General features: G+C 41.2%; 1 protein-coding gene across 2 annotated transcripts; it reads right to left on the bottom strand.

Moving 5' to 3' along the window:
* Positions 1-13,927: 13,927 nt before the first annotated feature.
* LOC132998650 (formin-binding protein 1) lies at positions 13,928-57,296 on the bottom strand. 2 transcript variants are annotated; one of them, XM_061068381.1, is made up of 18 exons: positions 57,247-57,296; positions 56,117-56,232; positions 51,315-51,371; positions 50,516-50,663; positions 42,399-42,461; positions 40,337-40,441; positions 35,329-35,457; positions 34,505-34,651; positions 31,623-31,814; positions 29,609-29,797; positions 24,747-24,761; positions 24,409-24,444; positions 21,723-21,832; positions 21,496-21,628; positions 20,910-21,031; positions 20,617-20,777; positions 18,889-19,047; positions 13,928-17,071 (listed from the first exon to the last, which is right to left on the bottom strand). In XM_061068381.1, exons 1-18 carry the CDS (start codon positions 57,286-57,288, stop codon positions 17,064-17,066), a joined length of 1,932 nt encoding a protein of 643 aa, XP_060924364.1. In that variant the 5' UTR covers positions 57,289-57,296; the 3' UTR covers positions 13,928-17,063. The 2 variants fall into 2 exon arrangements, with proteins under 2 accessions (XP_060924364.1, XP_060924372.1); XM_061068389.1 differs by lacking the exons at positions 13,928-17,071; positions 24,409-24,444; positions 24,747-24,761; positions 29,609-29,797 and having other exon boundaries at positions 18,163-19,047.
* Between the last annotated feature and the right edge of the window lie 337 nt (positions 57,297-57,633).

Here is a 57,633-nt window from a genome sequence, read left to right as displayed (position 1 = left end):
CTTCTGAAAAATAAAGAAGAGGAACAGATTAGCGCTAACACCCAGCTGTCATTGTTCCATCCCTGCCAATCGGAGATAGTCATTTAAAGCATGCGTGTCCCACTAAATACAATTGTTGCAAATTGCTTGTGTCCTTTGCATATAAGCAGTTCTATCATAATAATCACAGAATTTAACTGCACAACAGCTGTTAGCAAATACAACAGGGTCAGCAATGCTTGTAATTGATTATCCATGCTGTGTTCAACATTAGTAGCCAAGGCTCATAACAGTTGTTTTTTTGGGAAGGGGGGTCATTTGATAAGAGCCTGAAGAATTGGCAAAGGCTCCAACTTGGCCAAAACGACTCAATCAGCAGTAGTAAAGCCACTATGAGAAGGTCCAAACTCCACCCAGAACGACCCTGAGTGAACCAGAATCCGAACTGCAAACCAACTTGCTGTGCAGCAACAGCTCCAACCCACTGCTTCACTGTGCCGTCCTGAAAAAGGTGTTAATTCGTACACAGTACATATTGATAGTCAATACAAGTTGCATTGCGACAATAGAACAAATACGTCTTTCAGGGTGGACATTTGGCGAAACTAATACTATTACAATGGCGACAATCCATCTCCACATTCTGCATGATGACTCAGTGCTATGACTTACTGGGACACCTAATGGAACAGAGGGATCATGAATGTCATTAGCTCCACCATTGCTTCTCCCACCACAAGTCAAACTCTGGCACATGACTCCTTTCTCTTCTATCCCAAAGTGTTTAAAACAGCTTTGAGTGGATCAATTTAGCAGCTAATCGCCGACTTTAATCAGATTACCTCACTCCAGCCATGAAGATCACATCCATGAGCCCACCCACCTACAGTACAACACAGTCCTGGTGTGTGTGTCCGTAACTCTACGTTTTTTCTATAAAAAAGATCTTGTGAGGACACGAAACTCAAAGCGAAAGGATCCAGCCGACCCACAGACAATTGCATTTGATTCTCTGTGTTGTGATTAAAAATAAAATCCAAATCTTGGCTTTATTCCCCTTAAATCCAAATCCCCTCATTGTTTTCCGCTGCTGGACGGTTTCACTACAAAGGCAGGGTCACGGATCTCCCAGCTCAGGCTAATCTGCCCTGATCTGTGTGGCACCTTTAGGTGCTCTGTTATTCTCAGCTTCAGCTCACAATCAAATGATGTTTTGGTAGTCCTTAGATTTAAGACGTAATCCCTGACTCGGGCTGACACCAGGCTGCTTTATCGTGTAGGAGACGAGAAATAGGGGAGAGTCACACATCTGGCTTTAGTTTCCTGTGATAGTGAAAAGTGAATTCAAACACCAGCTCAAATCTGCCTTTTGAACTTCAAACCTCATGGAGACGGAGGGAGGAGATCGCTTTTACATTAAGTGACTGCGTAGAACCTCTGGGGGGAACTTTCCCCATGATTCCTCTGAGCAAACACAATCACAAAGAGCTCCACGTCGTGTCAGTGACAGGTTATTCAGACGCCATTTGAAATCTTTTCAAACATTCCCAAGTAGCCAGTCTCGCTCCTTTTAATAATACTTTATGTATTTTTAGACGGAAGAAAAAGCCATTAGTAAAATAAGAAGCCAGACATTTTGGTACGACAGTTTCTCCACAAGAGCCAAAGTCAATAGTTCCCTTACTTCTCCAGACTCCTGAGACCTGATGGAATAATTTTTTTGTTCTCCTCAATAAGCTATTTCAATCACGAATATTTGTCTTACCCACATTGGATTCTTCTCTTCAAAAATTATGTTGATATTTCCACTTGGATCACATTCAGCACACAGTTTAAATAGTGCAGCATTCACAAATGTTACATGTCTGTGTCTGATTGGGAAAGTTCACGTGAAAGTCTTTCTGTCTTTATGATTAACATTCGGTAGATTTTTAAAAAACTGATCCTTTTTCTTTGCTTTTCGTTATCAGGCAACTTTTGTACAGAGGTGTCGGGAGTTTTTTAAATGCTCTAAAGACATAAACACCACACATTTTGTTTACAGTGTCCTTGTTTGTTACCTCATTCAGACTTCAAAGCACATGAACCAATCATAGGCGGAACAACGACTTCACAACTCAGAAAATGGGATCTTGTGAGGAAGAGGGGAATGCGCAGGGATTTTTACAGTTGGGTTAGCGTTTTTGTAGCTTCTCATAGTATTCTTTAGTAAAATACAGAACAATATGCTTTTAGGTTGTTTAAAATCGTTTTACAGAAGCAGAAACAGTACATAAGATAAGAAATAGCTCTTCTCTAGTCTCGATGACCAGTCAAAACACATTACAGGAAACTTTGGCATGCAGAATGAGGAGGATGGGGATTGACCTGCTGACCTCATGGTTAGAAGACTACCACTCTCCCCACTGAGCCACAGCTGCCACAGAAAGCAAATGGATGGTAACTATTTGGATTTCTCGCCTGCTTCTCCTCTGTGTGTGTTGTTACCAGTTGTGTTTATTAGATACTTTAAAACCTCTAGTCCTTTCCAAACTAACACCTTCACAGTTAAACAGGTTTACATCCAAAACAACATTCTGATATTAACCTGATTAGGCTAACAATCTGAATAAGACACAATCATGTAAACAGTATTTTCTGAATATCCTAGCCTGAATAAGAACGGAATAAGCAATAATTGACATGGAGTTTTTACACCATTTTGGGACATACGTCAGTTATCAACTACAGGACATGATGTTGACATGAGTCACAATCAGACTATGCCCTATAGCATGGAAAACAAGAATATTAATGCAATATTCAATTTGCAACTTATGTAAACATCAGAGTAATGTCATTTTCAAAATAAGGCCATATTGTCGTCCATGTAAACACAGGAGTGACTTGTTCCATCTTTTTTCGTTTCCCATGATCTCTAAAGACAAACCCGAGTTAAAACAGGGTCTTTTGGAGAGATTCTAATTAAATTAGCTTTTACTATAAGCAATGTTGGAGCAATGTTTAAGAGTGTGTTCCATTTTGTTGCCGATTTAATGGTTTCCTGCTATGACATTGGTTGGTGGGGGTAACTTAGCAAGAGATGAGGAAAGAGTTCAGCCAGCTAATAATCACGGACATAAACAAAATTGCTTCCAAAATATGCACAAAATTTCCTGTTGCAAATCCTATATGAGCATCGAACTCTTTTCAACATTTCTGCGAGGTCCTGTAGTGAATGTAAATATTACCTTATGTGATGATAAGAAAAAACTTCAGGGTGCCTCTTTAAACCTTTCCTTCCCACGAACAAAGCCAAAGACATGCTTTTGTTTTTTTTAATTGGGTCAGCACCACCATGTTGAATCCCAGTGAAAAGGGCAAATAAGGATAAAGCTTTCCACTCTTGTTTTAAATAAAAACAAGCAATGTTGGCTCACAGTTGTCAAACTAATCTGCTGTCCAGCTGAACTTTCATGAATTAGCATTTAAATTGCGAGTTATGCCACTTTGTCGCAAACTCTGTTTATTGCGTAATATGTCGTTTTGATCTGCCGAAGCCGCCAGACAGAAGAGAAAAGAAGGCACAAGGGAACCAGACACGGGGCTACTGATGCCAGGTGAAGGCGGAAGACAAGGAGGATGTTTGTTGTCTTCCTCGGATTAAATAGTTCTTAAGGCAGAGACAGGAGAGAAATGTGTTCATGTTTCCTGAGCTGTGGAGAAATATCGCAATGCTTTTAAATCTTCACTAGAATTTAAGATTTCTGACACAGAGGAAAGCTGAGCCAGGAACTCGTACTTGCACCGGATGATGTTTTTCTGGGTCAGTGAAGAAGACAAAATGTGTAATCCTGGAGATGCTTTCCAGATGGGAGGGGGAAAAAAAGTGCTTGTTTTGAATTTTGCCTTTTTTATGAGATTGTCAGAGAGGAAATGCTGGATGAAAGCTTGGAAAGATCACCTGTGTCAAGAGTGAAGAGGTTTTTCATTTATGTGTTGTTGTCTCAAATAAAGGAGCAGGGTCGTTTAGCTGCCATATTGTATGTAAAGTTTCTGTCATCGACATTTCTACGTAAAATCATGTGTCATCTGCATAAGAATGGAGAAGAACATCTTTATTGATAATTATAACAAAAGGATGTTTCTTTATGGTTTGTTTTTTATTTTTGCATCTGTCACATGTTAGAAACATCATCACACACAGAGGATCTCTTGCTTTGTTTTCACATTGGCTCATTCAGACATTCTTCTCAGACGTGTATATATAATTAAATGAAATATTTCTAGTTGTAATTCCGAGGTTAGAGGTGGTTATTATTCCTGTGTTGGACATTTATCAGGTACTAAGAGAGGGTTTGGGTTTTAAAACCTTACAGTTATGGATATACGTAGCAGAAAAAAAATCTGAATTCGTATAGAATATAAACATAACATGTCGTGCATGTCAATGAAGCCTTCAGCCAATCACAGCAGAGTTGTGAAGTTACAGAGGCAGCCCCAAGGTGCTGCAGCTGGAAGAGAACAACTATCTGACTGCAGGCCGCTCGCTCCCCCTATGGTTTAAGGTCATGTGACCTGGGGACATTTTGCAGTGCTGGATGAAGTCGGACAAAACTTCTAACAGACGCCATCACCTTTAAACCAATTAACATAATTTTACAATGGGGTCTAATTAGTAGCTTCTTATGTCAAAGGTGACACTTTAGTCACTTGCAATCTGCATTTCCATCTCTCACAAGCACCTGACGCCAAACTGTTTTGCCAATACAATGTATGTATATTATTTATTGAATCGGCCTTTTCAATATTTATGCTCATTACATCTGATCTCTTTTCTTTTCCCTCGGTTATTATGCAAACATTGGAAGGATGTGTCAATGTGCTGTTTAAACACTCTAAATACATAAATACAACATATTTTGTTCATGGTGTCCATGTTTTTTTTCACATTGACTTCAAAGCACATTAATACACTGAAGTCAAAAGAACAACTTCACAACTTTGGAAATAAGACCTTCAAAGGAGCATTGTGAATGTACAGTGAGATGAATATGGATCCAAAAGCAACAAACATGGGAGTTTACAGTCTGGTTTAGCTTTGTGATAAAACCTTTTGAAATGTTTGCCTTTGAGTAGCAGTAGGGAAAGTAGAGTAAAGTCATTCATTCTGTAAACTGAACTTACTATGGTCCCACAAATGCTGCCTCTATATTAAGTTTGAGGACATTAGGCACCATAACACACACAGTGACATGGATGGGTATTTTGGGTCCAGGCCTACCCAGTTTGTTATTGGGCATCCTGGACGAGCCTTCATCATCTTATGTGTTATATAACTGCCAGGTCTCCCAAATATCAGTCTGTGGTCTTTGGAAGGTTTTAGCCTCTTTAAGTAAAATGTAATGTTTTTCTAGTCAACAAACTGCGTCACCCACCGTTCCAGAGAGTTACGTTAGCAAGTAGCGGAGCAAGAAGGATAATGGTACAATACAAAGCAATCATTCAAATAATTGTTGTAATTTGGTGAATGTTGGAATAGAGGAGGAGGAGCCAAAGGTATGACCAAAGCCAACTTTGACTCCCCACAGACTGAGAGGAGAAAAGCAAAGTACCGATCGCTCATTTAAATGTGTGTACTGGTTTTAGGCAGATTTTCATTAGTCGAGCTTGGGGAATCCTTTCTGTGATGAACTGTCAGTTCAGATGTGAGACCAGCCCGAGGTAGGAGTCACCTCATGGTTTAACTGGAGGAAATGAGATCTGCCGCTCTACAGGCGCCCGGGGACTTCACTGGTGACAAGACCTCTTAATTAGAGGCCATCCCTCAGTTGTACACAGAGACTTCGTTAAAAGCTGGACCAGCATCCAGGTTTAATGCAGTGTACTGTCTCTGAACAATCCTTGGTCATTCATTAAAAGCTTTTTACAAGCTCATTTTGACTAATTTGTAATCTATTTTTCTCATTGGACTCCTGAATATTGGAAACCCAACAGGCTTGTTAACTTCCTATTAACCTAATCTATTAACTAGAATGTATGCCTCCGCTGGCCAATGCAGTTGCCTTCCACATCTCTGAGTCTAAGTGAACATTTGTGCCAAATTTCAACAGATTATTTTAAGAAGTCCTAAAGATAATTTGTTTAGGAGGCGTTTACAAGGTTTTGAGGGGTCACAGTGACCCTTTGATCTTTCAAAATTCCAATCAGGTCATCCGTGAGTCCAAATGAACGTTTGTGCAAGATGTTAGAAAGTGTTCCTGATAAATCAACGTTCACAAAGGATGAGGTCACATTTGACGACCACAATCGAATCCCTTCATCTTTGAGGTAAAATGTGTTTTGTAAGGTCACAGTAACTTTGACCTCTGTTCTGAAGTTGCTGAAGCACTTTGGTCCAAGAAAGATTTCCCAACGGGGGAAAATAAAGAATATTTGTCTGGATTTGACCACCAAATTTGAATTAGTTCATCTTAAAGCCTAACTGAACATTTGTGCCAAATTTGAAGCAATTCCTTAAAGTTGTTCTTGAAATATCCTGCTCACAAGAACAGTCCTGACAGAAAACTTGTTGCCAGTGCAGAGGTATAAATATCACGATTAGAAGCAGAATACATGGGTGAACTGAAGTAATCCAAAGCAATTTAGAAAAAAAGAAAAAAACTGTGGTGACCATGTGACCTAAAGTAAACTGTCATGGAGGAACGGACGATGGTTTGTTTACAAGCCTCATCCATGAGGGTTCTGCCTGTCTTCATGTATCCATGTCCTTGGTTTTGATGGTTTGGGGGAGGAGCCGTGGATTCATTGCTGGCTCCATGTGTGCGCGGTCGGACCATCTCTGGTTTGCGAGATGAGTTTTCTGCGGTCCGGCTGCTCGGAGTCAGAGGTGGTCGAACGGTCTGGACGTTTGCCGCAGCTGCCGTCACACCGGGCAGAAAAAGGCTTTTATGAAATTGTCCAAAGATTACAAAGCGCGGCCGGGTAACAGACGCTCCTTTGTCCTGCGGTGAAGGCATTCCTTACGCTCATACGCTGTGGTATTCACTGTGAATAGGTCTTTTTCCAAATGACATTTTCCTTAGCTGCGCACACGCACGTGCACGTGTGTGTGTTTGAGTGTGATTAATTGTTGGTTCTAAAAAGAGGATGATGACACTGAGCTCCAAATGAACCATCCCTCCAGTAAAAATGTCACACTGCAATCTGTCCATGTGGCTCGGAGCCACAGTTGAAACCAAATTACAACTCAAGGTGGAGAGGTCAGTGGAGGAATTTCATTGTTGGCCGGTGTTGTTTTTCTTTTTTTAACAAGTGTTGGGGGTTGTCTCTTTAAAAGGTGACGGCTTGCTCGCTCGCTGCCGCCTGCGTTCTCACAGGAACTCCCGAGCACATGTTTCCAAAACCACACGAAGAGAGGACTTAAACACTCATTGAGCCACAAGTGGAAATATGGAGATCATCAGGTTACTGCTTTTTTTTTGAAAACCTACAGCATGTGGGCATATTTTGGATCACTGCGTCAGAGGCTTTGTCTCCTTTGGTTTCCTTCCGTTAATGTGATGTTTACCATATCATGCAAAGAACAAGCTTCTGTTCACAGAGTGGATTCAGACCATTTAGAGAAACCTACCTACTAATATCACAAACGTCTGTCTGTATGTAGAACTTGTACCATATGTCATGAACCTTTCATGTAATTGGCTTCTCACTTGGCCTGTGTATTCTTAATGGCCCGGGGAAGTGCCCTGTCAATGTTGGTGTGATTTGGACACACGATACATTCAAAATTCATAAAAAGTTAATAAAAGGCGAGCACCTCTCCGTAGCAATCAGCGGGCGAGGCAGACTGAGTTGAATGCTTGGCAACTAGTAACCTGCAGCAAACAATATCTGTCCAGCCACATCATGTTTAATCATCTAATTATTTTATTTTAACCAACTCTCAGGCGTCCTGGCTGCTGATCTCCATCATGACACCAAAATTCTAAGAATCACTTCTCTTTGGAGTGTTGTCCTCAGAGTAAAAGCACAACGTTCATTTTGTAAAAACCACACACGTGAACGGTAATAAAGCAATTTCAGTTTTCATTTGACATTGACTATAAATCCTCATTGCAGATAAACCAGGTAGGATGATGAGGATTTTTTTTTCTAACTTCAACATAGACTGTTTATAAAAAGCTCAGCACACAAACAATAAAAAGTGACAGTTTGTTGTAGAACTGTTTGTGGACTGACTCACTAAAAGGGTCAATTCTAAAATAGCTCCAGAGCATCAACACATGACAACAGAGCCGGCAGATTTAGAATGGCCACTTCACTTGATTGGAGAAATACATGAAATTACATATGAGCATGAATGCAGCAGCGCTCGGTTTGCCACTCTGGTTGGGAGCTGAAATCCCCCCCCCACTCAGTAGCAGCATATTTTCCACTACTGCACCAGAGAATAAATGGGTTCCATCATCATCATTTTTTTTTTTGCTGATGCCTGGGGAGACGGACAAAAGACAAGGAAAGGAAAGTGAGAGTGCACTCGGAGGGGAGGGCGATTTCATGTGATTGTTTTATGGTCTCTGACCCACAGTTGCAGGCCTTTGTCTGTAATTAGCAGCAGCTAATTAAAGAGCAGAGCTGTGTGGCTGTAGCATGCAGCCGGGGCTCGCTGTGGGGAAAGTTAAGTATCTGGCGACACGCCCCCAGGCCCAGTGTAAACTTATAGCACACATCAGTGGTGCTTTAACCTCCTGCTGGTTCAGCTCCGAGAAAATTATGACTGCTGGAATCGCTAGGTGCCCTGAATCAACACAAGAGCTCTGTCAAAGCAACTCGGGGGTTATTTTCTCCTTTCTGCACCAGAGTTCTTCATCTTTTATGCTTTTTTAAAATACAGATGAGAGATGGAGGAGAGGTTTTAAAGTGTTTTTTCTCAAAGGACCCCGCTACAAGATGGAAAATTTTCCTTGGAACCTCCTCATTTATATCCCTTGGAATAATTTGACATATTTCGAAACTTCTCCTTATGTGAAAATACGAGATATTAGACATGTAGGAAAAATATTTTCACAATGTCAACACAGAAAACCCACCTATCAGGATCATTTTAATCTGGAGTCTGGAGTCTCTTCACGGATGCTGCCTGGCAGACGGCAGAGAATCTAGTCTACTTTGTTGCCAATCTTGCTAAATAGTAATATAGTGCAGCATATTTCAGAAAACTGAAGCCACAGCTCAAGTATATTATCACAGCTCAGCCCGCTGACAGAATATCTGATCCAAATGCAAGAACCAGCTTCTCTCTGACCTCTTTTTTTAGCACATTCTTCCTTTTCCTTGCTTTCCTTCTTTGTTTCACGCGCAAACCGTCTGTGGTTTCTGCTTCTGTGTGTGCCATTGTGTCTAAAATTAAAGTGTGGCCTATTAATGGCGTGTCTGTCTGTAACTGTGACATTGAGCTTAGCAGGCGTCCGGGGGGTGGACGAATCGCTGTGTCTCTTGTTAACCGGTGGTTTCTTTCTTTTCCTTTTTCCTCATATGTTCTAGATTGGACATATTTTGGCTTTTGAAAAACGTGTCTTCGGGCCGCAGCAGGCCAGCAGCTGAGTGCTGTTCAGCATTGAAAGATGTTTACTCATTCCAGGCTTGATTTTGACGTTGCCATTACAAAGACTGTGAATAATAATGTTGCTCATTCTGCACACCTGCACCGTGTCCAATCTGGATCTTCTTCAGAAAAGAGAGGGAAAGAGGTCCATGAGGCCCTCAGGCTCTACTGGCTAACTTTTACAGTTTGAGTACATTTGTACAGTATCTGTCGATTTTATTCATACTTTTAGTGAAGTACTTCCTCTACTTATGTGTACTCACAGGAAGTTAAGATATAAATGACTACACTCACAAAGAAAGGTTTAAGTGTTTAAAAATAAATTACAAGTCTCTTAATCCACAACACCAAAGCAAGTTGCGTATAGGCGCTGAAACACGCACCCACACGTACAGGGCACGAGGTAAAGGCCTGGATGAGTTTGGCAGCAGCACCCACCAAAAGTTAATGACGGGACGAACTGGGCTGATCTCCAGAGGTGTGCTTTCCTCATCAGGCCGCAGGAACACAGCAGTAATGGAACAGGCTGGAAGCAGCAGGTGGAACACACTGTGACCACAGGCCAAAAAAAAACATTACAAAACCTTTCAAACAGGCCGCAGAATTTATTGATTTAGGGAAAAAACACGGCCACAGTAGCAGACAGTGTTTACTTCATTCTCTGCAGAAGATGATTTAACCATGAGAGTAAAAGCTGATGCAGATTTGACCTTTTGATAACTTTCAGAAAATTTTTAAATTGTGTCTTTTTTCAAAATTTAATCATGATCATTTCATGGACTTCTTGAATTGGCTGCTGGTTCACCGGAGATCTTTTTACTTTGGCTTTTTGTGAAGAGTCTTAAATCGTATCGTTAGACTCCAGTAAAGTGGTGTTAAAGTCACAGCTGAATCTCTGGATTTCCGAATGAAGTCAATGTAACTTTAGGCCACGTCATGAGGCAACAATGTAGTTCCCATCTGGGGAAGGCAGAGGACTCATGCAGGCCGACATATCAGCTGTCCACAGTTACTTGATTTATTTAATCGGGGAGCAGAAAACAGGTAAATAAAATGTTACATCTCAAGAGCAGGGTCAAATCTATGAACGTGCATTTCTGCCATTAAAAGAAAAAAAAAGATAAACGCTCTTAAGTCATTATTTTAAAATACTAACTAGTTACTTTTATAGATTTAATCTTTATAATACATTTTAACAAAGTGGTAGAAATGAGCTTTCCTACAATCACAAGTCAAAATGATTCAGTTTTTCAACAAAATAAAACTGAGACATTGAGCAAAAACATGGACTGATTTGTAGAAACTGTGCAGAGACATATGAGCAACACTAAATCCTGTTGAAATGTTAATCTGATGACATTATTACCAATCATTCTAAGAACAAATATATCTGCACTTAATTACACATCAACCTCCATCCAACAGCTGTGCAGAAGATTTGAATCCCAGTTCTTTCTGTGTGGAGTTTGCACATTCGCCACGTGTGTCTGCTTGGGTTTTCTCCAGCTTCCTCCCACACTCCAAAGACATGCAGATCAGGGCTAGGTTAATCAAAGACTTTAAATTGACTCTATAGGTTTGAACGCAAGTGTGAATGTATGACTCTGTGTGTGAAGTACTGTGATGTACCTGTCCAGGGTGTACCCTCACCTTTCACCCAATGTCAGCTGGGATCCAGTTTTACCCTAAAGGATTTGGAATATAGATATTTTATGGATAAAAACATTCGGATAGATCATCTGGGACCATGAAGGTGAATAAGTTTTGCGCTCATCTGTCCAGTCGTTGCTGGGACAGATTAGTGTGGTGGAAACGATCAGACATTACCGTCCCTAACATGGCAGATTGGCTAAAAAGAGAACTGCTCTTATCTTTAGTTTTTCTGACATGGAGATGGAACATCAGTCACAACCATCTGGCTCCTGTCACACTTACTGCAGGTGAACTGAGTTCAGTGTCTTCCTCCTTTACACTGTCAGCAAGTTGTTCAGACGTTTGAAACCTCCATGTTCACACGACCTGATGCCTGCAGTCTGCCCTCCAGCACCCAGAGAATCATACAATAACTGAGCTGCTGTTAGAGTCACAGGAGCTAATGAGACTTACTTAATGAGAAGCTTTTAGAGAAGAAGGCTTATAAGTGTTCTGATGAACTAAAGTCATTTGAATTTGCTGCCATGGCAGAGGGTCATTAGTTTGGTTTATGAAACAAACTTTGAACATTAGAATAGTTAACCCCATGGACCTTCTGTAACCAGGTAAAGATCTCATGGAGTTTAAAATCTCACAAGACAGATGTGGCCAAGAAGGCAGTAGAACAGACACAATACAAACACACAAATACAGCTGTCATACAAAACATACACAACACACATGCAATCTTCCGAGCATAATTAACGTGCTACGGATCATCAAAACGTGAAATATTATCACGTTGTAATGAGAGAACTTTCCAGTCATCTTATCAGCAGGCCTCTAGTGGAGGTACACCCCCCTTACATGCACTGTGGTTGTCTCAAAACACTATGGTAACTTTTTTTTTACACATGTATGTAAGCAGGTAAAGATGAAACAACTCAAAGAGAGTTTTGTATATGAAAACCAGCCAATGTGTGAAGTCTGCGGAGACACAGAGATGACAAGTTAGCATCAACCAACGTACAGAGTGTAGATTTCCAGCGGCTTTAGTAGAACACAAAGCACTTGGGCCTACAGACAGAAGGAGGATTTGTCTAAGGCTGCTTTGATTCAGTCTCTACAGTGAGGGGGGGAAGCGGTGGCCTCTCATAGAAGTGGCTTGTTGCTTTGGGATGAAATGTTCACATAGGGATAACAAGTCAGTTGTACCTTGTGATGCTGTGCTTTCATCTTATTTTTGAATCTAGTTTACATGCTTGTTGCAGTCTTATCTTTCAATTCTCTATCCCTCTGATGGATCACCACTTGTCTCTTTTGGCATTTCAGAGATGATTTACAGTAATGTCTGCATTTTGCCTCTGCTTTATTTTAACATGTGATATTTCCGTTATTCCAGGCTAACTCTCGTAAATTATATAAATTGATGGGTTGTCCCTGTCAACCTATAACAAAGTTCAGACTCGTGTTTGAAAGGGGAAGTCCACTTGCTCCACAGGTTTCACACACAGGGTTTTAGTGAGCAGAGGCCAATCAGGCTGTTCAAAGTGTGTTTGTTTGAAGGGACTGATCACAGCTGCAGTTATGTGGAAATAAGATATATCTGAGGTCCAGATCAATACATGTGACTGCTGAAGCGACTGAAGGTCAAATGTACTCAAGCTACTTTAACTTTATTTTTTAACTATCTTATTCTAAGATTTAGAATCTGATAGATTAGGTCAAATGACCAAAAGGAGAGAGTAAAATGTTAACATTTCTAAAGTATAGTTTCTGTTATTCAACACCCACCTGTGAAAGTTTTCTCATGTTCAAAAAGCACTGAACAGAAAAAGAAAAGAGAGGAACAGAGGGTTCTGTTGGAAACTCCTTTTCACAATTACCAGATTATGATGGAACATGCCTACCCCCTAGTGGCCAAAAGAAGGAACATCCAAAACTGGTTTGTCCACTGTTGAAGTTTCTGACTGATGATATTTTCAGAATAAAATCCAATTTCATGACTCACTAATGCACCCTCTTAGATTTGTGTTAAACAGAAAAAGACCATTTGTCCCATGTCAGATATTAATATTTTTTAATTAACCAGTGTTTAGTCTTGTCTTTTACATTTGTTGATGATTTGTCTTTGATCTTTTGTTTGCCCTCCAGCTTCCTTTGAACTGCTGGCTTGGGAGACAAAATAAGCATTTAGAAAATCAATAAGCAAGAGCTTGTTGATAAAATTATCAATCAAACAAGTTCGTTAGAATTTTGAAAAAGTGAAGATTTCCTGATATCCTCTTTATGTCTGTTTATATTCTAAATGATTTGTCTTTGAGTTTTGGATCATTGATCAGTCTCGAAATAAATTTAGAGACATCATCTTGGGCTGTCAAAAACTAAAATGTTACTTTATTGACTAAATAACTTCATATATTGATACAAATAAATGACATGACCAAGATTCTAACCATAGAAATAATGTAATTTGCAGTTTAGTTATGACACGAGGAGGTGGTTCTATTGTGGCGAGCATAACATCCACTTAATTAAGTATTATGATTTGAAGTCATAAATCATAACCAGCATTACTGCTGTAAACATATGTAGTGAGTTCTCATAAACAGAGTAGTTATATTGGATAATTAGAGCTGTTGTTATTGATGATTGACACTGTGGGCGTTTTCATGTGGCTCATGATTGAGTCTGACTCACCAAAGGAAAAAGAAAAGTCCCAACTCCTCATTTACTTTCCAGGCATATTTAATTGGCACAGTAAACACAATACAAAGTATTCAGTGCTCCAAAACACAAGCATGGGCTACCAAATGGAACACAAACGAAAAAGTGCAAAACACACCATTTGGTAGACCTCACAAAGGAAAAAGAAGTCTTACTTTGCAAAGCAGAAGTCATGGCAAGACTCTCCAATAGTTAAAATAGATGTTTGTCCTTTTTAAACTTTATTTATATATTCATATATACTCTCTCTAATTCCATCACGCCATTTCCTCTGTACAGGCGGTTATTCAGGGGCGTCAACTGAAAGGTTTGTGGTGGTCTTGTCGTAGAGCAAAGGCAGACATTATAAAACTATTGCTGCCGTTGAAGTGGTGGTCTTTACCTTTTCAGGTTTATATTGTCATGTTTCACTCAGAAAAATTATACAAAGCAAGTGTTTGATATCTTGACGTTATTGAGACGGGTGGCGAAAAAAGCGAACATGGTATTTTAAATTTTCAAGCTTCAGCAGGGCTTTGATCTTTCCTTCCATCAAGAGTCCAAACTGTCTGTGTCCATCACTCGTCGATGTCGGGAAGTGTTCATAATATTCTGCATCGGATGAATATTCAGCAAATGGCTTCATCCAAATAAGAAGAAAAAAAAGCAACGCAATTCTTACGTTATATTTGCAATTAAAGGGATTTTAGTCCCGTTCAGGCAGAGAGAAAAAAAAAGCTACAACAATAATTTCCAGCTTAAAATAAAACCAGGAAAGCAGAATCTCAACTCAAGATCATTAAAATTATAAAACAGAAATCTTAAAAATCAGATACATTATGTGCCGTTGAGCAGGAAGGGGGGTTGGAGGGGTGGGCATAATTCCTCGTGATTGTTTAAAAAAAAAAAAAAGTCTTGAAATTTGCCCCCGAGACTTTTGAGATAAATCACATCTTGATCCTTTCGCCACATCACAGGAAACATCTGCATCATTCTCTCTCGCAGTGGTCGAACATAAAAACGGGTGCAAAGCCCCAAAACAGGTGATTTCTGTCACACTTCAGTCACAAGTTCACAGGAAGATGAATCACAGTATATTTTCATATACAGTAGAATAGGCAGTAGGCGGGCCATCCTAAAAACACATCAGGTGTCAATCACAACTTCTTCTTTTTCTTTTTTTGGGTTGACTGCTGCTTGGACCAAGCACAAGGTGATCAACTGTAAACTAACAACTTGCGTTAGACACTCCGATCGAAAACATACAATACAAACATTGCTAACATACATACTGGACTGCAAAACAAATGCACAAGACTTTCATGAACTATCTATGCATAAGATCATTCAGAAAAAGAAAAACAACTCAGGTCCTTGTTGCAGTTTTGAGATTTAACTGTGGACGAGGGGATCACTCACTCGCTGTTAGAAAACAAACAAACAGGGGAAACATGCTTTCTGAACCGACAACAGAAAAGACATTTTAAAAAACCACAGGCACTGAACCCAAACAGTAGCATCCAGGTTATTCAAACAGTACGACCAGGCAATGAGGGTTAACTGAACAGAAAGGCTGGAGGGAGAGGGAGGGGGGGGGCGCATAAGCTTGACCAAACACGCCCAGCACCAACTCCTCCGGGCCACCAGCAGAGGGGGGCGAGGAGGACGACAGGGCAAGCATGCAGCACACCACAACGCCCCTGAGCTGTTGCAAATTAAAAAAAAAGAAAGAGGGTGAGGGGCAGGGGAGGAATGGGGCTGAAAGCAGCCAAGTGTAAGCCTGAGCCGCCTGGGGAGGGAGGAGGGGCCGTGGAAGTGATTAGGGTGGTGTGGTCAGAGAGAAGAACAAGCACCAGTGACAAGACAGGAAGACCGGTGGATGATGAGAGTGATGGTGAATGACCACATCATCCATCACTTCGGTTTTTTCTCCAGCTGGTCCTTGGAATGAGGGAGTGGAGTAAACTGGACATTTACGACACACAACACCTTACCGGGGAATTTTAACCATTGAACTTACAAAAACGTTTTAGAAATGATCACCTTAAATGTAATCTTAAGGGGCAACTGCGACAGTCCACAAAGTGTCCCGTTAAAGTTGGAGCTGGAGGATATGGACGAAAATCTCCTACAAACTGAAGCACAAATTAAGAGAAGGACAACGAGCTGCTTCACAGTTCAGAGCTGGACTCATTGAGCGACATGTGAAATGTTACCAGACTCCAGATTTTATTGGTGAAAAAAAGCACTTTTAGTTGCTGTTGCCCCATAAGATTACATTGTAGCCACTGATGTCACAGCTGCTGGTGCAGGCAACGTTTTTGTAAGTGTCATATATATATATATATGGGGCCTAGGTTGAAAAATACTGGAACTGCAATTCCGTTAAAAATAACATCCAGGTCACTCAAACAAACCAGAAGCACATGACACAGAAAGCAATGATCAGCGCCTTCACTTCCTGTTCTTTCAGGAGGGGGAAACCTGCAAATGTGGAGTTTAGTGACTTTAGTGGAGAGAAGCAGGCGTCAAGAGGAAGTGAATGAGATTTTTTCCGGCCTCTCAAGAAGTTGGATGATCCTTGGATGATTCTCTATGAGGTCAATGAGTGCGTGAGTGAGGAGTTCATGACCCCCACACACACACTACTGGATGAGGGGTGTCATGGGTTCTCCCGCTGGTTTTTTGTCCAAAGGCTCCTGGTGGTCTCCATCTTCTCTCTGACCACACCCTCTGCCATGTGTGTAACGGGGGAAAGGTAAGGAAAAAGAGGAGTGACGCTCAGTCTGAGGAAGCCAAAAGCCAAATTCCATGACTGCGCGTGGTGCAAGCGGAGTTAGTTACATTAAGAAGCGAAGCTTTGCTGAAAGCAACACAAAGAAGATGTGTACTGTGGTCTGTGACTTCTGAATGGGTGTTAAAAGGTTATGAGCTCTTAAATTTAGATGAAATTCTCTTATCCTTGCTTCACATTGCAGAGTTTAGCAGAGGAAGCGCAACAGAGCTGATAAAGTTAATTTTTTGTAACAGTTTGGAAATTGAGATGTGATATTATGGGTCGTCTCTTTAGACTCAGGTCGTCTTTCACTCAGAGCGTGTGAGGAACGTGGTGGTGTCTCCGAGGCGTGCTTGCCCTGCCATTCCTCAGCCAGCCCCACTTTTAGGAATCTGCAATAATAAAAAAATAAAAAATACAAACAGACAAAAAAAAATGACAAAAAGCAAAGTTAGATAGCTTGTAAAAACGGATGAGTCAAAGACAGCAACCCAATAATTCTGACATGGGAAGGAGGAAGAGAGATGACAGTGCAAACAACTTTTTAACTGATAATAAAGAATGTGTCAAAGACCTCCTTTAACCCAAAGAGGTTTATCTAAGAGCCTTTCAGCTTGTTCCACTTAAGTTTTCATCTGGCGCCAACACATCTTAGAGTGTAGCCTCTTGACTTCATAACATGCTGAGAACGATGAGGAAAACTCCCACCAACACTGCCACATGCACCACATTTCAAATGATCTACAATTAAAACTACAGGCTGTGAGAAATGTTGTATTTATGTCACTGATGTAAAATTAAACCCTGAACCTCATACTGGGCCTGTCGAGTTGAAGAGGCTGAAGTGTGACAGGACGTTAAACGAAGGCTTGTGCATTGTGCGATGAAGAGATGATTTCTGAGTGTTGTAAAGGACGGATTGTCTCGCTGGCCCAGTTCACACCTGGTATTTACATCCCTCCTGAGAGATCCCATTACAAATGGTCAACGCTAAGTTTGTCTCTTCACATCAGGTATTACAATGCGTCCTGTATGTGTCTTCTGTGACCACTCGTGATCGTTTCTCACAATATATATATATATATATATATATATATATTTATATATATTATAGAGAGAGAGAGATCAAATAAAAGGCCTGAACTTAGCTCTGACCACCACAGGATATAACGGCTTTATATTAGGGAGGGGGGGTTAATAAAAACCATGATACCAGGTCTGAACGGGATCGGTAGCAGTAACGACAGAGGCTACACACACACACCATGCTTTTCTATTGAGCTGCCACTCAGAGACACGTGCAAGAAAAAACCACAGAGCTTTAAAAGTCACGACCAGCTCAGTATCTCAGCACAGTCTCACCATAGAGCTTAGTACAGCTAATGCTCAGTCCTTTAATACCTTTTACCACTGGCCTGTGAAAAAGGACCAGAACAGCCCAACGCCCTGATTATCAAAAAGTGGGTTCAATCAGAAGGGAAAAAACACTTAGAGAAAATAGTTACTAATTAAATCGTTGATTTCATAAAATAAACCCGAAGCAGCAGAGAATACTTGCTTTATCAACTTCTTAATGTCGGTACAGCACTATGATCAATCACAGCATGCAACACTTGAAGGGGGCTTTTTTCTCTTTTTTTCCTCTTTAGCCTACAAAAATATGTTTTCATATGTTACAGCAGATTTAAATTACATTTGTACGATTGCACATGGAGCATGCGTTTTCCTTTACAGTAACTCTGCTCTGTGATGCCACTGCAGCGTCACTACAGATGGTGCACACGCTCACTCACTCATTTTAGGCTCAAACATTTGTCACAAGTCGTGGATCCGACTCTTGACTAAAAGCAGAACATGGTGATCAGACATTTTACATCTTAACAAGAACAGAAAAAAATCAAGTATAGTTTTCTATAATGTACACAGGATTTGTCCCACAATGCTGAGCTCAACATCCTCTGGGCTCAGCTGTTATTCAGCATCATTAAGTTTTGTTCAGAGCTCAGTGACACTCGCTGGCACAATCTGCCACAACTGTCCCAACTGTCATGAGGCACAATGGACAAATGTCCCACAGAGTGTGTGGGTGTGAGGTGAGAGGTGAGGGAGGGTATTCTCTTACGTGAGCTACCAGTAACCATCTTTAAACCTGCTGACTTACAGGAACATTACCACATTGACTTGCTGAGTTATATGTATGTCATAGCACCTTTGGCATTTGTTTCCAAAAAGACCTCGACGTAGGATGAGGGGACGTATCCCTCCTCGTCCTCGTTCCTGCGCACTCGCGTCCAGCCGTCTCCTTTGTCTTCCTCTATGACATACAACAGCTCGCCCTCGGTCACGGCGATGGTGCCCTCATTGTGACCTGCAAACATGGACGAAAAAAGAATAGAAAAGAGGCGTAAGAGGATATGAACTACCTTTGACTAACTTCACTCAGATTAGATTTGTATTTGTAAGTCACAAGACAAAACGGGCCATGATGCTGCTTAGAAAATGGCATCAGCCGACAGAGTAACGTTGCTAACTTGCACATAAACCACCGTAGTTGGGAGTTGAATGAGGCTTAACGTCAACCTGCAAAACTCTTCTGTGCAGTTGATTTTCTTCTTCACTTCATATTTCCATGTGTGTTATTAAAAGGTAAAGCAGCTGCCACAGACTGTCTGCAGGTGGAAGCTTCCTCATTCAATCTCCAAACAAAATTGGCAATAAGCATTTGTAGATGATTTTATTTATTAGTAACTACAGGAGTTTATTGTTCACATCAAATATGAAATTCATAAATATGACCACTGGGTTAGACACCCTCCACAGGGATCCTACGATAAATCTGGTCTCTAAAAACTAACTTCAAAATGACGTCAAATGAGACAAGAAAGACACACAACCCTAAGTAAACTCCTCAAATTCAATCAAGCTGCCCCAAATTTTCTAAACTTGGCATTGCACTTATCCCTGCTGGGCCTCCTCTCTTATTTAATGCTGATTTGTAGAGTTAGGGTTATCAGTGATTATCACTGCACTAATTTGTGCTTAACTTGATACAAACTGATACAGAATATGAAATTATTTCACAATCTTCATTGAGAAGATTCGAGCACTAAAAGTGTGCTTCCCTGTTGTCCATTGTTAGAGCATGATGACATTTAATATTAAGTTATCGCAAAATAACTATGACCCCTCTCTCTCTGATTTACACCCAGCACTATATTTGTCAACCTTTGAGATTCAAATGCGAAAATGAGTAACACTGAAACGATAATGTATCCACTCTCCTCCTTCACATATTTCTTCAGGGAGGTCACACCCCTACGCTTACTCATTCGAAAGAAATCAAATCACATTCCTCTATCTGTAGAAGTCAGGGCCCAGTTCAATCTGTTTCCTAAAACAACAGAGTTGTATTCATCCCTGCAAAACGTTTATTTGAACGTAAACTGTCATTTAACCTCCTGTTGTGATACACAACTGTAGCAGATATGGAAGCTGAAAAGCTCATTCTTGGTGTTCTTGTTGAAAAAATCTCAGAGGTAGATGAAATGTGTGTTTGATACTTAAAAATACACCTGATGTAACAGTATCTACACATCTAGGATGCAATATCTTGACATATTTAAGACTGTTTTTATGACCTGAAATTCTGTTGATTGATTTTTTTTTAGTTTTTATGACCTCATGGAAAACCTGTGACTGGGCAACAGCTCTGACACGCCCACTTAACGAGAGAAAACATACCCGGAAGCTGTTGCAAACTGTTTCAAGCAAAATGTTGAAAGATGTTCAATTTGTAAACTGTGCTAAAATGGTGCAAAAAGTAGAACTAGAATGATGCCACCAGCCGCTTGACCAACAGAGAGTATGCGTGTGGCAACAAACCAACAAGTTTCATGTCTTTTGGGGGTTTACGTGTTCTTATTTAAATATTAGTTACCTTCAAAGGGGTACAAGGCTTTACAGGTACCGATGGTGGGCAAGGTGTCCTCGTCGTCAAACTCATCGTCGAACTCCGGCGTGCTGGTGGTGGGGACGGGGTGGGTGCTGACTTTCACCTGAGTCTCTGAATTCTGCTCCTCCGTGTAGCTGCCGTCCGGGCTGCTCAAGGGCCAACACACACAGTAAATAAACTGTGAAAACATACATAGTTTCCTTTCGAACAAATAAGGGGAGCAACAGCCCCGGGGCGCGTGGGACCCGTGTGGTTTGGTTTGTCATAGTATACCATACCTCTCTCTGTCCTGCGCACAGTTGTTGCTCACTGCCGTGTTGTTTGGCGTCTCGAAGAACCCACTTCTCCGGTGTGTGTCGCTCTTGGATGGCATCCTCTCCTCCACCTCTGCTAACCAGCCCTGAAACACACGCAAGGATTATGTGTGTGTGTTGGCTGCAGCTGAGCTGGGTTTCTTTTTCCTGCATGACATCTTTAAAATCATACCAAGCGTAATGGTTTTCTGTTTATCGGTGGATCCGATTTTGGATTCTATTTTGGCAATACAATTCAGAGGGAGAACACCCCTCTCTCTCTTGCACTCCACCTCGTTTACCATTGATTTACAGGGTTAAACCAGGCCGATGTTTCTTCGCCTCCTCGCGGACCATACAGTCGGTCCGCTCCTCCAGCTGCATCACATCTTCTCCTAATATGGACGAGCACCAGTCTTCTTTGGAACTACACCAGCGGTGTGTGTGTGTGTGTGTGTGTGTTAAGAGCTCCTCCATTATTTACTGTCTCAGATAAACTAAACAAGATCACTTTGCCAACACTAACATTCACACAGAAACGAGAGCTGCGACTGGCACCAATTGGACTTACCTCGAACTTCTGCAATTCAGCCTGGAGCTTCTCGATGTTTTGGCCTATTTCTGATAGTCGGGGGTCCACGCTGGCAGGGTCTCCCATCTGAGGGTTCTTCACGTACACGTCTTTCATCTTAGTAAGAGCGTCCCTGCGAGAGCAAATTGCTACACTCAGTATTTGTAGCACAAATATTACATTGTCATATACGGAGGGGGAAATGGTGTGAAGCTTTAGGAGCATACCTCTGGTCCATATCTTTCTGAATGTCTTTATTTAACTCATCAATCTTTCCCTGGAGCTTCTTCCTTCTCTGTTCTGGTGGCAGGTGGCTGAAGTCTTCTGGTCCAGAACCCTAAGAGAGGGGGGGAAGAGGGAGGAAGGAGAACCGAAAAAGGAGAAAAAGAAACTGTAAGATAAGGAAAAAAGAGCTTTAATGACCCATGATTTGCTGTTTTGACAGGGATCTTTACTAAATAAGGTGCAGTATCTCCCTTTGCCTTAAACCTCGGGGATAAATGGATGACAGCTCCACAAATGGAGCTCATGTTATGGTCTGAGCACGAAATTCAACCTGAAGGAGATACTGCAGCTGCTCTCTACCACACACTCACTGAGAGCTGGGATGTTTGTCTGCATATAGACGCGAGGCCTTTCACCTATTCAGCCGCCACACCTAAACTATGAACGCATCGCAAATGGAATATGATATTTAATGCATCTTATGCTCTTAAAGACTTTTAGTGTGAGCTGGCTAATGCGTCTGAAGCTGCCTGACAGAACTGTGTGTTCTGAAACCGGAGGCCGGGTGGGTGGGAGCTTATTTTTTTGGGCTTCCTAATGGGTCACATCTCCAGATGAGGAGGATTCCGAGCTGTAACACTTAACTGGTGAGTCATGCTGCACAAAACTCCGAGACAGATTGCTATGATGCTTGGTGGGAGGAGGCGGTAATGGATCAGGGAACAACCCATTACATTTTGCTGCTGATCAGGGAGCTTTCTTTCACATTACGTTATTCAACATATATATCAGGCATGTTAAGGGTATTGATATGTTTGAGTTTGTTCAATTTGGTGCAGATCCAAATAAGAATCTGGATCTATTGAGTCTCAACAAGAAAAGAGGGTGAGGATCAAGTCATTGGTTTGACAGATGCAATTCTGTTAAACTTCCCCACCTCAGATTAATAACCATCCAACAAGTGAGGTGAGAGTTGAGGGGGCGGTGACTGGGGACAACTCTTTACTGTCACAAGGACAGAAAAGTTTGATCAGAATTTTAAAATGTCTATAGGTAAATATATACGTAAATAGGATTAACTCTAACCATGATATTGTTAGAATAAAATACTTTTTCATGCTATGTGAACTGTTCATCTAAGTACATTTATAGATTTTCTTAATAATAAACACAATGACACTCCAGACTCTTTCAATACATCTTTTAGTGTAATAAAATAGAAGTGTGTCCTGTGAGGACTGAATAGATCAAGGCCTGCGATTGGATCTCGTCGAGATGGGTCACAGCGGCACCACAGGTTACAACTGCTGGAGCTACAGACCTCAAGGTCAGGATTCACTGCACATGAGCCAGGTCAAAGGTCACAGCAGCTAGGTTACCACAATGATCTTACCCTTTCTCCCTGCATCAGCACGTAACACTTACCGGGCATGCAACATAACAGACATCTGTTCATCATCATGCAGGTACATGCTCCGTTCTCAAGTCTCAAGTTACACTACAGACGTCACGTGTTAGTGATTGCATTCTTTGTTTCCCAGGACAAACAACAAAGGTTAATCTCAACTCTACATGATCAAAGCTAAAACTATTAACTGGCGTGATATGACTGTTGTTTGATTCATTTAGGATGGATAATTCACAAATGTATTGTTTTGTATGGAAACATTCACACTAAATATAGGGATATTGAAACTACACAAATACTAAACAGGTCTGATTTTCAGTTCATTTTGGTGGAATGCCCTTTTCCACGTTCTTGCTGAGATCCGCTCTGGTGTGTGGAAAGCTAGATCCAGCGGGCAGTTAGCTTAGCTTAGCATTAACACTGGAATCTGGGTAATAACCAGTTGAATTGTTTCTTTAACCAGGAGCAGAGACTTCTTGTAGCGCTGCCTGAATGTTTAATTATAACTTTTTTATACCATATAAAGTAGACAAATTGTATCCCACATTGCATTGTGGGATACAATTAGTGACCATCAAATGTACATATAGTACAACTGATGGTCAAGGTATACCGTCATGCATTGGGTTGGAGGGGGGTGCAGATATCATACAGTACAGAGAGTGCTTTATGATGTGAAAGAAAACTAGTGCCATGTGGGAAAATGTTGATGTTTGTGCCGCATGATGACGTGCGATGAGAAAATGACTTAGCTACGTCTGAATTCTCTGATGCTGTCATGTATCGTCCTCTACGTGAAACCTACGAGAACCTTACACTTGACACATGAGTTTGATGTTTGTACCAATTAATCAAGCAAGACATGATATGTTGATTAATGGGCTTTTGAGGTGATGGGAGTTGTATTCCCTACAGACAGAATAATCACTTAAACAAGTTGACATCGACTCTAAGGCAACTGTTTCCTTGATGTGGCTTCATATTTATTGCACAAACATGAGAGTGTAAGGAATCTTCAAACTCATTTCCCAAAATGTCACATAGTTCAATATTTTAAGTGTACTGGTCTGAAACTTAAAAGAGAATCAGGCTTTGATTGGTTTTACAGAACAGCATTCTACTCAAGGACACTTGGCATGCAGTGTAAGGACAAAAGTGAGCGACCACTACGTCAGATCAGATTAGTATTTGTTACACAAACACACAATTTGTCGAGACAGTGGGGACTACCAGACCAGGCTACAAGACGGACAGGTAAGACATAGAGTAAATCTGATCACCTCAATGAGATTCCGGACGTGGGAATTGAGTGTGATCTGCACCACAGAGACCACAGACACAGTTTTTGGCAGAGACATGACGAGAACACGACCACAACATAAAAAAACAAACAACAAAACAATGACATGTAAATGAGACAACGATATGAGTCGGGGGTCCATCGTTGAGTCACAGCAAAAAAAAAAAAAAAAAAAAATGTAATACCATTATCTCAAATCCAAAAAGAGCAAAACAAAAAGCAGTAAGGGCGTTGTTAACAATGTGTTACTGGGAGGACGTGACATGCGTGCTGTGGTCATGCCGCTAAGGTCGTGTGGTTATATACGGTCATGCTTACCAGCTTGAGAGAAAGCTTCATGTGTGTGGGAGGGGGGGGGGGGGGCAGAGGAGATAGAAATGGCGAGGAGCGAGGAGAGAGAAAGAGACAACAGACAAAAGTCAACATCAGGAGAAACTCACGAGCATTTCTCTCATATTCCTTTAAATGAAAAAAAAGTAAACAGGTATTTTATAATGATGCTTTGCTTTGCCAAACTTCACCGTTTAACAGAAAAGAGGGTACGGCAACTTTTAATCTAGAGCCCCCGCTCTTTTCTGATGAGGTGAAGTTTAACGTTTCTAACATGATGGATTAATGAAAAAATTAGAAATGAGTTGGTAAGAAAGGACCAACCTAGAGCACAAGCATGAAATGAAAGTATGAAAGGAAGGACAGATGAAAATAAACATGGAGGTGGAAGTAGAAGGATATTGACTGCGACAGGGATGGATATTTGCATCCTTTACTTCCTGATCCTGCCATGCTGCCACTACTATGTAAGTGACAGCAGATGGCGCCAAAAGCATGCGTCACCAAAGCAGATCCATTTGTTGACATGGAGGCAGGTAGACTGTGCACAGACAAGCTGGAGACACGCTGCTTGTTATGACTGCAAATCATATCCAGGTTTAAAATACACTTCAGATGAAAGCAGCTGAATGACTGCGGAAAACAAATGAGAGCAACCGTGAACTAAAAGACGAACCAAAGGAACAAAAGAAATGATGGGTGTGTAATTTTGATCGTCATGGTTGAGAGATTCCAGAGAGGATGCAGGTTATGTTTTGAGCACATAGACCAGAGAGGAGAGCAGGTTAACGACCACTGGCTGCTAGAGCTGCAGCAGATGACTTGTAATCCTGTTAGAGGCTCACAAGCTGGTGCACTGAGGAGCTCCACTCGCTTTAGTCCACTAATCAAATCATCCACCTGGAGGGGCCCGTTCTCACTACGACGCCTTGTGATCCTCCAACTCGCCTCCCTACTGATATAACACACGTCTCACATTGCCTGAAAAATTCTGAGTTTCTTGTTAAAGTAAATTTTTTAGCCATAAAAGAAAGAGGAATGAAAGAAAAAGGTAGAAATGATTTCTTCCTATTGTCATTTCCTCCTACACATAAACCCAAGAATCAATATAAATGAATGAATATGGATTCAAAATTGACTAGTTTCATGTTTTTCTTTTAATACGATGTTAGACCACTTTTAATAACTTTTTTACTGCATTTGTCAGGTCTGGAAATGTAAAGGGTCATGTTGCCTTCAATCTTTTGTATGATGATCTCTAATGTCTCCCATCTACCAGCAGCAGCATTTCTTTTATGATCTAGTTTGGTATTCCTTTATCCGTCCATTATCTATTCTTCCGATCTAGGAGCAGCCAAAGAGGCTGAGCCAATCCCAGCTGACATTGGGAGAGAACAGGATACACTTGAGACAGGTCGCCAGAGCTGTTCACTTTAATTTACTCCAAATATAATAATAATATAATATATATTATTTGTTCTATCAAAATTTGTTATCATAAATGCAGAATACAATGCTACTGATGTGTGTATTTTTGAAAGGAATGAACATCGAGGCAGAAGCTGTGGAAATCCTTGTCTCTGATTGGCTCTTCCCGCTCTCAACAATGATGAAAGCTGCAGAATCCTATGAGCCTAATAAGCGTTTTATTATGAACTCTCGGTAAATAGCTACATGTGATTCTTGTGAATATATTGATATAATGTACTTGAACTATTCCTGACCACCCAGACACACATGGATATACAGGTATATCAAAGTACTTACAGACAGATAACATTGCTGCTGTATGGCACATCAGCACAAAGAAAGCCCTGGAGGGGGGAATTCTGGGTACTGTAGGCTGAGCCCACGTCCAAAGTGTGACCAACACTTGGGGATGAGTGCTAGGTGGGATCCTCACACCCACAACCCCCCACACACACATCTACAGGTGCTTGTGACACTTTGAGAATTGACCCCCTCCCATTGATGCTCCGCGGGGGAAGCCCTGAACCAGCTGCGGGACACGGCGAGCGACAAGAAACCTCAAGCTGATAACATGTGATGCTGGATGAAGTCGTCTTCTTCTGCAGTCATTCGTCCTGGCTCTACACGCGTCAGCACCATGTGATCAATAACGAGCCAGGCACAGACACTAGCTGCCATTGTGAGGGGAAACTAAATCCTCATAAATTGTGACAAACAATCTGGTCACGGAGACTGAATGTGTCACACAACAAATTGTTATTAATGAGGATGCTGTCTGTGTTGTACATGGCTTTTTACTGATCACACACTCAGTCATTCATACTTCCTTCCGACCATGCACCTGCACACGCACACATATACGCCGCTGGTACTCACTGACGTCCACCACACACACACTTACAACATATTGCCTGGCTTCGAAAGCATACGTGGGCCGGCCCAGAGTCCTCTTCATTAGCTCTTTGTGACAACTGAGCGAGCGAGGGGATTGCTGCTGTGGTGGTCGTCAGAGAGAACATACACAGTAGCTTTGTCATTGCGAGCTCATAAAACAGCACTGACGTCTTAAAGCTCTTATACTGTACTCTTATGCGTTTATATCGGGAAATTTGACTCCCAGACACACACATACACGCGCACATATACAGCGACTGTGAATGGATTACACAGCTAATATGCAAAACTAACTGGATCTCCTGCAGAGGTAGACATCCTTCCACTGTGCAGAGAGACGCAACACCACACCGCCAATGGTGAAACAAATCTAATCCCTGATGTGAATAAAACTGAAAGTCTGTTTTATATCTTGCTTTTCTTACTGGAAATCGTTAGAGGGTTTCTTCAGGGTTCACTAAGTTAGGTTTAAGACTTTTTAGGATCAGTCTAAAGCAACTTAAGTACAACAATACATCATGTTTCATGATCATACTGTCTAAGTATGACTGCATGATAGAGCACCGGGAGCCTACATATCAATTTGTACTTTACGGCAGTATATAAATAATTCCTAAACAAAAGATTCAATTGGGTTCTTGTTTAAACCCACACTTTGTGTGTAATTCATACAAAAGACCTATGTGAAAAATAAATGAAGACATTTTAAAATCTTGAATAAAGTTTGTGAGACTGTTCAACTCCTGAAGATAATCTGTTAAATGTAAGCTTTCCTTCTCACAAGAACAAAAGAAACTGTAGTACTGGTGTAAGAGTATTAGCACTAGTTATCCTGATTTGACCAGATGGAGGTGATGAACTGCTCTTACATCAGCAGTTTTTAAGAGCCATTAATCCATCTCTCTGTGTCAGTGAGGCAGTGGAGCTTGTGTCCTTACAGGACCTCTTGTTATTTGACGAGATTATCACTGCACCTTCTGTTGCCTTTTATGCACGTATAACACATGGAAAATTTATAAAAATGTACTCTAAATCAAACAACATCTATATACATGAAAAACATAAACAGGAGACTGTGAGACATGAAGAGGAGAAAAAATTATTTAAATATTTTGTTATGAGATATGGATGCAAGAATTAATTAAAAAAGGAGAACTATATTTTCTGCTATGACAGTTTCTGACCTTATGGCCTTGAAAACATCATTAAACTTTATATTTGTGCATGAAATGTTAAACTAAGATCAAACTTCAATCTTTATATTCTATGTTATTTGAATACAATGCAGGTGATTTAACTTTGAACATTTTTTTATCGCTCTTCAAGTTGTTGCAGCACTTCCGCTGTGAGAAACAGGCACTTCCTGCTAGATTTGTCTGGCGCTAGACAAAAATCCACACTTCCCTTTTTTCTGCTGACCTTCAATCATTTCCTCTACAATATGCTCACACACTGCACTGCAGTGCTGCATTGTTCTTTTGGCCTTTTCCAGACGTCATTTTAGCACCCATTCACACTGATGTTTTTACTTTGGGTACCTGCTACCCTTTCAAAATAAAGCATAAACAAAAAAAAAATCTATTTGTAGGGCCTGGAAAGAACATGCGAGTTGCCACCCGTTCCTGAGGTCAGGGAGAGTTGGAGGGTGGGGTGTAGAACAGGAAGACGTGCTATGACCTAACCCCTGCCCAGCAACCCTGTCTGTACACACACTGACAGGACTCTAGAAGAGGAACGGGTGATGACACCCACCAACACCCTCGGCCAGTTGTGACACAGCTGCTCTCCAGGAAGCCTTCTAAAATGACTTGGCCTTCTCACTTGGCTGCTGCCAAAACCACAACTCCCGACTCCCTTTCTCTTGTGATATTAAATCCTCCTCTTTTTTCTCAAATCATATGCAAAATTAAACAAAACAAAAGGTGCGTCCAGCACAGACTGCAGAGAAGTGCGAGGGGAGCGGCTGCTGCCTCCATGCTACTGCTCAGGGGTTTTGCTCATTTTTATCAAGAAGGAGGAAAGGTGGGAGGGAGGGACTATCATTGAGCACGGTTAATATGAAAGATGAAGGGACAAGATGGAGAGACTGCTAGTGAGTCAGACATACGATGGATTCACAGTTAAGCGCTACATAAGCATGCAAAGCACAAAGCCTGAGTACTGTATGAGTGAAGGTAGGTGAGTTGCCTGTTGTACAAATTATATTCATCAGTTATATATATATATATATATATATATATATATATATATAGGTATATATTCAGTAATAATAGCCTTGATTTTGACAACAAAATGTGAAAATGAAAGCAGTTGTGGCTCAATGTGGTCCCACTGCTGACATATAGAGGCACTCAGCTACTGGTAACAGAGGTAATATATTACTTCACTCATACAGAGTTGCAGGTACACAGCTCTGAGCTCATACAGGTGTATGGACATGCATGCACAAAAGCTTGGCGGACACACACACACAAACACACACTTACCCCTCGCCTCAGGCTCCGGAGGCAGTGCATTTTGGGTTTGGAGGCCATGAAGTCGTTGAGGCGGTGGGAGAGGGGCTCCTTTTGCTGCTTGGGAGACTGGGGGTCGTTGGGAACAGTAGAGGGTGAGGGCGGGGATGAGGCTGGGGGGGCAGGTGGGGGCTGGTGGGGGGACGTTAACAGGGACATAAGCTACCAGTAAGATAAAGGAGCCGAGACGGACAGGAGGAGGAGAAGGAGGAAAAAACATACGAGAAGAAGAAGAAAGGGGGCGAGAAACCAACACAAAAGACAAAGGAGGAAAAGGAGGAGGGAACAGAAAACGAAATAAATAAGCCTCCGACAAATATTAAAAAATAATCACATAACAGAAAACTCAAACAGAACATAAAAGACAACTGAAGGGCCATCGGACCTAGTGTATCAGTAGTTATGTTGTGGAGAAAAACATGTCAAACACATAAAACATAAAAAAAAACAGTTAAAAAGAAGAAAAACAGAGTGAGTAGGCAGCGTAAATTGTGTTAAGGCAAGCGACGGCGACGCAGCAAACAGCAAAGAGCTTCAGTCAAAGCACATGCAGGCTTCTGCTTTACAAATCCCTTTCCTATTTTACCCCTCCTGTGTAGCATGCCGGTTAGGACGAGAACTCAGCACATCCCCTAGGGTGCCAGCCGCTGCACTTGAGGTCATCATCAGAGACCGCTAATTGCTTATCGCTGTCCTAAACTTGGACCAGTTTAGGAGTTAAGAATATGAAGCAGTGAAGTGTTCGAGGATACCACACTGTGCGCATGCATAGGCAAGAGATTTAGTTGCCCTTATTTACAGAAACAGAGCCTGAGAAATCCACATAGACCCTGGTTCTTTAAGGACAGTCATGGCGCTTCTATACTGAAATATCAGTGTTCTCTTATACTCGCATGCAGGTGTGTGACTGCATAGCAACGATGCCTCTGTGTATAATTTTGCTTCCAAACACTCTCTACAAAAAAGTAATCCTGACTATGTAGGTTACCCATGTGTCTACCATAGACTGTATGTAAAGATGGACAAGTCTCCGCTTCATGATTCAACTGAAATGTTCAAAATAAATAGAACTACTTAAAAGGAACTACTTAAAATGAAAGAAACCATCTTTGAGAACATTTATTTGACATGTACCTTGGCTTGTTAATTTGGCCCAATTCCCATTCGCTATCACAGATGAGGTTTATGACCTGTACTGCAGCCAGCCACCAGGTGGTGATCAAGATGCTTTGGCTTCATTTTTTCCAGAGCTGTCATGTCGTCCATTTTTAAATACAATCTATGGTTATCATGTTTGAGAGTTCAGGCACCATTTTCTGTCAAGTCAGTGAGCTGGGGCTTCTCATGTAGATCTACACCCCCTTGCTCCCATCCTTCCTCTTCCACAAACACACACACGCCCAGTTAATCACTCATGCGCTGATCTAATTCAGTACCAGCAGTGCCACCAGCCCGTGAGGCAGTCAGAGATCAGTTTGTGCTGTACAGAAGCAGGAAACTGAAGGAGGCGACTCGAGGCCCGATCCCCAGTCAGTGGAAAGACGGTTAAGAGAGCCTGCTACATCAGGTTAATATCTGCCAGATGAGTCTGTCCACAAGTTGAAGGTGGAAATGCATTAGTGTGTGTTACAGGAGGGAGGCTCCGGAATCGGTGAGGGTGATTGCCAGGGAGGAGAAAATAGGGGGTGGCAAATAATAACAACAAAAATGGCAATACTAACAGAGAACTGGCGAAAGTGTTCTTCAGCTCAACAGAAGTCAAAGAATAATTACAAAAATGTAACAGACACTCCACTGATTATATGTTTTATAGCCACTATATCACGAGACAAAACCAACATAAAGTGACCATCGACCATTTAAACTCTCCCAAAAGTTAAACGTGTCCTCCAAATGTGCAGAAAGGTAATTCACTGCGCCCAGTGAGGCGTTGTCATACATTCGAGTGTAGAAGTGACTCTTCGTTGAGCGTGCATTCACGTGTTACCTTGTTCTTGTTCTTAATGAAAGGCCACAGTTTGCCCTTGCTCTTGCCAGCAGGCCTCTCCTTGCCCTCCTTGGAGTTGGACAGGCTGGTCTCGGACGCCGTCCTCTTCATGGCCTGGCCGTAGTCCTCGAACTCCACTTCTCCAGGGGGCTCAAATCCAGACTTGTAGGACTCCACCACTTGCTGAGAGTCCTGGTGGGGAACAGGGGAGTCACAGAAATCAGGGCCAAGATTATGTTTTCAACCTCTTGTCTCTTAATTAGTAGGATTACGCAAAAACTACTGGACGGAATTCCACAAAACTTGCTAGAAGGGGTCAGAAAATAGTCCATTCAATTTCGGTATGGATCGGCAGAGCCAGCACAATTTTTTCTCCTTGTTTAACATTGTGAGATTTTTTACAAGTGTACAATATTGTGCAATTAGTGGACTGAAGGGCCTTGGCGGAGGTATTTTCTCTACTGACAGCCCTTAAAAATTATTAAAAATACAATACTATCATTTGAAAACTTCCTTTTTAACATAAACAATGTTTAAACTCCTGGATTTCTGTTTGTTCAGAAGATTGTCGTGTTTATCAGCAGGTCTGGATATAAATTGCAACACAAAAGCGGGACTCTGTGATTCCTCTTGGCAAGTAGTTTCTGACTGATAACAGTTGTGTGAGTGTACCATGAAAGGAGGGCGGCTGCCATGATTTTGTTAGTGGGCCACAGAAGAGAGAGGAAAAGACCTAAATCTGTCAGGCATGGGACGTATGACAAAACACTGAGGTCTGGGACACGACCACGCTCTTCAGCCACAGGATGGAGCACATTAATCAAGTGCAGCGTGCATCGACCTTTCTGTGCTGATAAAGGCAGAGGGTCTGGTTAGAGTTATAGGATCCGAGGTCTAAAGATGTGCTGATGTATACATGAGAGACAGAGAGAGGAAGAGAGATACAGAGAAGACAGGAACACGCTATGTGTTATTCCCTGCTGTTGTTTACTGCAGCAGACAGTAACAGGCTGGAGTCATCTCCCTGGAGACGGGCCATGCGCACACACATACACACACAGTGTATGTGATCCCTGGAGCTAATCTTGTTTTTTGTCATACGGCAGACGGCCAACTTGTGACATCTCAATATATTAAACTGTTCATTTTTCTCTTCATCATTGGAGAATCAGGCCTTTTTGTCAGTATCCAAATAATAAATAAGCCATGAGACAGACATTGAGCCAATAACAGTATATTTCTTTTGAACACATTTTAAATTGAAAATGAAAGGACTCTTAGGAGCTTGAAACACCGTATTTCCATTAACTCTTGTCACTTACTTTTCCCTCAGGTTCTCAGACTATCATAAATAAGCTACAATTTAAAAAAAAAATTTTTTTAATATAACCACCCGCTTCATAGTGATGAATTTGACTCAGCAGTTACCTTAGTAGAATTTATTCAAGAGGAGGCGGAGCGAGATTTGACGGCGCCGCCTCGCAATTCTCTGTTCTATCTCTTTTCTCTTTTTCCGACAATGATTCATTGATTCCATCTGATTGGCCAAATATATGCAGAGTGTGAATGCATGACACGATGGCGATACATTTTTCAATATATCGTGCAGCCCCCGTTCAGATCCATGCTTAACAGTTACAGTTTACAGTGATACAGTGATAAGTGTGTAAACAAGTCATATTTGTCGTCCTTTTCAATGACAATAGATGGACTTCTTTATCTGAAATCATGAATAGATTAAGTCAGCCATCCTGCTATTTCAATCAACAAGAGATGAATAGCAGGAAACCTTTATGTAAGAGGACCTTTATGTAGAAACTTTCTAAAAGGATGGATTATATGCATCATGGTCAGGCACAAGGGAGAAGGCTGCTAACATTACATTAGGTAAATCAGTTAATGCTAAAGCGGTCAGATGTGAAATCAGGGCCAATCGGATCTGTGTCTTGTGGCCAGATTCGGGTACCAGTTTTCAAAGGATTTCGGTGTCTTTTCGGGTTGAGACAGCTAGCCTCTAGCTTACTCAAACTAAATCTGCCTACCATCCCCTCTAAAGCTCAGTAATAATTCTAAACATAACCCTACATAAAATGACAAGTTGGGGTTTGAAACCAAGTGTTTCTGAAGAAAATCAGTTTTCTTCAGATTTTCAGCATCATGTGAAAGCTGCTGTTGTGAGCTCACTGACAGGCACTAATGAGGAAGTACCGCTGAAAATAAAGGTGAAGTCCTGCGATTCAGTGCTGTACTTTTATAAAAATAATGATATATATATATATATATATAATCAATATTCAGTTTACCCCTAGTACAGGTCTAGATTCAATTTCCCATAAAGGATCTCAGTGGCATCTTTCATTAGAGAGTGCATCAGCTCAAAAATACTCTTCAGACCCACAGAAGATATCATGCAAATGTTTTCACTGTCTAAGTAGTAGGAAAGACAAACTGAACTTCATTTGTAAAATCAGTGGAATGTCCCTTTTTATAGGGGAACTATGGTGTGTGCATTTTTAAACTTAAAACAATCACTGAGAGAAATACAATATGTGCTTGCTGCTCATTGATTTTCTTACTAAAAGAGGCGGTCAACACATAGATTCAATCATTTGGTTTGGCTATACTCTGAGCTAAAACGCTGCCCTCCCACACCACTTTGTTGTACACAGGTGGGTTGTTTGTATTTTCAGAAAGCCCCCCAGGAGACCCAACCCACCTGCACAGTTGTTGCTTGAGTGAAGCCTAATCGGCAGTGTGTGGGCTGTGACAGACAGCCTAGCTGAGTGAGTAATATGGCCCATATGGTGGTGTGTGTGTCTGTGCGTGTGTGTGTGTGTGTGTGTGTGTGTGCAATGTGCATATATCTCATTCAGTGTACTCACAGTCTTGGGCTCGATGGACTCCGCTGATTTCGTCATGCCGTCCAAACATTTCCCCACGATTGGCAGCACTTGGCGGTCCACATCTGCAAACGTCTTCATGCACACTCCTAACCGCTCGATTCTTTTCTCCTCCATGTCTTGAAGTTTCTACATTGAAATCAAAACAATTATTATCTATACGTAAACACAAGCTTTACTAGAGAAAGGGTAACGTTTGAGTGGACACGGCTTGCTTTGGAAATTATACACTAAGCTTCAAATGAAACTGTGCAAGAGCTGTAGCATATGGTAAATCTTTTATGCATTTTTTATCTTTCATTCTTTATTGATTGACTCACAAGGACGTGATCATGAATATATATATGGAAAGCCTAGTTTTTATATCTTAAACACTGATTCCAAGCTCACAAGCTGTCAAAATGAACAATGCACAAAATAGCTGCACTTTTTAATGCTTTTGGTTTGTTATCCTCAGTGTTTCACCACATGTTGGGAATTTATTTTTAGTTGTTAGACCTGAGGGGAGTGGGGGTGGTGGCCAGCAAACGGCACTGAATTCCCAAGCCAACTAATGATTGCACACGAATGCACCTTTCTGGCCAGCTTCTTAATCAGTGTGCACGTCCGGCTACATTTGCACGACTTGTTGAAAGACAAAAATCCCCCAAAAATAATTGGGTGGAGGCAAAGCTGTTTGGGTGGGCAGGCTAAAGAACTTGGTTACCCCAAAAAAATGTATGTTTGTTTAACGAGTTTTAAGTGCAAGCATCTGCAATAACAAATCAACTGAAGCATGTTATTTGTTACGGTGCGGTTGTATTTACCTGGAATATATTGGGGATAATTGTATAGTAATGGTCATTCTGCTCCTGGTTGAACTTTTGCAGATAGGAGGAGTAATCGCTCTTACTGTCAGCAGCCATCTGGTGTCTCATCTGAGCTTGCTGTCGTGCCTGAAGAAATTAAAGAACACAAACATGCACATCAAACACACACTCACCTCATTAGACTTCAGTGTTCCCTGATTAACACAGACATATGGGTTATACTCACATACTCACATACACACACACACTCAGCCAGAGCACAACGACCCACATGGGTTGACACATTTGTGCATATGAGTGTTCATGCATGCAGATATAAACATAGAGGTCGTGGACGCACGGTCACAGCTGCACATTGACGTCCGACAGCAGCAACAGCCTTTGGCATTAGACTATATATAGGCCAGGACAAACATATAAAAAAGGTAGACCGCAATGGCTGCAGAAAAAGGAGGGATTTGGATTTGGATTGCCCGCCCAGTCTAGCCTTTCTTTATCATTGACAATGTTGATTATTTTAAGCTAGTTCCGTCTTAAGAAGGGTAGCGGGCAGTCAGAATCGCAGCGGGAGCAGCCTATCCCAGATCCATGGCTAACAGATGGAGATGAGATTATCTCAGCTAGACAGCATGTGTCTGTGTATGTGCATTGTGTGTATGTGTGTGATTGTGCAGCTAAGTACTCATATCTGTTTCCTCTTTCCATTGGATCTAAGGCCTTTCCACACATAAATCTTGGTTTCATTGGTCTATCTGTAACAAAGAGTCACCTTATGAACCTGTGATTGCAATCAACATTCAGTCGGCTGAATGCAGATGGAAAAATAACTGGAGCCACATAACTGTGCGGGACGGCAGACGGAACATGACCCTGATCTGCCCCAGTCCTGAAGGGGAAACATTTAAAGGACTTCATCCTAACTGTTACACTCACACACATATGGGTTCGTTATAGATGATATAGTAGAAGAAAAGGAGGACGTCAGACACAAAGGTGCATTATATCCGGCACATGAGGGATGACAGATAATACCATGGTGGAAAATGATAGTCACTGCTTGCAAAAAAATAGGAATCCAGGGGAGAGCTAAAAAGCACATGTGAAAGCCCAGCTGTTTTAAATCTACGTAAGCATGCAACAATGGAAATGTGCTGTACTGGTGTAGGTGCATGCAAAGTGAATGTGTTGTGTTGAGAAATGATGAGGTTAAAGAAACGTTGCTATGGTAACCTGGCGGATGACGAACCCACAAAACAAGCCACTGTGTCTGCAGCCACTTCACATCCTGTTGTCATTTCTTACTGCTATGCTGTCACACACACACCAACTAACAATCTAACAATTCACCTATCTATATACCAAACTACCTATTTACCACTCTATCTACCTACCAACCAATCTAACTACCTATCTACCTTTATATCAATCTACCTATATATATATATATATATATATATATATATATATGTATACCTCACTACCTACCTCTCTACCAACCTACCTACCTATCTACCTACCTGTGTACCTACGGATTTACCTATCTACCTACCAACCTATCAACCTACCTACCTATCTACCTACCTATGTGCCAATCTATCAAATCTACCCACCTACCTACTAACATACCAACCAATTTAGGAAAAAAACTGAGAATGAAGCACACAGACAAAATCGGAATCAAAGTTGGTTGGAAATTTGACGGCTTGCATAACATCTGTCATCATTTTCGCTCATTTCATTTTCCACCACACATATAAACCTCAGGGTGACACAGTGTTCAGCAGAAGACAACGAGGCAAGCCACTGATCACGGGCAGACAGGACAGGGCTGGGTTAACAGTGATATCTGGTTGAGGCTGTATTGTAGAGACAGTGTGCGATCCCACAGATATAAAAGACTCTCTGTCCGCTTGACCTACCTTGAGTGAACCTCGCTTCAAGGCATAGCACAAAATAACACACACACACATAAACAAAAAAAAAGTTTGTTAGCCGTTTACAGCTAAACAAGAAGTTGCCATAGATGCACTTCCTAGACCACCAGGCCTATCATGAGTCAGAAGGGGAAGCTGGTATCACGGTACACAAACGCAGTAGCAGCAAAAATCACTAGTTAAAAAAACACTCTGTTACACTTCTAGAAATGCATTACAATGTTATTTCTTAATCGCTCTATGACTGGGGATCTTCACAGTTGGGAAGTTTGTGAGTGTGTGTGAGGGCCAGGGGTTCCTCAGAAAACTGGAGCAGGCTTTTGTGGATATCTGGTCAGTGACTCCAAACCCCAAATTATAGGATTTAGTTTGCCAGAAGAGAAGAGGGAACTGTTAGAGGTTTGCTCCAGCTGAGCAGAAAACCACAATACCTCAGCTCGACAAACAGCAGCTCTTCTGAATTAGCGGGAGACATCACATTACACAATGTTAAACTCCTGGAACTTAGCTTGTCAGAACATATCTTTATTTGCAGTTTCTTCCAAATTGTAAGCGACAAGTAAATTTGTTGAGGAAGTACAATAATATAATTACTTTATTTGTAGCTTATTAAATTCTATTGGGGCCTTTAGCTGCACAGTACCACACACAAATATGCCAAATATTCATGTTTCTGCTTTATTTTACTTCTCCCATCATGCATCTGTCCTTCCTGTTCCAGACCCACTTATACCAAGAGGCTTAAACTATGACCAAAGGTAGTTAAACATTTTTTTACATTTCATCCTATCCGGTGATAAATACTCAGGAATATCACTGCGCAAAGTAAAAAACAAACTGAGACATAGTTCTGTCCTGCAGCTTAGTTTTATGACCAAATTTGATCAAAAAAAGTGAGCACTTGACCATTAACGCTGCTTTAATCTGAACATGTTATTCCAATGATGGCCCACTGAAGATGTACAGAAAACATACACGACAAACACACACACTTTTTCATACATCTGCACAATCATACCCTTTTTCAAGATTCCAGATCTAAAATAAAAGTGGATAAAATTGATGTTACAGATAAAGCAATGGAAATGTACAGAAATTAGTTACCATTACTTTTTTTTTAATGTGTTTTACCCTAATCCAATCATTCTCCACAGTGAGTGATATGAGGGATTTCAGTCGTTTCTATTATAAACTCTTCATTTTTGAACAACGGAAATGTGAGTAGGCGAAAAGGTGAGCTGGGGTCAGTTGAAACACCCACACAGAGAGGAATAACAAATGAGAGAGCTAATATTTGACATTTTATCACCTCTAGCAGCAAATGTTTTTTTAGAAAAGTGAGGCTGTTCTCGATAAAACTAGGGCATATCTGAAAGGGAGTTATTGAGCATCACTTTTACTATCATCACTATGTTGGTCCAACCTTAACAGGAAATTGCGGGGGATTTTACTCTCACTGCCTCATATTATGGGTCATAACTTATTACCTCCGCTTTAGAGATTTGAAGAAACTTCCAAAGAAAAGAAGCACTTAATTTTCACTTAATCACATGAAATGGTTTATCTCTGTGTCTGTTCTTTTCAACTATACTTCTCTACAATGAAGGAGTGCAAAACTATTTTAACCAGTGGTCACACTGGCAACTATGATGAGGGTAAGACCTGGGTGAACGTGCCACAATATTCCTTTAAATAAAAAATCTGGACATTTAAAATGGATTCTTTTTTTTTTTTGCAGATGCAAAAACGCTAGCGCATCAGATTGAATCAATTCTGTGGAAAACACTGGCTGTTTTTTATCCTTAACCCAAAACTGAAAAGTTCACAGACAATTGTCAGCAGAAATGTAATTAATGCACATTTTGCCTATAAAAGTACAAGTAATACAATGGTCAGTTTGCAATGTGTTGGTTGATAACATTATGTGTGCTATGTGAGTGTATATGTATAGGTGAAAGCGATTGGATCTATGTACATAAGCAGATACTGTATGTGTCCAAGACGAATTTCCTTCAGGAAAATAAGGTCTTACCTGATCTTATATTACGGAACTGTTTACATAATTACTTTAAACAAACCGTGATAGTGAGTAAATGAAAAGCGGGAAAAAAATGCAGATTTGTTTCTCTTCCTTCACCAGAAATCTGTGTAATGTATGAGTCTTTCATGCTTCAATAAATGGAACAACTGTAATCAGAAACAACACAGCTCTTGTTGTGCCGGGTCTTTCCAGTTGAGTTCAGTGTTAGCCTGAGCCCACTGTATCTCTCTGGCTGAGCGCAGAAAGACCCTTTATTCCAACCTGTATTTGCATAATAATCGGGTCTGAACTGTGTCGACTCTGAGCCGCAGCTCTGCTCCAACAGCTGACGAAGCAGCAGGAGCACGCGCTGCTGACCCATGATGCCTTGCGGGCGTGGGAGCTGTGTGGGTTAAGGGCTGAGGCTTTAAGGGCTCATTTAATTGGTTATGACAACAGGAAATGACATCAGCTATGGGCCCTAGGGGCTCTGGTGTGCAAGTCCTAAGAGTTGGATTGTTGGCTGCATGTGTTGATTTATCATAGAGGACGTATCATCACAAAATCACCCAAGTACAAGTTTAATTTTGTCCCTGAGAGAGAGGAAAGCCAGCTCTGTATATGTATAATACATATCCACATAAACACACAACTACACACAAGCACTGCCATGGACACCCAGTCTATTCCTCTCTGTTGCTAAGCAGAGTGTTTTGATGGCTGCACTATAGTGATAATGAGGACCGAGTGCCATGATCAGCTTTGTTTAGCAGCAGATCACTGCGCCGCTGAGACAATGCCAGCTTTTACACACAGGGCCTTTACACATGGTCACTCGGTCTTTACTGTCTTTTGAAGCTCACTGGAATCAGGGGCTGGGGGCATGGAAAGGGGGCAATAAATGCAAAAGAAAAACAATGAAAGGGTCGGGGAGGGTGCTCTTTGGGAGAGTGAGGAAGGCCAGGCAATCAAAAGGGGAAGCTGGGTTTCAAGCACGGAGGAGATGGGACAAGCTTGTGTGATTGGTGCCTGTGCACCAGATGACTCATACCTTTTCCACGTCAGCCTTAGTCACGTTAATGTCAGCATCCATCCTCTCAAAGTATTGCTGTGCTCTGTCCGCCTCTTTGCAGTCTCTCTCAAACCGTCTTTTACACTGAAGAAAACAAAAGGAAAACCAAATTAAATATGATCATAGATATTGAATGAGTAGCTTGACCTTTTAAATAAGCATAATAATAGACGTCATAACATGTACACATACGTCATATACATTTCAGGCCCGGCATTGTGTGTGACTGAGATTAGTTTGTGTCACTGAGACAGCCTTTGGGTCTGTCACAGTCTGCAGCCTGCAGATTAAACAAATGTTCATAGTGGTCATTTGTGTGCAGAAAAACAAGCATTCATCCAACCCTCTTTCGACCCCTCGAACTGAACAATCAGTGTTTGTTGGGCCAGCGTGCACTCTGAACTATGCCTATCAGCCTCGAACACACACACACAATGGGATCATTGAACTCGCAGAGAAGTTGCAGGACAAGGAGGGGTATGCATCTCTCTCACACTCTCTCTCCCCAACCAAAGGGGCCAGGCAGAGATAAGAGGTGGTGGTGGTGGTTCTGGGCAATCTCACTTTTAGCTCTTAAACTAAAATAAATAACATTGACACTCCTGGAACTGCTCTTATCTAGTTTAAGTGGTAGAGCAGTAGTAAACAATGATGTTTAACAATCTACCAAAGTCTGATTTAATCAAACTGACACAACTGATATTAAGGGACAGTTCAGTGTTTCTGAGGCAATGGTCTTTTTTTATCTATATTTACCTCAGCCAGTAGTTCTTGTTAGTTAGCTGAGAGTCGTCTTCTTCATACATTCTTAGCATTATCAGTGTGTCATCCAGGCAGCAGATGACACAGATACATTATGTAATGACACATTACCTAATAGTAAGCTGGAGCTTCATTATAATATATGTATATCTTAATGTTACAGGCTGTAGTGCCTGTGAGTCATATAAAAGACTACTATGTCTCTGTTTCAAGCAAAAGAAATGAATCACTGAGTACAGATCATGGGGTCCCTCAGGGCTCTGTGCACAGTCCTCTGTTTTGTTTTGCTTTTTCTTTTCAGACAGTTCCTCAGAAGTGTACTACATTCACTTGAGAAAAAAAAATTCTGAATTAGCGACATAGATCAAAATCTTTGTACTTTCCGTCTAAATAACCCCAAAGTCCTGAGGTGACTGTGAAAAGCCAACAAATTAATTACAATGCCATTCACATTTCTTAATGGCACATGTATGTCTGAATGTCTCAAACCCAAACCAAAATAAAACTAGTTCAAACTATACAGGCAGGATATTTGATTCACCTCTCCTAAACTTGACTAAATTAGAAATCTCTAGGGATTTTGAGGTAAGTTATCTTATACATTCAGAAAAGCAAGCTGAATCTTTTTTCTCTTGATGACTTTACTCCGAATTCAGAGAAAACATTCTGGGTATCTAAAAAAAAAACGCAGATGTTTTTTTTTCTCAGGTGAATGCAATATCGTTTCATTCAGTTCTCCCTCAATTTTAAAGGATAATATATTTTATAGAGACAAGACTCCTCCCTTGCTGTCTATTGTAGCATGTGCCTTTGTATTACATGCCAATGATGTTCATGACTGATTGTAAGGCTGTTGATAACTGAATGAAAAGGCCTCGAGCAAGTAAGGTCATTGGACCATCTCTGCACAGCTTCATATACTGTGTTTTTATACTTATATTCTGCAGTGGTGGGCCTTGATGCATTTGATGTATAATTTGACTAATGCATATAGCAAATGAAAGCATATTTATAAAATAAAATGACTGTGGTCTTGTGTGTTTTGCTTTTTTCCATACATAGTATATTACATTTTATGTCGTGAATGAGGTTGTGTTCCCATTAATGGTTTTAAGTGATTCAAGTGTTAACACTATACATGAAGTTTCACTTTATGACATTATTGGTTCAGTAAACCACAGATGGATGTCACTAAGTTAGTTTCTATTTTTGATTTGATGTGTTTCCGGAGCAACTTGTAACCATGGTGATACTGTGTACTACACATAAACACACTCACCGATTCCAGCTGTTTCCATGAGCTCTCAACGTGCTGCTGTGCCTTACGCCCATCGTGGAAGTGCTGTAAGAAGAGTTGGAGAAAATAGAAATATTATAACACACTCTTCACAAGCTTCAGGGATTTGAAAGCAGGTGAACTTGACCTTGACATAGCATAATAAATTAAAAAGCACTGGGAATGCAGGTCTCAACCATACCATTAAACACCATGCATATTACTCCCACTGTGACAGGAAAGTATTAATGTGAACTGAGAAAGTAGGGCAAATTCAAATAGATACTATACTGTGACTACATTACAAATTATGAGGGCATAAACCACAGGATTAACGCCCAGAGATTTGTTCAAGCTACAGCAGATGGCTATAAGTCTATTTGATTAAAGAGCAACCAAATTTTATCCCAACAGTTCAACGCAGGTGCAGAAACACTGTGTGTCTAACAGTAACACACAGTTTAGCACCATTAATAAAAACCTACTGAATGAGGAAGCTGAGTGGAAACTCCACCAAAGTAAAAGAAAAGTTAAAAATACTGGAGATCAAGTAACAATGATGAGCAAGGGAGCAGTTAGACACACAGTACAGATGCTGTTTTTATGTAGCTATAACATCTGATCTCCTTTAAAAGAGCATGAAGCCAATGCTTGGGTTGCTGCAAACATTCAAGATACACTTCAGTGATCTCATGAAATCAGTCATGTAACCATGAAATCTATGCAATTCCTTACAAGGAATATTTAAACAGAAAGGGTTTGTGTATTTAGTTTTTAATGTCCCTAAGGGGCAATTTGGCAAACACATCACAGTCATGTGATGGTTAATACAAAAAAAATACATGCACATAATGGCTTCGGTCCAAAGAGCAGTCAAATTTCTATAGATGGCAGTCCGGGAATTCCCCTGACTTTTTAAAATGCCCCTATGAGGTGACATTTGTGGTTTTGAATGAAATGTCTCATCAACTGTTGGTGATCCCCTGGACTTTTCCTCCAGAGCAATTATTCGTAAAAATTTGAATTGTCCAATATATGCATCTATACGCATTATCTATATACTGCACTGCATCCATTTAGTGTTTTTCCATTCTTATCAACTACTACATCAGCCTCTGGTGTACTTTGTTTTTATGTAAATGGTAAGCATGGTCAGAATGTTAGCACTGCCATTGTGATCATGTTGGCATCATTAAGAAAATACTTGTTCTGACTGCTGATAGGTTCATGTTTTGGCGAATGTCTGCCTCTCAACAAGTATTTGATTTAAGCTATGGGTCCGTATATGTATGCCAATAGGGACAGAAAATATTCAGGACAAGACAGTGAAAACTGTTTGATGAGAAAGTAGAAAAAGAAACTGAGAAACGAACTAGGTGACTGGACATGAAACAAGAAGCTTACAGTAAAACACACCACCATGAAAATAACATTGAAGTTATGAGGAGCCAGATATTGTAAACTACAGGGAGACAGACAGGCCACAGTGTGTTCTGGAATATGCAAAACGTGTCATATCGGACACAGCTAGGTGGCAGTTGTTGACCAAAAAACACTTACACACACAGGCCTGTGTTTTTGCAACAGGCCTCACTTGGCTTATCTCACTCCAGGAGAGCAGAGGACTTGGCCCCGAGGCAGAGCACATCACTCTACAGTCCCTCTGTGTGGCTCACAGCCAGATCCCCTGGACGCTCAAACACAGACTAATTCTAACCCTCTGTAGGTTTAAATCAAATTGTGATTACTTATACTACATGCAAAATAATTTATTTGTTACCTGTGGTCGAATCAATCTGCTAAAAAAGTCTCAAAAGAATCAGATTCAAAAGAAAATGACTTAGAGACCAGAATATCAATGAATGTTCCCTTGGTTACACAGTCTGCGGAAGCAAGGGCCTGTGGCTGAGCTGAATATCGATGAACAACGGCCCCGAGCTCTTCTAAAGAACCATTATAAAGAACAGAAAGCTGTATCTTAGACCGCACAAGGAAGTCCTCAGTACTCTGTCGATACACGCATACACAGAGATGTGAAATTAAAACTAATTCAGGAGGCCTAAAGTTAAACTTTACCTGAACAATGCTGGACATGAGAGGAGTTTGTGAGAACATGGCATAGTTTACCTCAGGCATGTTGCACTTCTCATTTCCCAAAGTTTCGAGGGAAGCTGATAGAAAATAAGGAAGTGCTCCAGTGTTTCAGAGGAAGTACTTGAGCTCAGACAGAAAACGAGGACATTGTGGAGCAGGTGATGACGGTACTGTCAAACCAATGTATGATCAAGAGCTTCATTTTTCTTAATTTTTTCAAGCCGAAACCTTCAAATTCCTGTTAGACAGGGACAATCTTTTCAATGACTAAATCTAAAAAAATGAAGTAATGATGATAAGATGCAAGGAAGATGCCATAAAGCCTTCTCACTACACACTCACCAGACTGGGTGACTTCATTGTTACTGTGAGGCATTCTTTTGACCAAATATTTGTCTCCATAACAACATTTCTGAGCAATCTCCAGCATCTCAGGCTGTCTGCATCAACAAACCTTCAATCACTATGAAGATAAACAAACTACGTGGACGCTCTCAACCCAAACACCTCCGTCAGGTTCAGATCTGTCGTATAGAAGGAAGATCTACTGACCACATCAGTGTTTGCTCTGATCAAAGCAAAAAACGCAGGGCTCATTCCCTCTCAGGGATGCAGGTAAATGCATGCAGTCATTTCAGCTGATGTTCTGCAGCGCTCAACTCCCTAAATATTTAAATTCACTTGGCTCAGCACAAGAGAGAGAAACGACACACCCTGTCTTTCTTCCACTCATCCTTCTCAGTAACAGCGTGTGACTGCTGGACCTGCCAGGGACATCTGGGCCACTTCAACAGGTCGGTGACCTGACGCTGCCACTCTCCCTTTCACTTATCCCAATGGCATTGAAAAGACAGCGTGAGGGAAAAAAATACTTGACTTTACACACTAATGAATTCATGAGCCAGAAGAGACATTGGAAATAAATCAATATAGTAACTGTTATAAAAGTAAATAAAACACATTACATCAGACAGAGCATATTTAATATTTACTTAATAAGATGAACAGGCCTGCTCGCTGTGTTATGATTACATCGTCATAGATAAAGGAATTTTTCAAGCTCGACCCTGTAGTTATGACCAATGCACAACATCCCTTGAAACAGAACAAAGGCATGCAAGAATGAAAACATAGGTGTAGTATTATATGAAGTAATGAAATACAGGGACTTTATTGAGTCATATTTCACTTAATAATTTGTGGGGTTCTATCTTATCTCTTTCAAGAGCTCAGATTTTGTAAAAACTCTGCACTCGCACTCAAATAGGGGAATTTTGGCAGACTTGTTGGACAAGGAGGTTTTTCTTGCCACCATGTGTTTTTTACTCAAGTAGCCCCTGCTTGTGCTCAGATTTGCTCTGCATGTGCTCGAATTGTGGGCTTGCACTCAGATTCAGCTCTTCTCGTCATGCTCACGCTGCTGCTGCTGCTCTCAAATCAGATTTTTTTGGTGAGACAAGTCTGTCAAAATATTCCGCAATCAATGGAATTCCAGGTGTAGTGTTGACAAATGAATTGGTCTCGCTATCGTGCTTGTTAGCCTCCAGCTTTAAGAATTCCATAAGAGACTACATGAACAGAGTGAAAGCAGGACCAAATCTGAACATGAAATCAATCAGTCCTGCTCTTAAACTGAAAGACCCCGCTGAAGATAGGAAAAACACCACTTGTCCAATTTTGTGTCATTCAGTGTATTCTGCATAGTCTATCTAGTCTCTTCCTTATTTGCCTTCCTACTTTCCAGAGTCGTCCTTGCACCAGACCGAGCTGAAGTGGGACAGACTTGCTCTGGAGTGTGACGTAAACCCTAAGGGATTCACAAGCTGTTCATTCCAAAAATATGCAACACACTTTGGGCAAGACAGAGACGTGAGGTGAGAGAAAAAAACAAGAGCGGAACAAACCCTTTTACACTTTACTTGTGTGAGAATTCCAACTCTAACTGACTTAGTCCGTAGGAATGTGCACCTGAAGTCCTGTGCAGATGTCAACTCACATAATCATTAGGTACTAGAAATGGCCACGAGTCAAACTAGATCTTGAGACGATGAAAACTCATGAAAGATTTTTCTCCTCATGTTTAGACGATTACGTGATGTTTCTTTATTCATACTTTACTAAAGTTGTTTCAGTGACTATGTGAGGATCCAGGGATCAGTTCTCCCTCTCAGCTTCCTATTTGTCTTTCCACTCAACAGAAAGAAGAAGGCATTTGAGGCGACCCCGGGGAGACACGTTGTTCTACCAGAGTGCTTGCATCTCTCTTCTCTTCCTCTCAGGAAACAAATGAGGACAGTATCCTCTGCCAAACCCACCCAGTGAAAAAAAGGTTGTTTTACGGGGCGTTATGGTGCTTAGCTGACTTTACCCTAAATGCTGTGCTTTATTTTCTCAGCCAGGGTGGCAGAATGAGAGGCTGGGCTGGTTCAGACTGGTTGCACATGTCACATCACAGCAGGATAAGGAAGATAGAAGTTCCCTCCCAGCAAGAAAAGATATCATCATGTGCTACTGTGGCTGAGAATGGATACACACACAACTAACGCCCGAGTGGACTCTTCAATTCACACATGTTGATACACACAGTTAATATTATGTATTGACTTTCAAAAATGTTACAAGCATTACATGTGCTACATCTTGGGAGGTTGGGCAGAGTGTTTAAAGCAACACTACGTAGTTTTTTTACCTTAGGATAATAGCCTCAGAATCACTCTGACGTTGCAGAAACTGATAATAGGGAGGATGGCATATCTGTCATTACCACAGGGTGCCCTGGATGCCTGGGAACTGCCCCATGTAACTCTGGGGTACCGTGCAGGAACATATCAACCTGCTTTATGGCACACACCAATAGTCCGAGCTAGCAGCAAGTTATAAGAGACAACTAGCTTGCAATTCTCAGTGTTGTCGTCATGGCAGAGCCATCGAAGACAACAGAGAGGACATTATCGGAAACAAATATGAGAAAAAGAGAAGGTGGCCAAGTAAGAAACTGACCGAGTGAATATCTGAGCATATTTCACTTGGTGAGAGCTAAAAGAGGCCAAAGGACGCAGGACAGTTGCCAACCTAGTGTTGTTGTTATAGGAGAAGTAAAATCAGAACTTTTGCTTGTTTGCTTTATCTCGTACTGTTCTGCTTGCCGGACACTGTTGACTCACTAGTTTATCATCAGAGGCCAGGTGAACCCATTTCCAATAGTGATCAAATCACATTGAATCGTTATAACCTCACACCATGCTCGGACATCGATAACTATGTCAGCTCCTTGCTTGCTGTGTTACTTATATGCTACTGTACTGATCTGAGCTGAATGCTGTGAACGTTACAGCCAGATCTGAAAAAGTTTGTGAGCATGAAAGTGTGAATGCCCATGTGTGCATGGGGGGGCTTTGACCGCAAACACCGGATTATAGCAGAAGGCAAATCTTAAATTGTATCGCTTTAACGGTGTTGATCTGGCCTCGTGCACAGCAGCATACTGACCGAACACCTTATTGTGACTCCTCAGCACAATCACAGTCCAGTGAGACTTAGGCTCTTCATCCCATATTAACCATTCCTGCTCTTAATGCTTACCTATTACAATATTAAGTACAGCATAAACATGAATGCAGGGCATCTGAGAAAGTAACTTTTTGATGTTATCATGATGTACTTTCTAAAGTAATATATATTTGCATAACACATTAAATCAAGTATATTCTCTCTTATAAAACAAGCGTACACTTCAGTAAAAAAAAGTAAATCTGCTCTGAAATAAAATCCTTTAAGACAACATTCTTGGCTTCACCTCCTCTGCAACCCCAGCTGAGCTCAGCGAGAGGTTCACTCGGGGGAAACAGCACAGGGAGGTGGGGAGAGTTGCAAAACCCCACCAGGGAAACTAATGAGGTATTATTATTTTGTTCTCCGTCTGGATTTGCAGAGTGGACCGTACCTGTCCAGTAAGCTCACTGTAAACCCAGGAGACCCTGGCCCTCTTCTAATCCCACTGTCTGGGTTTTGCCTGCATAGCTGTGTCTGACAGACACAAATCGAAAAGCTACAACAGGAAAACACATTGAGTGGTGCATACAAATTTATGTAAATGAACCCAGACAAAATGATGAAAGGAAGCTTTGGGAAGTCCCGAGGCGTGACCTTTCAGAATATCCTCTACACTTTCTACAGCATTGTTGTAAAAGCAGGAGATCAGGCGAAGAATGGCACCAAGAGTGTACAGTATTCTCTGATCTACAGTACCCTAAATGTTTTTTGTAGAAGATACATATTGACATATAAAGACCTGTTTTGATGAAGGCCTTTTTCTTTGTAACTAAGGGTTGCTGTTCTTCTCTGAAGCCTTCACCAAGGTGGAGCCTGACCGACCGATATGAGCCTTCCACAGATAGTTCAGTACCAGCGTTTACTGTATGTTTGCAGATATACAGTTGCTAATATGAATATATTTTCTAAATTCAAATTCTATATTGTTGGCTGTAAATGTATTTCTTTTGTAATAGTTATTTGTAATAAACTTAAATTGTTAAGTATCAAGCATCAATTACATTTCTTTGTCATAAGGGTTTGATAATCACATCTTAGGAATCATTGCCAATGATCTTTATTAATTTATATTGGCAGATACATTGGTTTCTGAAATATTCATACCCGCTAATATGAATATTGGCATCAGCCCCCAAAAATCCTTATGACTGCGGCTCTGAAGAAGTTTGTTCTTCATCATTCATGAGCTTATTGTGGCCACGGGTGATTTTATGAGGGGGGGAACTAGAAAAAATAAAAGCTGAATTTACCCAACAAGGAAACGTTTCTGAATATGTCTGAGAAATCATTCGCACGATGCAATCAAATGAAAGAATCCTCTGTTCACACAATACACTGTAAGTTATGGGATCCCCCCCCCCTGCACTCTCTAACTGAAGAAACACTGTTGTGGGTTTCTTTAGTTAAGACACATGACAAGCTATTCACCATATCTAAAAGATGCAGAGAGAACTGAGAAAACAAGGGGCACTAAGTTTGTGAAGGAGACACTGTGAGGACATAAAGAGAAGGACAGAGAGGGGAAAGAGAAACAGTGATATGGATACATGGAACAGAGGAAAAGAAGAGGAAATGACCAGCGAAATGAAGAGGAAGAGGGGTGTCTGTGTGACATCCTGCAGCCGCGGGGCAGCAGGGGTCTGTCCAGTGACCCTCTGTGACAAGAGCCAAATCTGGACAGTAGACAGAGGCTGCTGTTATCCAAAGGCCGAACCAAGCCAAGCTAAACTAAAGGCAAAAGACCCAAACACGCCTTGACTAATGGACGATTCCCCTTCAGAAGTGTTGGAAAGTCCCCTTTTCTCTGTGTTTGGTGCAACCAAAGCTGAACCTAAAATTTACACTGATCACTTATAATGTGACCAAGGGTTTCCTGTGTTTACGGAGTGCAACATTTATGCGTCAGCAGCTGTGCACATGAACAATCACTCGTATTTTGAAAAGGTCACTTTGCTGTGTGCCCTCTGGTTTTGGTTTTCCACTCCAGTTCCCTCAGCTGGACGTCTGTGACACAAGAGTCCATGACAGATTTTACAGAGAGTACTTTTTTCCAGCTGAGTGGCCCTCTCTCATTTTGTGAGCACCCCACTGTTATCTATGAAGCGTGGAACGTGCAGGTCCATCTCTCTTCCAAATCGCTTACTAATGGCGAGGAGGAAAGTGACTTCAACATTTAAGAATAGCATGTGGTGAGACAATATTTTTACAAGCAGGCTTTTAAAAAGAGAAATAAGGCCGTAATGATAGAAAGAAGATGATTTTGTTCCATAAAAAGGATTCACTCAGTCACGTTCTCTACCTGTGTCAAGCCTTTGGGTGAATCTATATTTACTCAGCAGTGACCTCAGTTGAGAGAGAATAGAGGGAATGGGTTACTTAATTTCTTCAACACCACTGCGTCTGTTTTATTTGACCCGATACTGCTGTCTAAACTAAATACGGTAGTAGAGATAAAGAAAACAAAGATGTCTTACCGTTTTTCTCTCAGACTTGAGCTCCTGCAGGTAACGTGACAGCTCGGTGATGATTTGAGATGTTAAGTTCTCCGATATGACTTCGTGTTGACCTGCATAGTCATTTAACTCATTAAGTGTTGTCAGGAAGGCTCGACAGAAGGTGTACCTGGTGAGACACAGGAGAACATGTTAGAGGAAATGGTAAATGGTCGGTATTTACAGAGTTCTTTTCTGGTCTTGATGACCACTCAAAGCTTACACGGTGAATCTATGGGCACAACTTGTCTGACATAGTGCAACTTTGCTCAGAAATAGTCAAAGCCTAACATAGCTCAATCATTATCGTCAGAGGCGATTTGTTCAGTGTCTTGTCTGACCCGCTCTACCACCTGAGATGTGACAGTAAAGTTTCCAATATATTAACTCTTCCTTAGTAGTCAACACTAGATTACCAATGGAGCAAACTGCCTAGGGGTCTCCACTCCTGATTGTTTAGGTCTATATATTTAATTCAGTTGCAAATTTTTTATAATTTGTTTTGTGTTCGTTCAAACTACTTTCATTTATTTCTTAGGCAATTACACACGGAAAAAATATTGGGAATTGTTGTATTATCCAAATCACAGAATTGAATAGCTGAAAGCAGTGACTTCTTTGATTATCAATAAATTGAATTGGAATTTCTTTTTTTTAATCATCACTTATGCTGTGTATATAAAATCATCATCTTTCAGGCACTTTTTGGGTGATTGTAGTTTCTATATTACTGACAGATATGAGAGATTTTTCATGTTATGTGTGCTATCCTGTGACTCACTTGCTCTCATCCTCTTCTCGTGAGTTCTTCTTGGGTTGATACTTCTTTGATAAATTCCTGTGAGGACAAAGAGTTCAGCATTGTCAGACATTTCTTTCTGTCTATTGCTCCTAAGAGCCCAGTCTGCAGATGGGAAATGCACCATTCCCATTATATTTCCCTGACACGGCCCTTAAGAACCGGCCAAAGGATCATCCAGAACACCATTCAATCCAGCAGAGTGCTTTCTGCTCCTGGTACTACATTGCCCTCTCTCTTAGGGTCGTAAATCATCGCCCCCAGGAGTATTCATGCAAACCCAGTCACCAGAAACAAGTATGCTTTTCTCATGCAGCCATTGCCCTTGTTTTGACTCCGGCTGTGTGTCAGTGGCAGGAGATGAATGCGGCTTGAGGAGGAGGAGAAGGACAAAAACGACATGTATGGTGTCACTATGCTGGCTGGAGGTGAAGCGGTGATGCTTTCAATGTCCTGCTCTCCACTTGGTTGTGTTGTTTGTCAGGCTACAATTGATCATGTCACATTTGTTTGATCATGACAGTGTATGTCAGCAAAACATAATAATAAGCACTCTGCTCTGACTGATTTGGGTGCACATTGTGTACATGTGCCTTCTGGATCCTTTGTGTAATTAAAGAGCACTGTTGTCAATTTAAAATGAAAAGTAGTGCATGGACAAACAAAAAACGACAGACACAAACAAGACAAACCACTGGTTTTAAGTCTGTCCGGAGCTTATAAGAAATTACTGTTTAGACAAACTCTATTAAAAGTCTTGAAATTTTGTAAAAAATCGTAACGCAACCCTGGGTAGTTCTTATTTCTTAAAACCACTTTAAAATAATTTTAACAGGACACAAACTCATAACAGGAAGAATGAATATGTCCCACACCAACAAGCAGAGCCAGAGCTAGAGCGATAGATAGCAGCTAGTAGCTAGCTATTAGTAGTAGATTGCAATTCTTAGTGTGGATATTATGGCTGAGCCACGGAAGACACTGGAGAGGACGCTGTCAAGAGGAAAAGAGAACGTGACAGAGTAAGAAGTTAAACAAGACTGAAAATTGGAGCATATTTCACTCATTGGCCAGAGATTACAGAGAGTATCTGCTGCTGTTCTACTTGCTTGACATTGGGCTGTCAACACGTTAGTTTATCATCAGACGCGAGGTAAACCCATTTCGAAAAAAGGGATCTGGTGATGGTGGAAGCTAGTTGCCCTACTTGTGAGATGAAAGCCCTTTACTCATTGACGGAATGTTAATGTCTCAGCATGTAAGACTTGTCAGAGAGCCATGCTTAACTGCTGCTGACAAATAATGCATATCTTTAAAAAAAAGACATGTAATGTGTGTCTGCCCTCCTTCATCCAGCTCTCTCTGCCGACACAGCCCCCCCATACCTCTCCTCCTCCCTGGTGGTGTTTGCACTGTTGCTAGGCAGATTTATCTGTCAATCTCTCACGTTGTCCTTCAGAGCCCATCTCTAATTATAGCCCTGGTTCCCACTCACTCATTCATTCACTTGCAGTCAGATGTCAACTGCCAGATTGTATAAGGCTGCTGACCGTAACTATGGATTTATAGAATGTTCAAATTACAGTGGCAGTTTGCACTTGACTCGGATTAAGTGTATCTTGGTGCATGTGTGTCATGAGGTAATGTCTGTGCCAATGTGTGTGTCTCTTTCTGGTAAATGATTCAGTATGAATCTTACTGTAAACCTACTGGAAGAGAATGTCCATGCATATATAGATCATATAACCCCAGACTTGTTTTTTCTTCATCCTCACCCTGTGTCTTTTGTTAGCAGGGCCTTATTCCAACTGTGTTATGGATTATTCCAGACTGGAATTTGGGGGAAGAGGCGGAGGAGGAAGAAGAGGAGGAGGCATTAGTACATTGCCCTGCAATGACTAGACCGAAGCATTGTGCATGTTTACACCGATGCAAGAGAAGAGGATTATCTATGGATTAGGGCAGTGTGGAGTTGCTGTGGTGATAGAAGGATAGATGCCATTAAATTGGCAAAGAATATTTCTTAATGTTAAAAACCTTCTTTGCAATTGTGTGAATAATAAAAAGCAACAAATCTGCCCAAGGGAGAAGCTAGAACCTCAACATGTTTGGCTTCTGCTCTTGAAAAATGACCGAAAGCACTAATCATTTATCAAAAAAAGCAGGTGATTAGTAGTCTGTAAATGAACTAAATTAGTTAAATAACAAAAATGTATGAATTTTGCCAGTGAGGATCAGGGCCAGTAGCTTATAGCTATATTCAGACTGAGTGTGTTTTAGCTCTGCATCAGTAATAATCCCAATCCATACTAACAAACCTGAAAATGTATATCACGTGATCGCATACACAGGCAGGTGTAAACACAGGCAGGTGTAAACAGGAAGCAGATTGTCTCCTCTGCAGTTACTTGCTCAGTTACAGGAAATGGGGGATTCAATTTCATGGACCAACAATGACTTGAAACAGTACGTGTTAACAACGTTTTGCTTTCACCACTGATAGTTGAGTCATGATGAGAACAAATCAGGAAGAAAATGCAGGGAACTGCTTTACAGTTTCCATACATCTCCTTTTTGCCCATCCAGACTAGAATACAGCTGCAGAGTTTTCAGATTAAATACTCTTAAGCGATTGAAAAACTCAGGAGAAGAGTGGATGGAAGAGGTTAATGTACCAGTACACAGAATGCGCCCCTCAGTAAAAAATATCGATTACACATAAATATTTTGCGTTAGGAAATTGACCGTGAAAAGTTCTATTGTCACTTAAATAGAAGAAAGAGACATCAACTACACAGATGAGAGAACAGACGTCTAAATCAAAAGCGCCAATTGCATTAGTTTATTGGAACATGAATTGATTAAAGAGGATAATTAGTTGGCCTCGTTACACAACAACAAAGACGTATAGTGTGCTAGAAACACAGGAAAATCCTCTGACTCACGATATCCGGACTGCGCGTCCTAATTTCCTTATTTTAGCCTCTCCTGACAAGTGTACAAATGTCGACATTCTGGAAGGGCTTTGTGTGTGTGTCTGCTAGATAACAGACCCAGTTTGACAGCCGGCCCTGTGTGTAATCACAGTAACTGAAAACATCCGCACCATCTGTGGGGCCTGATGGTCAATAAAACCCATGGCAAGATGAGTCCATCCCTGTCCTTTTGTCAGACACACTGTAGACAGATGCTGACCGATTACATCATGGGTTGCCTACATGTGTTCAAGTGCAAGTGTAAATCTGCGAGGATGTTTTTTATTTGTCCAAACATCAAATTAGTCGGCTTTAAAGGAAAGTATTCGGGATTTCATTATCAAAAATGTCCAGATGTGAACAAATCTGAGCAAATACAAAAACACAAAAGAAACCCAATTAAAGGATGGACAATATGTAACTTAATAATCATGAAGCAGCGTTGGATCTCTGGAGATTTAAATAAATTGTTCTTGGGTCCTCTGTGCATTTGCACTTTAATGGAAGAGTTTCAGCAAAAGAACGCACGGCAAACAGCAATGAATAATCGTGATCCAGTTTAAGGAAAACAGCTGACTGGCTAAAAGTTTGTTTGCCCCAGAAGTTGACCGAGATGCGCAAAGCCATGGGAAAAGTGGATATGATGCAATTGTAAGGCAACTAAAGTGAAACTTTCCATTACCTTGAATAAAATTGGCAATTTCTCTAGGTTTAAACATTGTTGGAAATATTTTTGGATGATGCGAGTTTCCGTCCATGTTTTCAGACATTTTAATGAAGAATTGTTACGTATAATATCTTTGAGGAATATCCACAAATATTAAACAGCATCTGAAAGACGGACGTATATCCAAGAGAAATATACTTAATGGGTGCAGGGTTATGAGGGTAATGCCTGGATGTAAACATAGTCAGCTAGTCCTCTTATCTCAAGATGACTTAATTCTCATAAAGTGGGCTTTTGGGGTCTGTAGAGGATCAGTTACAATGGGTTGCAATGGGAATGCTTGATTGGTATTGGCTAGTCACTATGAAACGGGGGGTTGGGGGGTCAATAGTAAGAGCATTAGCCATATTGTAGTGCCCTCTTTAAAGATAAGGATTGTGGATTTGTTGGTATCTCCCGCTGTGTCGGGATGCAGGAGGCCTGAAGGGATGGATCCTCGCTCACATCACTTCCCATAGAAAACAGACTGTGTGTGTGTGTGTGGAGTGAGCTGAAGGGGGCGGGGCAGACACTCGTGGTTGGATAGGGGAAAAAAGAAATCTGGGTCAGACCTGGGGTTGAAAATGCTGATACCTCCTAGTCTCCATGGTAACACAAGCTCCACACCCCCCCACCCCCCCCCCCCCGACTTCCTCTTGTCTGAGGCAGAATCCAGCGACAACAACAGACAGCACGCACACGGATGTGAGGTTGACGGAGAGATTCTTATAAAACCAAAAGAGAGAAGGAGGGAAGAGCGAGCAGACGTCCTCCTCTGCTTGTAAATCATCCTCCACACTTGGGCTAATAATCAAATCTGTTTCACTGCAAAGCAACAACAGTGATTTGTGTTTGAATAATAATACAAGTCTTAAGACACAACGCTCCATATGGGAATTCTCGTTTCAGTTTCCTCCTCCAGAGGGAGGTCAGAGGTCACGGTCAGCTACATAATGAGCTGCCGAGGATCCTGTCTCTTGTTTCAAGGACACTTCAGTAGGTCAGATCCTACCTGGAGAGGGGGGTTCTTAACTAAGCCATCTGGATGTAAAACAGTCTATATAACTACACCCAAAATATCAGGCATCAGCTTGAGCACTTACCTAATTTGTTTTGCATAGCTGGTTTCGATCTCTGATCTCTCCTTCACAAATTTGGTGTACTTCTCCACAAATTCGATCCCCCACTGTGTGTGCTTCTCCAAGTTGTCAAACTGATCCTGTAGAAAAGAAGAAGACAATGTAATGATTAAATCATTCAAGTACAAGGGAGGTGGCATTAATCATCTTTTACATTTCAAAAAGAGCATATCAAAAGATTGAATCAACTAGATGAGGAAGTTTCATTGCATTGTATGACCTATACATGTAGTTCATTCCAATACACATCAAAATTCGATTAATCGTGGTACTTGAGTATTTGAGATTCTTAATAATTGAGTCTCAAAGTTAAACTCCAGCTTTGTGCCTCATTTGTTGTGGAAATATTGTTCATCGGACTCCTCTCAACCAAACTAGTCAGGCACGTACACATTTGTCAGTCAGTGTGTTTATTCTCAGTCACAGAACAGACGAAAGCATCTGGCCCACTCTCTTGGCTGCAGTTCAGACATTTAACACCTTCAACTGCTGCGAGTCTGTCCCATGAATGACCCCGTCCACTGGGTTTCCTAATCTGTTGTGAGGTCTGCCAAAGAAGACCTGAAAATTAATGACCCATTTTTGCATTTTTCATTTAAACTATTTCATCAGTCCAAGAACACCACAATCCGCCAAAGATGTGTCTACAGACATTGCATATGCTCTACAAAGAAAGTCATAGAAGAAGGCATTCTTTGGTATCACATTAGAAGATGCACAAACAAAATGGGTATTTTGGAATATCCCCCTGCTCCATCGATCAGCACAAGTAGAATCTAATTCTGTGGGAAGCACTGAAGGGCCCGACAGAAGACAGACACTAAGAGTCTCCACTTCTGATAACCAAATACAGCTGTTCAGGCTGAACTCATTATTCACGATCTGCTCATGACATGTGAGGAAAAAATGCACAACTAGTTGGCTGAGGTCATGTTTTGAATTTCATCAGTTCAGGAAAGACAGCGTTTCACCTGGAATATCTATTACCACACACACAGAGCTGAGATTTACTGACGATCGCATGGTTACTTTTAACAATCTTCTTATGACAGTGCTGGTATAATTTATAGAGATGAACCAAAAAACAGAACGACCTTTGTGTAGCTCCAACAGTCCCCCATCCTTTCTTCTACCATGTCTTTATTCTTCCTGAGATAATAGTTCTTCGAGCACGACACTCAACGCTCGTTTCGACTGCTTCTCTAAGCAAACCATGAGATGTTCTCTGTCACATCAGCATTTGCTTTCGCATACAAGACACAGGAAGTGGTTGTGGCAAAGAAAAGTGTGCGATGGCCTTGACAGTACTGCAGCACTTAATGTGTAACTATGTCTTTTTCAGGGTTGGGTTAAAATAAGAGCAGACGAAACCGCCATAAAATAAACTGTTGCATTGTCGACACATGAAGCGTAAGATCTCTTGAACATCTTTTGAAACTGTATTCACAACTTCCAAATGAAACACTCAAGGAAACAATGGG

Source organism: Limanda limanda, chromosome 1 (assembly GCF_963576545.1).
Source record: "Limanda limanda chromosome 1, fLimLim1.1, whole genome shotgun sequence".
Classification (NCBI taxonomy): domain Eukaryota; kingdom Metazoa; phylum Chordata; class Actinopteri; order Pleuronectiformes; family Pleuronectidae; genus Limanda; species Limanda limanda.
The sequence above is the reverse complement of the archived record's forward strand: the minus strand, read 5'-3'. Positions and strand labels throughout refer to the sequence as shown.

Excerpts from the sequence above, each read along its gene's own strand:
- LOC132998650 (XM_061068381.1), bottom strand. The coding sequence starts at position 57,288 with ATGGTAGAAGAAAGGATGGGGGACTGTTGGAGCTACACAAAG. Across the intron at positions 34,652-35,328 it reads TTATCCCCAATATATTCCAG|AAACTTCAAGACATGGAGGA; the intron begins GTAAATACAACC and ends ATTTCAATGTAG. Across the intron at positions 21,629-21,722 it reads CAGAAAGATATGGACCAGAG|GGACGCTCTTACTAAGATGA; the intron begins GTATGCTCCTAA and ends TTGCTCTCGCAG.